General features: G+C 37.5%; 1 pseudogene; it reads right to left on the bottom strand.

Annotated features, from left to right (window-relative positions):
- Window positions 1-12,635: 12,635 nt before the first annotated feature.
- LOC149238719 (anamorsin homolog 2 pseudogene) lies at window positions 12,636-48,404 on the bottom strand (annotated as a pseudogene).
- Between the last annotated feature and the right edge of the window lie 23,685 nt (window positions 48,405-72,089).

The following is a 72,089-nucleotide window of genomic DNA, read 5'->3' as shown; positions in this document are numbered from 1 at the left end:
GATTTTTTTCATCTAATTTTATATATTTATACATACAAAAAACGTAAACAAATGATGCTTGATGGTGTTGTATACCCCATTTATGAGTAGCATTTTCACCAGAAATATCATTTTTTAGGCACATGAACAAACAAACAAAAATAACGCAAAAGTAATAGTGACCATAGTTTTTTAAGTTTAATTAAATCGAAACCTAAAATTCCTTGTTGTCTACATAATCATTTGTAATTATATATGTCTTCAAAAAATACCTAGGGTTTTATTAAAAAATGCACAAAACACTAAATACAATTAACTTTATTAAACATTGTGTTCTCCCTCCCTCTTCCGCTATAACAACCTATGGTATTAAAAATGTCTAAGCGTTCTTGTCCATCGTGAATTGAACTTCATGTTCTCATCCTCCTTTGATGCCAGTACTAGTTGGCATATGGCTTATGAATTACTATTTCGTGAAGGAGTGAGTGAAGGTTTGTATATACATCTACCATGTTCAAGAATCTTTCAGTCTGTTAATCATCCTAAAAAATAGATCCTATAGATTGAACATTGACCCAACAATGGTAGATTATCATATTTATTAAGCATCCATACCTACTAAGTATCCCATTTGGGAGTGTCTATGGATAGGGAGGTGTTTGTAATCATGCTTATTATGTTAGGGAGTGTGATACAGAAGCAGAGAAAGCACCTGCATGTTGACGATTATGGAAAGAAGTGACAATGATGCAAGGAATCCTATTGAAGGTGCCCACTTTTATATTCATACTTGTAGGCCTTGGCTAGAGATAATATTTAAAAAAAATTAACATACTTACTTTACATCACATTACACCTACACATTTCCCCTATAGAGTTGACATTTAAAAAATGTTGAAATACTAACTTTCTTACATTACACCTACACATCTTCCCTATACTAGATTGTACAATGCCTCTCGGTGCAATAAAGGAAAAACTTAATTCTTACAGTAGTAGGTATTTCACATCATAATTTTCTTTATAATCAATATCCAATTACATTAATGCTACATGTTAGATGCATCATGGTTGTACACTACAAGTTTAGTGTAAGGAAGTGTTAGAGATGTGATTTTGAAAAAAAAAGAGTAATGGGTCTCCAAATCTTACATATTGTCCTTAGTATAGATCAATTCTTTTTCTACTTACAAACATTATTTTATATATTCATTTTAACATTGATGAAATATTTTTAATATTCAAGATAAAAATAAAAGAGATCTTTAAATATTTACAACATTTCAGTAAAAAATATTTTAATGCTTTTAAATAAATTATACAACATTATTCTCATGTTTTTTTAATGAGTTGAAGATCATTAAATATTTTTCAAAGGTCACATACTTTCAAAAAGGCTAGCCCAATATGCTTTAGTAACAAGAAGTCATCCCCAAACTCCTGTTTTCAATTTATGTCTTAATTTGCTAATGACATGAAATTAGGAATTTCCAAGTGACCAAATCATTTTTTCGATCATGTCCCAATTTTACCTCCCAAATTAAATGTGTAATTAACTACATTGATTATTGTTTTATTTTTGGCATAGATATCTAATCACTACTGCTTGATGATCTAAAAATGTTTTGTAAATATACTTTCCTCTATTAATATAATAATGTCGGTAGTTGGATGAGGCACAAGCACCTAGAGAGACCGTGATACCATGAGAAGTTAATAGTGAATGGACCACGAAAGGGGATTAACATGCCTAATGACCCCTAGCTACCCTAGCTACATTATTTTTGTGAAGCCACAGTAAATTGTGAGAATTATCCTCCATTTTAGTTCTTGATTTGACAAGCTAATCATTGAGTGCAATTATTGGAAGGACCACCTTACATAATTATGAGAAGAATGGGTTGAATACTTGAGGATTTAATTGGAGAAATAATAGGGATCAAATCACTCTCTATAATTTTATCTCACATTTTTTGAAAACATGCCCACCATTGAAGGGGAGAAAATTGCATGAGATATGAGATTTCATCTAATGGGAAAGAGAATAGACCCATGCATGGGCATGCTTAAGAAGAATATCATGTGCATGAACACAAACACACATTAATGGGTTAGTAGTAGACTTTACATGTAGATAATGAAAAACTAAGAATTAGGTCATGAGCTAAGTGAAGGTGTGTGTGAACTTAGTTGAAAAATCCTTGGTTCAGAGTTAGAAATCATGTGGGAAATTTCCTTTGATTGATAGAGAGTAGGATTACGAGATTGGGTCACATTGGGTTCATAAGAAGTACTAAATGGATGATTTTCCCTAAGGGATTATGAAGTAAACAAAGGGGTATTGCTCTTGTGTTATGTAGAGATAGAGAAATGAATTATTAGATATTGTGGGGTTCCTAAGAGCTAGCGAAGAGTTTTCTTATGAGATTATCTTTCAAGAGGCTACCATTTTCCAATGTTTGTTTAGAATTTGAGAAATCCTCGATTTAAAGCTAGAAATCATGTGGGGATTTTCCTATGATTGCTAGAGAATAGGACTATAAGCTTGGCCCACATTAGGTTCACAAGAAACACTAAATCGAGGAGTTTCCCTAAGGGATTATGAAGTAGTGAAAGGGGCTTACTCTTGTGTTATGTATAGGTAGAGAAACAAATGCTTAGACATTTTGGGGTTCCTAAGAGCTAGCAAGGAGTTTTCTTATGATATTATCTATTAAGAGGCTACAATTTTCCCATGTTTGTTTAGAATTTCCTAAATTTTCCCTTGTGGCATCAGGGTTAGGATAGGGGGTGGCTAACAATAGAAATACTACATGAAACTATGCCTATGATTGGGTGGAAAACTACTCACCCTTAATCAGTTTTGTTGTGTAACATATCCTCAAATAAGCCTTTCAAATCTTGCCTTGAAGTTTCTATACAATCTAGTTTGATTTTTGAATTTACGCTATCATTGTATAAGGTGTGTCATCAACATGGCATTGTCAAAAAGCTATGGATTGGGTAGTTTGTTTGCATATTTGAATTTATGTCTTCAATATTGAAGCATTGGCATCATGATTACATTAATGTGTTACCATACATTCTATTTATAAAATTGTAAGAGTGATATTTTAAGGTGCAAAAACAATACAATGTATCAAACTTAGAATTTTAATGAAGACTTATTTGATATGTATGGCACCTAGATATAAATTGTCTTGGTCAATTTTAAATGAATTCATTTGATATAGGGTTTCCTAGATTATCATTCTAAATTATGTGAAATAGTGTATAATCTATAGTTAGGTAAAGGAATAAATTGTACTGATAACAATGTGTCTATAGTGTAATTAAAATTATTTATGATTTTTTTTAATCCATTAGTGAAAAATTATAGGCTACAGTCAAGATAAATATTGGTTCCTAAATGTGTGAAAGAATTATTGCTAGCATAATTGTTTGTGAATGCTTCTTTGAAACCCCTATACAAAGCCATGAAATGTTCCAATTCTAAGTTTATATGTTGGAGAGGGACTTCATGTGAAATGGCATGGACCATTTACCTACCCTTAAGAACCATATGTAAGCTATATGTGCCCTCATAACCCTGGTCTATGAATTATTAAGTATATATGGGATTGTTGACTAGTAATTTTATTATTTTAATTGCTAGGAAATATAGAGTGTTGGATATTGGCTTTTCATGCCTATGAGCCCTTAACTTTGTGGTAGCGAAATGGTAGAGAAAAATAATGTCGAAAACGAAATGGCTAGAATGGTGGTAGCTATCCTTGAAGAGAGAGAGATGGAAGTTGTATATACACAAAAATATTAAAAGAGGTTGCAAGAATGGATTTTTAACATACATAAATAAACTTAGAGGTCCAAAAAATTAACCCTAGAAGATTAAATAAAAAACATTTTGTGAGCCCCAAGGTGGTTAGTTGGTACATCAATTTTCTCAGGGATGCTACAATATCTGTTTCATGTGCATGATAGCTCATTGGAGAAAACTACCCTTGGACTACAACTTTCAATTGAGGTTAGGGAATGCCATGACAAATCTTAGCCACCAGAATTTCAAAAAAACATTGTTTAGGGCCTCAAAATATCCCTAGAAGTTTGAAACCCAAAAATCATAGAAAACTTCCAAGAAGTTAGAAAATTGTTGAGAAAGTGGAAGATGTGGGTGACCACCAATATCCTCCTAGATCAATCCTTTCCCCTTAGGAAGTAATGGCCTCCATTTAATCAAGTTCCATGAGCCAGATGGGGAAAATTTTGTTGAATTTGGCTCTCAGTGAGCCACTTACTTTGGTGAAAATTTTGCCTTTCTTTGACAATCTACTAGAGTTGCATGTGTTGCTAGTAGGTATTTGTCTTGGTGTCTATGATTCAATCCACTTTATCCTATTAAATACATTCAAGATTGATTTTTGTGGAGGCCACTTGCTCAATTGCCTCTATGATGTCTAACAAATGGTTAGAAAATTATATACTATAGAGCAATGGAACACATAAAATACATTACAGAAATATAAACACAAAAAATGCATAAAACAAGAGAGACACAAATATATGTGGTTCACCAAATTTAGGCTATGTCCATGGAGAAACATCCAGTCCTTCCTTTTATATTATCCAGCAAAGTGAAGAGATATAACCTACAACAGATCCACTGTAAATCCCTCTCCTCTTACATAATATCCTCTATATTTCTCACTCAAAATACAGATCTAAATATACGCAATAAAATTCCCTTGTATATAGCGAGGGATTTTCTTCCAGGGGAAAAAACCATAAATTAAACATAACTTCTATCGTTAGATTTCTGCTTAATGAAAGACCCAGATTGACGACGAAATTACAACATTTTACAATGCAATTTTACATCTATTTTTAGCTTCAGGGGTGTTTCCCTCGATCCCCCGCCAGGGGGGGGCCTCCAAATAATTGTCATCGCCCCCGCTGGACCCCCCTGGCGACGCACATTTACGGGCGGCATTGCCGCCACATTACGAACTAGGGTCTAATGCAATGATACCTCTGAATAAAGAAGATAATCAGGCTCCACACCCAACACAAATGTAGTATACCTGGGGGGGATATTATGTGGTGTAGAGGGAGGTATAAAAGGGAATAATGAAATAATGTGATGGGCCAGAGTTAATAAATAAAGTGGTTAATCCACATCATGTAAGGGGCCACAAGTAGTTAGAAATAATGTGATAAGCCCATTTTATTAGATATATGGTATTGAGAGACCCATGGTAATGTATGTATGAAGCCTATATAGAGACTAGAGACTCCCCATTAAGAGATGTCAAGGATTATTGTATTGACAAGCATATGGCTTGTGGAGTGTTCTCCTTCCTTAAGGAGTGATTGTATGGTCTTACCCTACCTTATGGGTTTTGATATTAATAAAGATCTGAAGTTTATCTATTTTTCTCTTGTATTGGCTCTTGGGTTTAATTATAGTATTGAGCATATTTCCATTTTTATATATTTGTAGGTCAAATCTATTACAAGTGGCATTGGACAATTTATACAATATAACAAGTCTCGATCCAAATACTGGACAACGACCTTAGGGACAGAGTTGTGCCATGAGGCTACTGAATGGTGGTTGTCACTTGATAAGTCAGTGAGGTGCCTTCCTAGTAAATAAATTGAAAAAACTGTTTGGAAAAATGGTCTCATGCTAGAAAAAAGGATGATGAGAAACATACGGGGTTATTTTCCGCTGGTATCTCATTATTACAGGTTCATGAATATATTCAGAAAAAGAAGATAATTTTGTCTATCGGTACTAATAGTAAGAATAATTTTATTAATGTTCATTTGGTTAAAATATTGCAACTCCCAGCCAAACAAATGGAGCACACACATGTTAATAATGAGCAGGTGCATGTTTATAAAGATTTGAAGATTTATATGGATAATTATGTATTGCATTCTGATTTTTATGCTTCAGATATAGCTAATGTGGATGATTTTTTGGGATGCCCTTGGATCAAATCTATTGGCACTATCAATATTTATGTGCATAAGAAATTCCTGAAGCTCTGGTATAAAAAAAAAAAGGAAATTACATTACAGTATATTTCCATCAATAAACAAGTAGAATCTAAGGAGGCAGAAGCAAAAAATGTTGTAGGTACTGACACATTAGATGAGGAATCTGTGGTTGAATTAATACTGGAAGATAAGCAACAACCACAAGCGCCACAACATGTACCAAATACCAATCAGACTCTATTAGGTGGTGAAATAAAGTAAGATACACCATTGGTTAAAACTTCATCATATCACCACCCACATCACCCAGCAAGAAAACAACCAACAAGATGACAACGAATTAGCAACAAGGACAACAACCCCTGAATGATAGATAAAGAGGTGTGACAATCAACCCACATGACATCAACACAGAGGAATTTCCAAGATCAACTCCCATCTCAACTGAGCGAGGCACCGAATATATCGAGTAATCACCTATCTCTGGGATGGCTAGATGCATGTGCATGGTACCAGTGGAATACTTTTTTGAGTAGATGTTATTATTTGTGTTATTCTTATATTTTGGGGACGAAAAATGTTTAAGGGGGGTGGAATGTAGTATACCTAGTGGGGATATTATGGGGTATAGAGGGAGGTACTAAAGGGAATAATGTAATAATGTGATGGGCCATAGTTAATAAATAAAGTGATTAACCTGCATCATGCAAGGGACCACAAGTAGTTAGAAATAATGTGATAAGCCCTTTGTATTATATATATGGTATTGAGAGACCCATGGTATTGTATGTATGAAGCCTATATAGAAGCTAGAGACTCCCCATTGAGATATGTCAAGGATTATTGTATTGGCAAGCATATGGCTTGTGGAGTGTTCTCCTTCCTTGAGGAGTGATTGTATGGTGTTACCCTACCTCAAAGGGTTTTGATATTAATAAAGATCTAAAGTTTATCTATTTTTCTCTTGTATTGGCTCTTGGGTTTAATTAAAACATTGGGCATATTTCCAATTTTATATATTTGCAGGTCAGATATATTACAACAGAGGTGGAAATATGGTCGAAGTAGCTCCACATTAAATATTGGGTGCAAGCCAAGGAAAGGGGGATGCTCAATTCAAAAATATTTTCATCCACAACCTTTATGATTGTGTAAGGCCCATATGGAATTGGTTTGAGATTCCTATGTGGGTCTAAGAGTTTTTCTTTCTATAAATATAACCACACCTTATCACTAACCTAAAATATATGTTGAACCCTGTGTTAGTCATGTCGTTGCTTGTACTTGGCTCGGGCAAGTTGTAGGATATCATGGACCTATTTTTGGAGGTTTTGGATCCATTCAACGAATTTTATTCCCTATATAACATGACTTTAGCTTGGGAAGACTCTATCGATGAATATGTGATGGCCATCACTACAAAAATCAAAGGAAATGGTTGGAGCCCCAAGCACACCTAAAAAGGACTATGACCAATAAAGTTGTGGAGGGATCTTTTATATCTATTTTGAACAAGGCTTTCATCCCATGTATATAGATGCTTGGATTTGGACATGCACATGATATGCACAATCATCTTGTTGACCACTTCTATTTATCCATCTGATTGAGGATTAAAGGCAATCGATTTGGTTAACTTGGTATCCATGAGACACCATTGATTAGACCAAAATGTGTTGAGGAAACTATTGTCCCTATCTAAAATAATGGTGCGTTCTAGCCAAAAATGAACTAAAAAATGCTCAAATAAGAGTGTAGTGGTGACTTCAATTGTGATACTCTTATAGAAGGGTGCCAAAATGGTCATCTCAAAGAACTGGTCAACCACCACATACACACAATAATTTCCATGTTTGGTAGTGGAAAACCTGACATGTAATCTATGGAGATTGAATCCTATGGATTTTCTAGGTAGGTAGAATACTATACAACCCATGCTTCTCGATAATTGGTTAAGAAATGACACAAGCAATGAACGATATAATATACACTTAGACATCTTTTCAAAGATTTGATGAGTAGAAATACTTTTGAAGTATTGTTATTGTCTTCTCCACACCAAATTTCTCTACCACCGAATTATAATGTGCCTCCAACGTTAGATTTCCATGCTAACTTAAAGGAATAGAAGGTGGCCTAGGTAGCACAAGAGTGCATTTTAAATGTGGAAGTATAGAACTTGATTTCTTGCGATGAACATCTAGTATGTCACAACAAAATCAAAGTCACTATTGTATAATTATGGCGACCCAAAGGTATTGTGCCAAAATGATTTAAGAACTATGGTTTGCACCACAACTAAGGGGAAACTGAGGCATTTTGTGACATGATTGGTTCTATATTAATTGTGTTTGATGTTCAAATTGAATTGTTGAAGGTATGTGGACCACTTTTTATGGTGATCATTCTGTAACTTTCCTTGTGTCAGCATAAATTGTAGAGGCCTATGGTTAGTTTGGTTGATCATCTCCTTCTCCATACTATAATGCTTCCCTTGTCGACAAGCATGCATGATGGAGTACATCCCCTTGTCACAGGTGGGGTATCTCTCGACAATATCAAAGAGTGTTTCAGTATGACAGGCCACCAAATGTCCTTGTTGAATGAGGACCGCACCAATAACATAGTCAGAGGCATCAATGTCAATCTCAAATGGTTGTTGCATGTATAGCAGGGTGAGGACTAAACCCACTTGACACATATACTCTACAAGACATTTTTATGCACTTTAACATGAAATTTGCAAAAAAAAAACTAAAAAAATACTATAAGTTCGTGTTCCATATATTGGATTTAAATTAATCATTAGAGGAAATTTGATTTTAAATAATTAACATTGAATTTCCATGTCATATTGTCTAAGGCAATCAACATCCTTTAGATTTCAAAAGAGATACAGGTCTGACTAGACACCGACAAATTTTTTAATAATATAATTTACCTAACGTAAGTGTGAATGGTGCCCAAATGAACCAAAACTACATTAAATATTAAAAGTAAAATTAATATCTTATTCTATAAAATTTATAATACCAAGGATTTTTTTAATGAAGGGTAAAATATGGGTTGAGGGTGTTTTCAATGACATGTAAATAATTTAAATTTGAAATTTACTATTTTAATTTAAACTTTATTAAATATTGTGTTAATATATTAATTTAAATAAAAAAAATATATATACAATGATTTTGATAAAAGTGCATTTATTTGGATAATTTAAATTTAAAATTATGTCATTCTTGGTTATCTAAATTTTCTGCGTGCTTTATTTAACCACCAAAAGAGTCACACTTCAATTGTATAGTTCCAACTCAAGTAAGCACATATTTACTTTACTAAATTTCCAAAGTTATCATGTTTTGATTTTAGTAATCTAAGAGCAATTCTCTTAAAGAGATAATTCTTTCTTTCAATTATAAGGAAAGTAATCCACAACAGCCTAGCCAAGCCAATACATCTTGTGGTAATGAGAAACTATCGTTCTCAGGTATATCAAGGTTCAGATTTCGTCAACCAATATTTCCCAATTCACATCTTTGTCAACTCAAAATTTTGGAAGTGATCTAGTTAAAACATGGAGAATCATCTGGCCATATGTTAAACAATTATTTGATCTAAGGGTTTATAGATCTGATCTCAGCATTAGGAATTTGGTTGTTGTTCTACTTTTATCGTTTTTCATAAAAGGACAATGTCAAACTTCAAAATTTAATGATTTTTATAAGTGGAGGGTTAAATAGATTGGCATCCCTAAAGCTAATGATTCCTTTAAGTAATAGAATTAAGGAATGTTTATATTATTAGAAAGCAGTTGTATAATGTCTCATTTTGATCAAAGAAGTTATTTATATTGACATCCTAAATGTATTTTTATTATCATGTATTTTTATGAATATTATATAATATTGTTGTATTTTAATTTTATTTGTAAGCTTGGCAGGACTACATCTTCAACATGTCAAATATATCACCCTGATCGGGGTGGAGAATTGAACCGGTGACTTCACATCGAGTGCCTTAACATAACACCCGATCACCGTTTATCCAAGACCCCGTGGATGTTTCACTTTAAATTTTGGATAGGTGGACTTATCTATATAAAAAAACTAGATTAATTATGTTTATGCTATTAAAAATAGATAGATGATTTACTTTTAACATGTAAATGTTAATTCAAAGATCTCAATACAGGGACACATGTTTATATATATATTTTTATGCATGTGTTTCAGTGAAAACTAATCTACAGGTTGAATAAAATGTGTGATAACCATAAAATCATACCAATAGCCAGTAAATGTTGAGGACATTGAAAGAGTAATGGTATCATGTGAATTTTTCTTATGTATTTTGTATTAGTCTATACACACTATTAAGATCTTGGGTAAAAATGAAAGTTTTTAGGTAACATAACTTTTCCATTGGATAATTCGATGACAATCATCTAAAGTCAACATCGTAGTGTGGTCCATGGTAAGGTGTTGACCCTAGTTCTATGAGAAGGGGTGGAGGAATTTCTCACTAAAACCTAGAATCATGAGAGAATGGTGTTAAGTCATACTCCCCTTGATGTGTGATGATGATTGCCAATTTCCTACCAGGGAAGCCTAGTCAATGAATTGACAACTTCCACTTACGAGTTCTATCTAGAGTTAGGTCAATAGAGTTAACACTTGTGGATAACCCAATACAGGAGGGATTGGATGTGAATGATGGAAGTAGGTTAGGGAGTCAGGTTAGGAGTAGTTAAGAGTGTTTTTTTTATTATCATGTAAACATAGTGCCTGACCTAGTTCCTCTTCCTTGTATTTTGTTCTTAACTTAATCACTAACAATTAGGGAATGTTATTGTATGTTTTGTTTCCCGTGAATAATGAAATTCTATTATCAAGATTTGTGTATGTAATTGATTACTTTACTGTAGTATGTTGCACTATGGATTAGGTGTGATAGTTGATGTTTCTAGTACATGCATGAGACATGTATGTGTCAACCATGCACACATACCTTGTATATATTCTATTAATTTTATGATATATTGTGCTAACAGAGTGATGAATTAATGTGGTTGACTCTTATGCATATTTTTATATTAAATTGGTATTAAGTAATTTTTATGGTTTATTAATGATTAGTTAATGTGGTAGACTCTATGTTAAATTAATATTAATTAATCCTTATGTTTTATTAATGACTAATTAATTCGGTGGACTTTTAAGTAGAACTTTATGTTAAATTAATATCAAATTAATTTTTAGGTTAGGTTTAGTATTTTTATTATTGGTTTGATTCTTTAGGTGGATTTGATTGTCACATAACCCTAAATATTTTCTAAGAATTAAATGGAAGTTAATTAGAAACTTTAAAGGGGGGTTGATGTATTTAAATGTTTTAAATATAATAAGTTAGGTGAGGCATTGATAAGGGGGACATGTTTTGGGAGCAAAGAATGATAAATAGAGGAAGGGTGGAGAGTTGTCAAGGGTTATTTATTTCTTAGAGTCTTTTGGAAATTTGGGAGTCTTTTGGAATTGACAAAGTTTTTGGAAATTTGGGGAAAGGTTCGTAGACACCATGAGACTAGGTATAAACACACAAACTTAGGAAATTGGGGGAAGGTGACTAGGCACCATGACATTTGGTGCAAACACACAAATATACAACGAGTTGTGGTCTTGGGGCTTGGGAAGAGAGGGCTAAGGAACCCGTATACCCTAGGGCTAGGGATCCAAAGGATATTCTCAATCAGATGGGTGGTAAATTAGGTAAGCCTAGTCTATCAGTTTTTGAGGAGCATTAGAGAAAGGAAGAAAACTTCAATTCTAACTCAATATGGATTCAACAGATTCAAAAAATATCCTAGGTATTATTTGCATTGATTTCTAAATTCAATTCATGTAAATTATTATTTATGTATGTTGATTAATTTCATGTAAATTCTTTTGTTGTTAAAGAAAAAAATGCATATATGCAAACAATTAATAAACTTGTAGAATTGTTATTAGATATATTTCCTTGTTACCTTGAATCAATAAAATTATAATTTACAATTTTGAGGCACACATGGTATCAAAGTCTTGTATTCAAAATATAGGACTAAACCCACTTGAACACCAACACACATATTGGCTATTGTAAACAAGTTACATACAAATATATTGATAACACATTGTCCACATAACTATGGAAACAATGAATATTTGCAAAATCTTATCATAATCACAAAGTTTCCTTTTATTATAGGCAAATAATGAAATCATCATACTTAATATATATATATATATATATATATATATATATATATATATATATATTAGATGGAACAAGAACTTTTGTTTTCTTGACTAACAAACATTATCTTCATTCTTATTAGCTTAAAAAGAAAAAAGAGAAAAAATTGCAAAAGAAGACAACATTTACCAACTCTATAATCTTTGGAATGCGAGCTATGCAAAATATGAAAATTACAAAAAGAACATTGTATTGTGAAAAAAAATGATATATTGCAGGGCACTTACTTCACTTCCATTGGCTCTATTATGTTTTTGTATATTCACCCAATTTTGATTTATCTTAAAAACACAAAGCTAGGTTACAATGTCATGGAGGTAAAGCTCTTTGAATTTGATGCTCTATTCTTGTCAAATATAGATCTATGATGGCTCTTCTATATTTTGTTTCTCTTTTTTCTCTTCCATTTCAACCCTACCAGATGTACAATTATGGCATGATTTTCTTCCTGCCTTTCCTATTTGACAATCACCAACTTGTGGTAGGTAAAAAAATTTAGAATCCTCTTTTGTAAGAAAATTATCCTTGTTTATGAGATCGTCTACTTCATCCCCTAAATGAACCTTAAAGGTTGGTATATCAAAATTTACCACATTAGTCGGCTTCCCCATGACTTCCTTCAGCTTAATAAAGATCTTGTCTCCCAAGCAGGCTTTTGACCTTTCACCACCAATGGCCCAAGTCTATCAATACTACCATTATCACCCTCTAAAACTACAAATCCCAACAACAAAATATCACATTCAAGGGGGGAAATGGTTTTTTTAGCATCATGATTTGCAGATTTAGGGTTTTGAAGGATGATAATCCCGCCTAGTGTGAGACCCTCACAAGATCTAGTAGCCATTGACATGTGTTTCCGCCTAAATCCACAATCATCCTAACGTGGATAAAATCTTTAAATCGACTTGATGTGGCCTTAGGGGCAAGTCTCGAGTTAAGCAGTTGTCACTCAATTCTCAAATCCTTCGTATAGGCTAACTCCTAGCAAAGCCAAGGGGATGGACCCTATGAGAGAAAAGCTAGGCTAAAAAAAATAAAACTTTAATAGTTAATGAATTATAGAAGAAAAATATCCACCATCAATATACAAATTACAACATATCACTTTAGAGCAAGTAAATAATTCCACAAGTTAATGAAATGATCATGAGCACATACAAGCATCCATAAACAAGAGATATAATAAAGATAGCATCAAATGAATGGAAAATATTAAGCAAATTATATAGCAAGTAATGGATACTAGTGCCAATAAGATAACTCATGGAGACAAATGCTGAAAGAAGGAGACAATACTTGAAAATGAGATTCTCAAAGTAAATGTACTTGAAAGTAGATGACAATAACCAGTTTGAATACCACAAAATAAAATGTGATGGAATGTTCTTAGTTGATTTTAGTTAGATTGGATTTTCACTTAGGGTTTAGGTTAATTAAGTGTGTGAGTGCACACCATGAAATTTTTGGTTGCAATAAATCAATCAAAATAAATTTTGGGCCTCTTCTAGCCTTATCCACTTTGGGTCAATGAAAAATGCAAGGGGATACTACAAGAGAAATCTTAGCTTCAATGAGTACCCCCAAGAGCCCACAAGTCATCTTGTTTTAAAGGATGTCCAAAAATAAGGGGAAAAAGCCCTTATCCTTAATCCACAAGTCGAACGTTTACCGATTCCCCCGATCCCATAATAAGAAGATATAGAAAAGGTTTTCCCCATTTTGTCTAAGTTCAACCAACAAGCTTTCTTTGATCATGCAAGAGGATCAAGCTAGGCTTGCAAATTGCATGAAATCGTATCAAGGCTTGAAGGAAGTTTGCTACTTCTTGCAAAAAAATGAAATCTACACTAAACTAGGAATTCAAATATATTTTAAAGCAAGAATTGAAAATTAATCTAATCTATGAGCATAAAAGGAAATCTATTCTAGATTTAAGTTAGATTTATAAAATGAAATGAAACAAAAAATAATCTAGATTGTGATGCATGATTAAGATAATCTAGGATTAATTTTTTATCCCACATCACACACAAAAGATCCCCACGGGGTAGGGGGTATGGTTATGGGTCTCCCCTAACTCCCAAGATGGTTACAATGCTCTAATGAGTCCCTTGAAATCAAAGGGATCAAAATAGAAAATGTAATCCTTGAAATCAAAGGGAAGATAATGACTTTTTATGAGGTTTCAATGGTGAAATTTTTTGGTTTTTATAAAGGGTACAAAGTGGGTCTCCTTTAGGTGCTTCAGATGTTCAATTTTGGTCAAATTTAACAAATGTCTCTCCTTGTAAAAGTGCATTCTTGCTAAAAAAAAAAAGATTAGCCTAAAATGTGATGGAGATGAGTTTAAAATGATCAAAGAATGTTAGCATGTATAAGCCCAAAGCACCAAGTAAAATTCTATAGTTAAAATACTAAGTTCCTACACTAATTAGCAAAGGAAAGACCATGAGAACTTGATATTTTCTTAGCCGATATGACTATTGTTAGGACAACAATGAACGAAATGATTTTAAATGATATATGTCAATGTAATGCTTGAAATAGAACAAAAAAATTCTTATATAAGTTTTGTGAAAAAAATAAGAGAGAGTAGGGGCGTTTTAAAGCCCTTTTGAAGTCTTTTGAAAGTCCTTGATCCAAATGGGGCTAATGCTTCGAAATATACTTGAAAGTGGATGGTTCAACTAAGAACTTCCCCAACTCCAATCTTAGGAACTTGTAAACAACTTAAGATATTACAACAACGATTATTAATATAGGTGAAGTTTGCATAATGATAAAATTAAACATGTTATTCAATCGAAATAGTGAAATCTATAATGTAAACTATCAAGAGAATAACAAGAAATTTCGATTCTCTCCTTTGGACAACAATGTCCATATCAAGGCCTAGATTACCAACTTGAAGCAATAGAGTGAGAACCAACAAAGTTACCTTAGTTTGGGATCAAAGCAAACCACACAAAACTGATTGACCATTGGACACTTGGTAGCTCTCCTTTTCCTTGGGATTTTCTCCCATTCCTCTATAAATGAAAGCTCCCCTCTCATTACTAAGGAGGATTGAAGATTGAATGCTTTGGGAAACACTATTGTAATTTTTCATCATATTGTTAATAATACAATCTAGAGTAGTTTTCATCTCATTTCATTTGATAAATCTAACTTCAATTTAGAATATATTTCCTTTTATGCTCCTAGATTCAACTAATTTTCAAATATTTCTTTAGAATAGATTTCAATTCTTGTTTTAGTATATATTTAAATTATTTTCAAAGAGTAACAAACCTCCTTCAAGAATTTGATATGATTTCATGCAAGTTACAAACCTAGCTTGATCCTCTTACATGATTAGAGAAGGCTTGTTGGTTGAACTTAAACTAATAGGGAAAACCTCTTCTATATATTATTATTTTTATATTGGGGGAACTTGGCAAGTCTAGGTCCTTGTTTCCCTTAGTGTTGGACCTCCTTGTGAAAATGTTCAATTGTGGGATGTCGGGGGTAATCATTGAAGCTAAGCTTCCCCCTGTAGGATCCCCTTGCAATTTTCCTTAACCCGATGAGAATAAGGTTTGAAGAAGCCAAAACTTTAGCTAGGCTTGATTTATTACAACCACACATTTCATGTTGTGCACCCACACACTTAATTAACCTAAACCCAAGTGAAAACCTAATCTAACTAAAATTAACTAAGAACACTCTATCACATTTCCTACTGCAACACTTGGTACTTGACCATTATCTCATTGCCACTTTACATTGAAGTACTTTAATTTAAAGAATTTTTCCTCAAGTACTTTACTTTCAAGCATTTACCTTTACAAGTACTCTCTTCAAAATGGTCTCATTGTTTACCTCATTTTCTATTTCAACACTTTATTTAATTTTCATTGCTATATATATTATTTATGGTGAAGTAATGTTACATGATTTAAAGATTACATGCTGCAATTTATTTATTGATGGTTGAATATATCTTGTGTAATTCCATTTAACACCTAGAATTTGATTTAGTTTAACTTAGCCTAATCAAGCCTTAGTCTTTTTTGTCTCATAAGGTCCACCCCCTTTAGCTTTGCTAGCAGTTAGCCTAGACGAAGGAATTGAGAATTAAGTGATAACTACTCAACTCGAGACTTTCCCCCAAGGCCACACCAAGTGGAGTTAAATAGTTTATCCACATTAGCTCAAGTGTGGATTTAGGTGACAACACCACTTATGAAATCCAGATACTAAAATCACTACATTAGAGATGGGGATTTCAAATTTGGTGTCCCCTTTAACCGATCTTTATGTGTAATAACATGCAAATCTTAGGCTCTAAATGAAAATTTTGAATACCCTAGCTAAAGATGGTTGTATGGAGTTTTACTAAGACTGTCAATTGAAAATTCATGCTACATGATCCTGCTATCTCTTTCCAACTTTAATGAAATGTTTTCTTTTGTCTTCCTATGTCAAGGTCGCGAAGAGTATTTTAAAAAAAAAGACTGATGCCATAGAAATTTACCTATGGGCCCCACAAATTTGATCTCATAAACCTTCTTTTTAAAAAATCTGCCAAACTTTCATAGTGGATGAATATCAGTTTTCTCATGCTAACAAAAAATCCACAATTGGGCTCAATACACTCAAGGTATTGTTTCATCTCCAAAATATTTGTTAAGAAAAATGCAACCCATAGAAGTCATGCTAGTTCATACCTCAATTCATATGGCATGCCAAAACCTCCATCCTCAAGCCCTTTTAGAAGTGCCATCTCCTATGTTATCTCCTAGAAAAAGACTTAAAAAAAAATCAATTTTGTTATTTCCCTTGTATTGGGCAACAACAGCACTTAGAGCATTGATACAACCTTGCTATAAAGAAATGTTATAAGGTGTTTTAAACTTGTTGCTTCACAAGAATCAATAATGTTATAGGGTGTTTTAAACTTCTTGTTTTATTATTATTTTTTATTGTTCTAGATCTTTGGGAAGAGACATGTGGGCCTTGTGCATGTTCTTGTCATTTATTTATTTTAAATTTTTATTTTACCTTGTTTAGTTTTAAAATAAAAATAATTAATCATATTTACTGCTATTTTCATTATTATTTTATTAAATTTACACAAAGTATCATTAATAATATATAATTATTATTTTATAATTTATAATGTACAACCTTAACTAATTATTAATGACGGGTATATCAAGTAATGAATAATTAATTAAACTTTATAATAAGTACTATAATATCATATTTTAATATTAATGTTAGGGATAACATTGGGGTAATTAGCAAATGTAATTGACTAATTAATGTTAACTAATTAAAATTTGGGAATTTTTTGGTGTTGTCTACCTAGGTGACAATTTTTCTTGGAATATATTTTTTGGTTGGAATCCGATAATTTTTGGATTACAAAGCCCTAAATTTTTAGTGTTTCAATCATGATTTTAACAATAGAAATGGATTCAACATCATCAAAAACCCCTAGGGCACCCCCAAATTCCACAATTTGACAACTGTAACCTAATTTTTTTTAAATTCCAACTAGGTTTAACTAAAAATATGCCAGAAAACAAGCTAGATGTCAGCTATTTAGACTACATTTTTTTTTAAACCATGCTGAATCAGTAACTCATTGGAGTGATATAGGCAAGGCCCAAGATCAAACCTAGCGGCTACCACTATAACACCAAGAGTATATCCAACAACTTGTAATCTAGAAATACTCCACAAGGGTGGGGGAGCCTTCTCCTCGACCCTTAACACAATGGGCCAAAGATACCCCCCTGCGGAATTTGAAAATTGGGTGGAGGTGATAACATCCCATTGTGCTAATCACTTGGTCATCCCACGAGGAGACTTGCCATTTTTGTTAATTAATTAATGATTAAATTAAAATCAAATGGATTTTGACATACACTAAAAGGTACTAAGAGCAATTACCAAGTGTGCATTGTGGTGCTAACATAGCTAGTAACGGGAGATGGTTTAGTATATTATTGAGGCTCTACTTGACATCGATAATGCTCCATTATAAGAATGTTTAAAAAAAAACTTACACATGACCTTATATATGTGTTCATGAGTCAAATAAGAGTAGTGAATGTCCTAAACTATACTAATAAACATTGTCTAATGATAAGGACATGAAAAAATCGAGGTTAGGGAGTGTCATCACAAGGACCAACAACACTAGAACCACCATTGTCATCACCTAAGTTGGCCCTCATCTTGTACTCCCACAAAGAAATAAATAAAAATTTAAAGGGATTCCAAGTAGCTAAGGTGGAGGAAAAGCTCCCTCCATCTGGAATTGGAAACCCTAAAGGGTTAAGAACTGAAAATGAGGACCTCCACCTGAAGGAATAATCAAGAGTTTTATAAGTTCAAACTCCCAAATTTGTTGGGGGTCATGCAAGTGAATATGTGAAAGCATGGTTAGAAGGAATGGCAAAGTGCTTTGCACTGAAGGATTACACATCCAATTCTGAGGCTAAGATAATTATCTTTCAAATCAAGGACAATAACTTGAACTAATGGGGTTAGTTGGAAACAAATTATACATCACTTTATTTACCATCTCATGGGATTTGTTTCAAGAATTATTCAGGAAAAACTATCTTCCAATGTACTATGAGGAGCAGTAGGGAGGATGTTCCATGCTCTAGTATAAGAAAATCAAAGAATGGAGGAGTATGAGATAAGATTTATGGAGCTAGTGAAATATGTCTCATACATGGATATAGGAAAATTGATTTATTTATGGATTGAATCCTAATATTAGGGAAATGTTACGAATGTGGAATTAATATTTAGTTGTTGAGGAAATTGAAAATTCATGGTACATAGAAGAATTCATGGGCTTAAAATGGAGGATAAGGGTTATCTTTCCACAACCAATATTTGTGGGGAAGGCCCCTTAAACCTTCTCCTAGGGAGGAAGTTAAGCCAACACTATATGGAAATCAGGTTGGACCTAGAACAATAACAACAAGAAAATTATGTTTCCAATGAAACCTCACTAACATCTTCAAAGACTTGTGCAATTCTAAGATAACCATGTGGGGTTGTTTTCAGGGATAGAGGTTTTGGGGGAAGCAACTCATTCCAAAGGGTTCCATAAAAATACATTAAGAATCAACCTTTCCATTACTTATTGGGGGTGAGGAGGATCACCTTACCAGTGTGATTTCCCTAAGTCACAACTTTGCACCACTCATAGGGAAGGAAAGACATTGATCAGAAGAGGAGGTAGTAACCATCAAATTTATGCAATAATCGATAACCGTCAAAATGAAGATCAATCCACTGTGGTGGAGACTTTAGGTATGGTGAATCATGTAAAGGTTAAAATTTTTATTTGATTGTTGTGCAATAGATAGTTTCATTTCACCAATTGCATTAGAAAAATGTGGGTTGGAAACCTATGAGTATAATGAATTTTAAAAAGTCAAGATGGCTTATGGGGCAAAGAAAGTGATACTAGTGTTAACCAATGTTTAGCAGAATTAGGAGTGTGTAAAACTAATTTTAAGGTGTATGTTACTAACTTAGGGACATAAGATGTAATCATAGGAATGGATTGGATAGAAGTTCATAGAGATTTTGTGGACTACTGCAAAATGAAATTGAAATGTTTAGATGTTGAAGGAAGATTAATTGAGATCTATAGAATTAAGACGGAAGTGTATCTACAATTCATATCAATAAAAAATGTTAAACATTGCCTCAGGTAGGGGTGTAAATTATATGTAGTCGAGGCAATGAGTGACATGAATGGACCCTCTTTAGATCAACGCCTAATTCTATGATAATTCGAAGATACGTTTCCGAAGGAGTTACCAGGTCTACCCTCTGAAAGGGAGATTTAATTCACAATTGATCTAAAACCCAACGTGGAGCTAATATGCAAGACACAATAGAGGATGATAGATCAATAAATTTTCAAGTTGTAGATGTAGTTGAAAGAACTACTAGCCCTAGGACTACGTAGGCCTAGTATTTCACCTTAAGGTGCACTAGTGATTTTTTCAAAGAAGGATGGTTCCTTGAGACTATGCATATATTACAAGGATTTGAATCGAGCCACAATGAATAATAGGTACCTGATACCTTAAATATATGATATTTTTGATAAAGTGAAGGGAGTGATGATTTTCTCAAAAGTTGATTTGCAATCAAGATATCACCATTTAAGGATCAAGGAGGGTAACATTCCTTAGGCCACCTTTTAAACTTGATTTTGGAACTGTGAGTTCATAGTATTCTTTTTTTGTTTGAACAATGCATTAGCAATATTGATGAGCCTCATGGATGGTGTATTTTGAAGGTATTTGGACAACTTTGTGGAGGTCTTTCTATATGAAATTCTCATATATTCCAAGAATTAAAGGGAACATGAGGAACATCTATGTATCTTTTTGACATGATTAAGGGAAAACAAGTTATATGGATAACTATCAAACTGGTATTTATTGCAAACATAAATTTTATATCTCAACAATATTAATTTAAGGTAGGAGATTTTGGTGGACTTAGAAAAGGTAAAGATCATAATAGATTAGCCAATACCAAGAATTCTCATGAGATGTGAAGCTTCATGGGGATAATGGGTTATTATTGAAGTGAAGGGTTCTAAAAAAAATTGAAATCTATCATTACATTGCATCCCAAAGGAGTTACGTATGAGTATATGAACAAATGCAACATCGTATTCATTAAGATTTATCCTTCAAGTGCTTGATATGGAAAATAATGCATAGTTTGCATAAATGCTTTGAAGCAAGGATTAGGGGCTACATTAATGCAAGAATGGGGAGTAATAACATATGCATCTAGGAAATTAAAGAAACATAAGTAGTTTTATTCTACACATGCTTTAGAATTTGATGTAGTGATGCTAACCATTAAACATATTAAACCATAAATTTTGATAGCTCGAGCATTGTTTGTTGGACCATTTTAAGGTTTAATGGACAAGTATAGCCTATGATATTCTACCTGGGTGGATGCAAAGACCTTAAATTGAGACTACCCTAAAGGTTTGGTGTATTTAATGCCCCATTTTTCCCTAGGGTAGCTACTTATACTAAGGCCCTAATTGTATTTAATGATGCATTATCTATGTAATATTTTTTCACTTCATTTTTTGGATAAGTGGACTTATCTATATAAAACCACTATACTAATTATGTTTATGTTGTTAAAAATAGTTGTATGATTTAATTCCAACATGCAAATTTTACTTGAAATATGATATGTTTAATTGTGATCACATGTCTATATAATATGCATGTGCTTGGGTGAAAACTAACCTACAAGTTGAATGGACCATGTGATAGCCAAAGAATCATACTAGTAATTAACTAAGGTTGGGGGCATTAAATCAGCTATGGTACGATGTGAATCATTCTTATGTATTTTGTATTAGTTTATATGCACTATTTTGACCTTGGCTAAAAATCCAGGTTTTTAGGTAACATTACTATCCGATTGGATAATTCAACGTTAAGCACCTAGTGACTAGCCATAATGTGGTCCATGAAAGGATGTTCAACCTTATTGTATGAGGATGGGGTGAAATAATGAAGATGGGTTACACTTTTGGGTCAAATGTGGCGATGAAATTTCAAGTTTTTCCTCTTTTATTGAATTGAAGCCCTCAAAATTCATATAAGTACTGTGAATTTCGATTCAGAGTAAAAACACAAATTTTGGGGAATTGTGTTTTTTTGTAATGATATTTTTTTGCAAAAATATTTGGTGTCGTATAATATGTCAATTTTCCATTAAATGAAATGCTTGTCATTGCAAATTTTCACATATCTTAAGAGGTATGTGTGTGTTCACGCAACGTAACTTAGTGTAAAATGTGTAATTTAATATATATCTATAAATAGATAAATAAATAAATAAATAAATAAATAAATATATATATATATATATATATATATATATATATATATATATATATATATATATATATATAACTAAGTTTTTCATATTAATTTTTTTTTAATGCAATTTTTTTTTCGAAGTTGGAAAAGTTGTATTTGAATTACATTTTTCAGATACATGTGTTCATGCAAGTTTTGTTGCAACTATTTAAATATATTGAAAAACCAAAAGTGCCCTTTTGAAGAGGACTCGTAAACAAATATAGTGGTATTTTTTGAAAATTTTTCATTGTGTTTGTTTTATCATATTGATTTTTTATTTGACCTCTTTAAAACCGTTCAAAAAAATTTCAAGCATTATGCTTAAAAGCAATTAGATGAAAATTTTCATATGAATTCAAAAATGTCAAACTCATGTGCCATTTGATAGAGGATTCCTTCATGAATCCAATGTGATCAACTCTGCCACCTAAGGACAAATTTAGCCCTAAGCCAGCTAGGGTACAAAATGGTGTTGCAAGAAATATTGTAGAAGGGATGCTGAAATTGTGGATTTTAGGACTTAAGAGGCTGATGTTGTAGGAAATTTTGTAGAAGGGATGTTGAAATTGTGGATTTTAGGACTTAAGAGGCTCAATCGAGTGCTTAAAGTGCTCAATCGGGCGTTTAAATTTCAAATTCAAATAGCTCAATCGAGGGTTTAGTTAACTCTTGATTGAGCCATTTATGTGGTTAAATAAAGGTTCAATCTAAATTTAAAGCTCGATCTAGCCTATAGCTCGATCTAGTTATAAGGATTGATCTAGATTTAAGGCTAGATCTAGCTTTAAGGCTCGATCGAGCCACTTTTTAAATTCCATGCCTAGGTTGTAATGGCACAACATTTCAAAAACATGGCTCGATTGAGCTCCTAGTTAACCTCGGGTTACATTGTTTAAGCCCTCAAACAACTTGATCGAGGGCTCAAAGCTTACTCGATCGAGTGCTTAAAATGGCTCGATCGAGTTGTTGATTTTCACCCAAAATACACCTTCTTTCACCAAAAAGTGTAACCGAGCTCCATGTTTTCACCCATGGATGGAGGCCTGAGGTTGTGGGAGAATGGTGTTAAGGCCTGCTTCCTTAGATGTGTGATGATGTTTGTGAGATTCCTATTGGGGGAGCTTGGTCAATGAATTAACAACTTTTGTTTATAGGTTTTATCTAGAGTTAATTCAATAGAGTTGATGCGCCCATATAGTCTAGTAGAGGATGGATATGACATGGAAGATGGAAGCAAGTTAGAAATTCAAGACGCTAGGAGTAGTAGAGAGTGTTATTGGATTTATTATGTAATCATAGTGCATAACCTAGTTCCTTTACCTTGTATTTCATGCTTAACTTAATTTGCTAACAATTAGGGAATGCTCTTGTATGTCTTTTTTGCTATGAGTAATGGAATCCTATTTTTAATATTTGTTGATGTGATTGATTCAAGTCTTTAGGTGGATTTGATTATCATGGGACCCCTAGATATCTAGTTGTTGATTAAATGGAAGTTAGGTAGAGCTTTTAAGGGTTGACCAATATAACTTGTTAGGGGTTTTAAATAAAATGAGTTAGGTGGGGAAATAATGAGGGGGAGATAATTTGGGAGCAAAAAATTATAAATAGAGGAAGGGAAAAGAGTTGCAGGGAATTCTTTTTCTTTTAGAATCATTTTTGGGAAGTTAGTATTCATTCATAATTGATAGAGTTTTTGGGAATTAGGGGAATTTTCTTGGGCACCCTGATATTTGGAAAAAATAAAATAAAATACTATGAGCTATGGTCATGGGCTTGTGAATGGAGGGCTAGCGAATTTGTGGATGGTTTCTATGGTTAGGGAGCTAGAGAGGTTGTTCCTAGCCAACTAGGTGGTATATTTAGTTAGGCGGTTTTGAAGAGCTATAGAGGAAGGAATACATATTCAACAAATTCAACAAAGCTCCTATATATTCTTGTCAATGATTTCTAAATTTAATCCATCAAAATTGTTATCTATATATATGTTGATTAATTTCATGCAAATTTTGCGTAATGTGTTATTAAAAGAAAAAAAATGTACATATATACAAACAAATGATAGAGAATTGTAGAATTGTTATTATATATATTTCTTAGTTACAATAACAGATTCTAGTCTACAACCTTGAGGGCCTCATAAAGAGTCTCATAGGTTACATATTTCTAAGAAATATTATTGTTCATTGCTTTTGCTATAATTACAATGATTTAGTATAAAAAAATGGAGGGATTAAATGTTACTTCCATACAGTCATACATCATGGAATCTAATAGCAAACAAATGATAAAGAATTGTTTAATTGTTATTATATATATTTCCTGGTTACAATAACAAATTCTAGTTACATATATACAAATAAATGATAGAGAATTGTAGAATTGTTATGACATATATTTCATGGTTGCAATAACAAATTCTAGTCTACAACCTTGAGGGCCTTGTAAAGAGCCTCATAGGTTACATATGTCCAAGAAATATTATTGTTTATTTATTTTTATTATAATTACAATAACTTGGTCTAAAAGAATGGACGGATTAATCTTATTAAATGTTAGTTCCATACCCTCATACATCATGGAATCTAATAGAAATGTTGCAATCCCCCAATCCTGAAATCCTAAAATCTACTTTCTCCATATGAAAGTCAATGAGATTGGAACCACTCTAAAACATCCTAAGTGAGTTAATGGTAATGTTAAAAATTTAAGAAAAAGGATGAAAATGAAATATTTATCATTTATCTTTCATTTTCATCCTCTTACTTTAATAATTTGATATTACCATTACCTACCAGGGTATGTAGCTTATGAAATGAATCACGAGAAATGAAAATAATAGATTTCCCCTTGCTTGCTTGATGGAAATACTTAGAGTATCCTCATGGCTCGATCCCCTAACTCGCTTTTTAAAAAATAGGGTTAAAAGAAAAAAAAATGGTAATAATTTGAAATTGACAAAGATATGATAATTTCAAAGTTATCACAATAATTACCTAAATTATGCAATAAATAGGAATTATCGTGATAATTTCAAAAGGGAAAATTATCGGGATAATTAATGCCAATATTATTGTAGTAGATTGTTTTGGCGATATTATCACAATAAGTGCAATTCTAAAAGCTTCACAATATTACACATATAAATGTCTATTTTTCCAAGTACAAATAAAGCAAGAGGTAATCAATATAGAACTCTATCTAACAAATATATTTTAAGATTAATATTATAAATTTATTTGTTCATCCTCCATTTTTTTAATTGCTCATGTAGTGAAGAACCTCCATAAAATAAATAGTATCAATAATATTTATTTTGGTAGGTTGATTTCATTTGCATAATGTGATGACAATAGATATTTGTGGAAGATTATTTTATAGCCCAAAGTGATTGATAACTATGAGATTCAAATAGAAGAGCATAAACTAGTTCTCTAGTGGAGAATATTTATATTGGAATGACTATCCATTAGTCAAATATTTTTGGCAAAATTCATGATAATATAGATTATATATTGTATTTACACTTATTAAATCTCTTTCATTTTTTAAGAACCATGATAGGAGAAGTTCTCTCTTAATTAGATTTCAACAACCTTCTCTTTGGCTTTGGCTTTTCCCTTTTCTTCCTTTCTTGACAAATTAATGGATAAAACCCTTGATTTTTCACATTCAATAATCAAATTGTTTAGGTTCAAATAAAATATTTTGATCTAACATGGATAAATATTTAAATTTTATTTTCTAGTATCCCTCCATCGTAACTAGATCTCCATCATTACATTAATTCCCATGAATGGAAATCCTAATAAGATATACATGCTTTTTTCTAGATTTCATTGTAAACTAAAAAAGTACTAATAGATACATGATGGAGGGTTGTGATGAGATAAAATGATCATGTCATAGAATTTCTATTTAATAAAATAGGGTTACCAAATAAAATAATGGTCTAAACAAAATTTGTCATAGATGTTATTGACACACATAAATTAAAGGCTATTAAAAGAAGATTTGTCATAGATGTCATTGACACACATAAATTAATGGTTATTAAAGCATTCAATTCAACTTGTTATATTGAATCTTATAATATTTGGAGCACTTTGATGCATATTTGGAAGGCATTTGAATCCCATAACGATCATTTCAAATTAGAGGTAGAAGACTCACAATTTTGTTCAACCAACCATATTTTTGTATTTGTGAAGATGATGTCTTGTTAAATATGGTAGTTAATTTGAAAATCCAAGTTTTCTTGTCTAACATATATCTAATTCCCCTAACTTGGGGTGATTTAGTTCCCCAATTAAAATTCAGTGGAAGCACAAGAAGATGAGCAATTACAGTGTTATGATAAAATGTGAGTATGATTAGTTTTTTTTAGAATTGATTAACAAGAACAAGTCTCAGAAATTGCTCTTAATAGGAGTTATAGAATATAATGTTGTAAGTTAATATTCTTTAGGACATCTTTTCTAAGATAAAATAATAATAAATATAAGAAATTCTCCATGTAAACCACAAAGCAAAAGCTAATAATGGTAAATTGTAAACCAAAGAGAAGTTTGTGTGACCTTAATACTTAAGAAAATGTGTTTTTTCCTTGGAAATTAAAGGTTCAAAAATGTGTTTCTTCTTTAGAGGTCATGAGTGAGTTCTAACATTGTAAAGACTTTTAACCGGTGAAGTCATTAAAATAATTAGATTTATCCAACTATGCTATTGAGACAAGTAGATTCTACAAGTGAATTCATTAAAATAATTAGATTTATCTAGTTATGCTATCGAGACAAGTAGATTCTACCATAAAAATTATATAGATACATTTTACACGTAATTATTCTTGGAAATTCCCATCATCAATGATCACAATTGGAAATATGGTTTTCTTCTCACAATGGTATTTTGAGATTCTCATTATCAACTCAACATTATGCATTTGAAGAAATAATTCAGACATGTGATATGAGAATTATTATTAATGAAAGTATACTTACTCTAGAAATTTACAAATAATTAAAAATGAGGAAAATAAAAAAATTAAGGAAAAAAATCAGATAAAATAACCTAAGAAATTTGTGGAGATATTAATTGAACCAATTAAATATATCGAAAATTTATTATATGAATCTCAATTCTATATTAAAAAGCTCAGATATTGTATTGGAGAGCTTGAAGAGTGTGAAAGTATTGTATTATTATTGTATTTAATACAATGTAATATTTGGTAAATATTATTATTGTTTATATTTGCACATTTTAAGGTTTTTTTTTTTTTTCCATTTTCCTTTTAGGACTACTTATATTACAAGATAAGGTGAGAAGCAATGAAAAGGTGTAAATAATGGGTGTTGGCTCGCTATCTTATCTTATTATGTAGCCCCACGTGCATTATTGTGCTTCGTTTTGGAGAGGAGATGAGAGCGATGCATTTTCATTCCAACAACCAACAACGCTTCCTTCCTTCATTCATTCCTCACATGCAGAACATAGAAAATCAAATATTATTTTGATTAAGTAAGAAGAAGAGAAAGGCAACCTTTATACAAGGCAATCCAAAGCCGACATGCAAAACATAGAAAATCAAATATTATTCTGATTAACTAAGAAGAAGAGAAAGGCAACTTTATACAATCCACTTGTGGAAAGGAATGGATGACGATTTGACATTGGTTGATTGGAATCCACCCTAATCAGCGAGTTCATAATTGTGTGATGCATTTACATCACATAAATACTTCATTTCATTTATGAAGCAAGCATAATGCTACGTGGAAGCCGCATTTAATTGAATTTATGGTACGTAATATTTGAAAAGTTTGAAGCCTTTGGTTTGGTGAAATAATTACGCCGTAAGGTGTTTCCATCTGAGATGAACTCCCCCAGATGCCTTTCTGTCCTAATCGTAGTCGTCGGATCTTTTGTTAGACGATTGAACAAAAATCAACCGTCCAATTTAATAATAAAAAAATGTTTTAAAACATTAAAAACCTGTTATCGAACCTGTCCTGACGCGTGGATATCAACGTTTGATGTAGAGGAGGGCGAGGATGTTGAGGAGGCCGCAGGCGGAGTCGCTCTAGAGGAGGGCGGGGACCTGCAGAGAAGGGTTCGTGCAAAGTTCTATTAAGGAGAACGTTGATGTAGAGGAGGGTGGGGATGTTGAGGAGGCCGTAGGAGGAGTCGCTCCAGAGGAGGGCGGGGACCTGCAGAGAAGGGTTCGTGCAGAGTTTTATTAAGGAGAACGCTGAAGATTATTCTGAGGTTATTCTGTGCCAAGAATATTCAACGTTGCAAAAGCCCCCAGCTAATATCGATTTTCTCAGGCAAGCTATTGGGTTAGGGCTGCAAAAGCCGCGTTGTCAGGGCCTGAGAATGAAATCGCCATTGCTCTCCCAGCGAGGGAAATACCATAAGATTATCGGTCTGCAATGAGAATAACAAGTCTGTTTCTTGTCCGGTAAGCTGTTTCAGACCCGATCCAGTGTGTGGTGTTGATGGCATTACATATTGGTGTGGGTGTTCAGATGCTCAGTGCGCCGGCGTAGAAGTGGCCGAGATCGGTTTCTGTGAAATGGGCAATAGAGGAAGCGGCCTTTTGTCTGGGCAGCTCTTTTACTGGTACATATAGTGTGGTTAATTTTGTTAGGATTCATTGTCCTCATTGGAGTCCCTTGAATTAGTGACTGTTAGGGTTAGGGTTATTTGGGTTTCTATGATGTCTAAATTGCTATTTTGCTCTCTGTTTCTTGTCCAGTAAGCTGTTTCAGACCCTATCCAGTGTGTGGTGTTGATGGCATTATATATTGGTGTGGGTGTGCAGATGCTCAATGTGCCGGTGTAGAAGTGGCCGAGATCAGTTTCTGTGAAGTGGGAAATGGAGGAAGCGACATTTTGTCTGGGTAGGTTCTTTTACTGGTACATATAGTGTGGTTAATTTGGTTAGGGTTCATTGTCCTCATGGGAGTCCCTTGAATTAGTGACTGTTAGGGTTAGGGTTATTTGGGTTTCTATGATGTCTGGATCGCTAATCTGCTGGGCTTAAAATTCTGTGGAAGTGCTGACATCAGAAAAGTAAAACATCCGGCCATTATTTGGTTGGTAGTTGCAGTGCTCTTGTGTTCTATGTATCTTTTTTTTTATAGGGAAGTTTGGATGCTATTATGTCAATAGAAGGGTACTTTCTGATGTATTGTTTTTTCCAGCATTTTTCGTTGTTTTTGGGATGTATTTGTACCCACATCACCAGAGAGGTGAGCCATTGATTGTTACATTTCAATAAAAAAACCCTCTCAAGGGTTAACTGATTTTTTAAAATATGTTTGTTTGCATTTCAAACATTTGTTGTGGTTAATGAATGATCTCTCTTTTTTTACCTGGTGACTTAGTATGACGCTACATGGGCATGTTTTGCTAGTAGAGGACATAGGTATCTTCCTATTTGATATATTTAGAGCACCGAAGGAAGCGCTTGTGATGCACATTAAATTCAGCTCAACCAAACTATTATTCTTCTCTAAACAGCTATCTTCTTCATTGCAGCGTTCCTATCTCCGCCAAGAGGGAAATTTGGGTTGTTTTTCGACAAACGTGTAGACAATCCTTGCATCATATCTGCCATTAAATTTACACACTGAACAACTATCCTCTTCGTTGCACCATTCCTAACTCCGCAAAAAGGGAAATTTGGGTTGTTTTTCTACAAACGTGTAGATACTCCTTGTATTTCTCTCCAATATCCGCCAGTAAATTTACACACCAGAAAAGAAAATGGAAGCTATAAAATCCAAGGTGAGCTGTTCTTAGTTGGACGTCGGCCAAACAACATAAGCAAGAGACATTCATCAATCCTTCTCTGTACAAGTATTTACGTGTACAAAAAACAGAGCATCTCAGAGTATATTCCTAATTAGGATTGGGTTTGGTTTCTTAGTTGATTTTAACAGGAAAGGATATCATTTGTATTAAAAAATGGCTGTGGCCAAGCCATACAGTAAGATAAAAAAACAAAAATAATGGTATGACAATTGTCTTTCAAAAAGACTCAAAATTTAAAAATCGCCGTCTATTCTTACCTTTCTGGAGGTATAGATGTAAAGCCAACAGGTACAATGTCTAGCATACTGAACTGGTACTAAGTCAATTTATTTCTCTCGGCTTGGGAATTTTCAACCCTTGAAACAATGGCACGCCTCTTCTTGATGTTTGGTGGATTCTCCTAAATCCCTTAACTTAGTTCTTGATTTCCTTTGGGATCAAGGAGGATCCCTACTACACCTACCACATCAGAGTTTGGTTTCTTAGTTTTAGTTTATATTTTTACTTAATTTGTTTTTTAAGTTTACCCTTTATTCCTTTAGCTTCTATATTTTTTTTCTATGGAAAACTTCCCATGATTCACCCCTCTTCCCTAGAATATCAAAATAGAGGGCAGCTCAACTGCCAGCCACCACAGCTGGTAACCCTGAGGGACTCTACTGTATTTGATCATGTGACTTATGGCTTATCCTATCTGCAACAATACTTGGGCAGGTGGTTCAAAATGATTAAGCTAACCCTTGGGGCTCTTTTTAGGTGTTCAGATTTTTGGTTCAACTGATTGAGCAATCCCCTAGCGCTGCTCTAACTTTTAATTGTTTCTTGTTGCTTAGGTGTTAAATTTTTTTAGCTTCTTCTTTCTCATTTTCTTCCTTCCTTTAAGCTTGTTTAGCTTGACTTTTTATCTTTGGTGTTGGTTTGGGTTTTCTTTCATTTTAGCCAACACAGTTTTCTCCACTGTATTTGTAAGTGGGCCCTTGATTGGTGGTGTGAAACATCAACTCAGTTGGTAAAAATGCAAATATTCCAGAATTCTCTTCTACTAATGACTTACACTGTAAAATCTGTAAAGAGCAAACACACTAATCCTAATTTTACTGGCGCCTGCAAATTCTAATAAACAGAAGAGTGTCTCCTATATATACTAATCTCACAATCAACCCACGTACCATTTACTTTCACAAATGATCCTTTACATTGGCTAAAGGGTCGTAACAGTTGATCAATGTTTACTCATTCAAGACTTTAACAAACGATAGCACTGAACTACCATTATACATTGTGCATTCTATATATTGAATTTCTAGGTTATGTTGGACTTAAATTGTAATTTAGTGGCTCAAATTTTCTCAACAGTCACATGTGAACCATATGGATTGTTATTATTACAAAATTTTGAATGATTGATTGGATTTTATTATATAAATAATTTAGATAATCCTTGTATTTCTCTCCAATATCCGCCAATAAATTTACACACCAGAAAAGAAAATGGAAACTATAAAATCCAAGGTGAGCTATTCTTAGTTGGAGGTCGGCCAAACAACATAAGCAAGAGACATTCATCAATCCTTCTCTGGACAAGTATTTATGTGTACAAAAAACAGAGCATCTGAGAGTATATTCTTAATTAGTATTGGGTTTGGTTTCTTAGTTGATTTTAACAGGAAAGGATATCATTTGTATTAAAAAATGGTTGTGGCCAAGCCATACAGTAAGATAACAAAACAAAAGTAATGGTATGACAATTGTCTTTCAAAAAGACTCAAAATTTAAAAATCGCCGTCTATTCTTACCTTACTGGAGGTATAGATGTAAAGCCAACAGGTACAATGTCTAGCATACTGAACTGGTAAAAAAACTACTTTGCAATAAATAATAAAAACCTGAACTTAAATGAAATCATGTCTGCCAAGGGTTTCTTGCTTGATGGCTGCCGGAAGATTGAATTCCAGAGCTGTATTTCTGATCTCCATGTCATGAGAAGTTTGCTGAACAATTCCCTCATCTTTCACTATAATACAAACCAAGCCAATGAATGCCTTTTGAGGGATGACCCTAGAATGTGAAGTGTCTTCATTTAAGTGTGAGCTTCTGGCTAGGCCTAGAGCCAGCTCATAGAGCGTCATACAGTTTTCTTCCACCTTCTGTATTTGCTTGCTTTGACATGTCAATTTCCCAGAAATCTCTGCGTCACTTTTCTATCTGCAAGTAGAAGAATAGCCAGTCTGCTATTGAAGTATGAAAGGGCTACTTGTGTATCTCAACTTGGTGATAATGTATTATTTGAGCTCTTCAAAGGTCTGAGGACTCACAAAGAATACACCGACCCAAATTATCGTGTCCCACCTTTCTTTTCTAGATCTCCCCAATAGATATTGTGCCACCTGCTGAGAAGAGAACCTTCACTTAAATCAATTCAATTTTCCACAGGACAACTTACCTGTTGAATTTTGGTAGTTCTTTTAACTCGATAATTGTTTGTTATGATTTTACACTCAGGTTGATATTTTCTTTTATTTATTATGCAACATAAAACAATTATACATAGAAGTACAACAGAAAAACATGAAGAGACAGCCACACAAGAAGTTACACAGGAAATCCCCACTCCAAGGGGAGAAACCCAACAATCCTTTCATTATGGAATCAAGTCAACAAGACATCAAGTCATATACAAACCAACCAGTAATGTAGTTAAGATAACCAACCTCCAAGTGCCAAGTCAACCCTCGAGCATACTAAGACAAAATGCTTCCAAATCTGTCCACAAAAGAGCTATGATTCAGTTCTCCAAAAGCCGAATTTTGCCTTCTGCCTCAGCCTCAGATTATGCCACGGAGCTTAGCACTATATTTCAAAATAAAAGCCTCCAACTTCACATGGTTCCACTTCTCATTATTTCACAGAGTAATATGCCTCAGACTTCACACTTACTTCCATAGGAACGAGCCACAAAACCCCAGAGAATTATGCCTCAGGCTTTGTCTTCTACTTGACCTTCCAAGTCTCCTTGAGCAAGGGCAGATCAGAGATATGTTTTACTTCTGTTTTCGGCCTCTGAGATCAGAAATATGTGTGTGAGATGTATCAAATGAGGAATGCGAGAGGGTTATATGTATAGTCTCCAAGCCATGCGAAAGGGTGCCACTTAAGCTGAGCCGACATGAGGGTTAGGAGGGCCGACTTGGCAACTTGGTAGGGTAAATGACACTTAACAAAATTCAAGTTTCTTCCTTTGAAAGGGTCACGATGAACATGCCCTTCTATATTTTTCTTTTGACCAATACAAAGCATGAAGAACATGCTTGTCAATAATAATTTTAATTATTCAAAAGTAACATCAATAAAATAATATTATACATTCTCCAACATTACCCAATCCAACTTTGGACTGCAAAATCTGAAAACAAAGAGCAAATGATACTTAAAAGCAACCATGTCCTGCCACAGACGGAGGAACCAAATACCAGAGAAACCCAAAACCATGCCACAAAGAACACATGGATACAAGGTCCAGTTGATCATTGACTAGTGATCGACTTCTCCAGAGATTGAGAATCCCACCCTCAACCTTCCAATCCATCACTCGGAATTGATAAACTTCACCATGTGTCAGAGTAAATGACAGGTTACCAGATACTGGGAGGGATTTAGTGCCCATTCTTTCACCATAATGATTCTCCTCCACTTCTCTTGAATATGCGTGTTTCCTTCATTCTTATGATATATTGTGTATTTTGAATGTTAAAGGAAGATGTGAAATAGTTGGAGCCCGCCCATTTATGCATAACTTTCCATTGTCCATCAAAGTTACTTCATTTTCCTGAAGGTCTAAACTTGGTAGAATTCTATTTTTTTGAAGCTCCTTGCTGGCACTTGAGCACTACGAATGAGTCTACCCAGACACATATCTCGAGGGCTTGATTGGTTTTGAATATGCTGAACTATAACCGTAGAGTCCCCAAGTACTTTAAGTCAATTTATTTCTCTCGGCTTGGGAATTTTCAACCCTTGAAACAATGGCATGCCTCTGCTTGATGTTTGGTGGATTCTCCTAAACCCCTTTCTTAAACTTAGTTCTTGATTTCCTTTGGGATCAAGGAGGATCCCTACTACACCTGCCACCTCAGAGTTTGGTTTCTTAGTTTTAGTTTATATTTTTACTTAATTTGTTTTTTAAGTTTAGCCTTTATTCCTTTAGCTTCTATATTTGTTTTCTATGGAAAACTTCTCATGATTGCGCCCTCTTCCCTAGAATATCAAAATAGAGGGCAGCTCAACTGCCAGCCACCACAGCTGGTAACCCTGAGGGACTCTACTGTATTTGATCATATGACTTATGGCTTATCCTATCTGCAACAATACTTGGGCAGGTGGTTCAAATGATTGAGCTGACCCTTGGGGCTCTTTCAGGTGTTCAGATTTTTGGTTCAACTGATTGAGCAATCCCCTAAAGCTGCTATATCTTTTAATTGTTTCTTGTTGTTTAGGTGTTAAATTTTTTTAGCTTCTTGTTTCTCATTTTCTTCCTTCCTTAAGCTTGTTTAGCTTGACTTTTTATCTTTGGTGTTGGTTTGGGTTTTCTTTCATTTTAGCCAACATAGTTTTCTCCACTGTATTTGTAAGTGGGCCCTTGATTGGTGGTGTGAAACGTCAACTCAGTTGGTAAAAACGCAAATATTCCAGAATTCTCTTCTACTAATGACTTGCACTGTAAAATCTGTAAAGAGAAAACACACTAATCCTAATTTTACTGGTGCCTGCAAATTCTAATAAATAGGAGAGTGTCTCCTATATATACTAATCTCACAATCAACCCACGTACCATTTACTTCCACAAATGATCCTTTACATTGGCTAAAGGGTCGTAACAGTTGATTTTAACAGGAAAGGATATCATTTGTATTAAAAAATGGTTGTGGCCAAGCCATACAGTAAGATAACAAAACAAAAATAATGGTATGACAATTGTCTTTCAAAAAGACTCAAAATTTAAAATTCGTTGTCTATTCTTACCTTTCTGGAGGTATAGATGTAAAGCCAACAGGTACAATGTCTAGCATACTGAACTAGTAAAAAAACTACTTTGCAATAAATAATAAAAACCTGAACTTAAATGAAATCATGTCTGCCAAGGGTTTCTTGCTTGATGGCTGCCGGAAGATTGAATTCCAGAGTTGTATTTCTAATCTCCATGTCACGAGAAGTTTGCTGAACAGTTCCCTCATCTATCACTACAATACAAACCAAGCCAATGGATGCCTTTTGAGGGATGACCCTAGAATGTGAAGTGTCTTCATTTAAGTGTGAGCTTCTGGCTAGGCCTAGAGCCAGCTCATAGAGTATCATACAGTTTGCTTCCACCTTCTGTATTTGCTTACTTTGACATGTCAATTTCCCAGAAATCTCTGCGTCACTTTTCTATCTGCAAGTAGAAGAATAGCCAGTCTGTTGTTGAAGTATGAAAGGGCTACTTGCATATCTCAACTTGGTGATTATTTATTATTTGGGCTCTTCAAAGGTCTGAGGACTCACAAAGAATACACCGACCCAAATGATCGTGTCCCACCTTTCTTTTCTAGATCTCCCCAACAGATATTGTGCCACCTGCTGAGAAGAGAACCTTCACTTAAATCAATTCAATTTGCCACAGGACAGCTTACCTGTTGAATTTTGGTAGTTCTCTTAACTCGATAATTGTTTGTTATGATTTTACACTCAGGTTGATATTTTCTCTTATTTATTATGCAACATAAAACAATTATACAGAGAAGTACAACAGAAAAACATGAAGAGACAGCCACACAAGAAGTTACACGAGAAAACCCCACTCCAAGGGGAGAAACCCAGCAATCCTTTCATTATGGAATCAAGTCAACAAGACATCAAGTCATATACAAACCAACCAGTAATGTAGCTAAGATAACCAACCTCCAAGTGCCAAGTCAACCCTCGAGCATACTGTTACGCAGTAATTTGTCACTGTCTCCCTGTCAGTCTCCCTACTGTGTCATGAAATCAAATGCACCATGCTCATGCTCTCTAAACTGGCCAAATGACCCACTTTGCCAAAGTTTATTTCATCAGCACGAATGTTATTAAAATAACTGCGCTGACTGGCGGCTGATAATGTAGCTGATGCGCTGCCAGCGCGGAAGCACATGGGTTTTCCGCGCTGGTCGAATTTCATGAGCCAGCGCATCCTATGAAAGTATTGAGTCGCGCTGACACAGCCTGCTCCGTTATTATGATGCGCTGTCAGCGCAACAGTTCAGTTATATACCCGCGCTGATCCAGTTTGGGCGAATTTGTTCCAATAGCCAGCCTTCCAGATGACTCCAGACTTGGTTGAGGCCATTTTGAATCTTCCTCCCCCTGCTTCTTTGTAGTAATTGCAGAGCTTGTAGGGCAAAGCGAATTTCCTTAGACGATTCATTCTGAATTATGCCGAGGTGGCTAAGGGTTTCACACGGTTATTAAAGCGAGACACACCCTTTCGTTGGGATGCCATCGCCCAGGAATCTTTCGAGCGACTCAAGGACCTCCTTGTCTCGGCTCCACTCTTAAGACCTCCGAACTATCACCGTGATTATACTCTCTATCTAGCTGTCGCTGACACCACCATCGGCATGGTTCTGGTGCAGGATGATGATGATGGCAACGATCACGTTATCTACTACCTTAGTCGCAATCTCTTGGATATGGAAACCCGCTACGCTTATGTCGAGAAGTTGGCATTGGCAGCTGTCTGCGCCGTCCAACGATTCCGACACTATAACCTGTTGCGTACTACGACCGTGATTTCCGACTGCAACCCAATGACCTACATCTTGTCGCGTCAGCTGCTGGGGGGCAAGTACTCGAAATGGATTGTCATCCTACAAGAGTTTGACTTGGAATTTACTGCTGCCAAGTCTAAGAAATCTCTGGTCTTTGCAGAATTGCTCTGTTCTTTGCCATCCCCTTCTGTACCATCTCGTTCGGAAGAGCATATCCCGGATGAAACATTGTTTCTAATCAACACCCTCGACCCTTGGTATGGGGACATCATAGTGTATTTGCAGACGTCTTCCTTCCGTCCTAATGTATCCAAAGACGCTCGACGGAGGATTCGTCACCAATCTCAACCCTATCGCATTATTGGCGATACCCTGTACCGCCTTGGCGTTGATTCTGTTCTCCGCCGAGGCTTAACTCTCGAGGAGGCTGAGCGGGTGTTGAATGACTCCCACTCCGGTGCTTGTGGCGGCCACATGTCTGGATATGCCACTGCCCAGAAAATCCTCCGTGCTGGTTATTTCTAGCCTTCTATCTTCAAGGATTGCATCCTTGCCGTCCGTGCATGTCATGAATGTCAGGTCTACCACCGGAAAATGCGTGCACCTCCTGCACCACTGCACCCTGTTGTTACCGTAGGTCCATTTGCCAAATGGGGCATCGATTATACATCTTGTAACCCTCGTTCGGCCGGGGGGCATGGGTATATCATTGTTGTTGTGGATTATTTCACCAAATGGGCCGAAGCGATGCCTACATTGAACGAAGATGGTTACATAGCGGCGCAGTTTTTGTTTAATCATGTCATTACTCGGTTCGGAGTCCCCCAGGCTATCGTCACGGATCACGGAAAACATTTCCGTAATCACATGATGACGAAACTAACGACCTAGCTAGGCTTGCGTCAAGATAGCTCGACGCCATATTACCCTCAATCCAACGGCCAAGTTGAAGCTGTGAACAAAGTTTTGATCACAATGCTCCGACGTACCGTGAATACGCACAAGTCTAACTGGCATCTGATGCTGTTCCCCGCCTTGTGGGCTTACCGGACTTCTGTGAAGGACGCCACCGGTTTCACTCCTTTTCAGCTTGTTTATGGACTGGAGGCCACCCTTCATGTTGAGTGTGAGATTCCTTCGTTAAAGTTAGCTGTCGAGTTGCTTCCCAACACCACTCCGGTGGAGGAACGGCTTCTCTATTTAGAACGGCTAGATGAAACTCGTCGCTTAGCCTCTCTAGCTATTGAAGCGCAGAAGAAGAGGGTTAAGGCTCACTTCGACAATACTATTCAACCTCATTCCTTTGTTGAGGGAGATCTTGTACTGCTCTATGATCAAGCTAAGGATAAGCTGGGGGCAGGTAAACTCGAATCCATGTGGCTAGGCCCCTATATCGTGAAGAGAGTTTTGCAAAAGGGGGCATATGAGCTGATCGACTACGAAGGAAATCCTCTCGACAAGCCCCGCAACGGGCTCTATTTGAAAAAATATTATGCATGATTTTGTGCACCTAGTTTGTACATACGTGTGTTTTTAGCAAGTGTGTTATGTGTGCATGATTTCTTGTTTTTCTTTGGTGTGAAGGCGTGTTTGCCTCTTATTTTGTTTTTTGCTTCTTGTGCAGATGTCTAGTACACCTTATGTTGGTTTCGCCGATGGCGCCTGCCGTAGCACTTGCAATTTGTCTTCTGCGGCGTGGGCAATCTACGATCCTCACGGTGAGTTGCTAGATCTTCAAGGCGTGTGCTTGGGCCGTACCACCAACAATGTTGCCGAATACAGTGTTGTAATTGAATTACTAGCCGAAGCAGTTGATCTCGGCATTCGTGCATTGGTGGTAAACCTGGACTCTCAACTTGTCGTCCATCAACTCAACGGGCGATATTCCGTCAGATACCAACGCATTCTAAGGTTGTATCTACGTGTGAGATTGTTAGAAAGGAATTTTGATTACATCACATATCAACACATTCCGAGACGATTAAATACGTTAACTGATGCATTGGCAAACCATGTGTTGGACAGAAATTTGCGTAATAGATAAACATCATACAAGAAGACATAGGAAACATAATAAGACCATAGAATAAGCATGTGTAAATAATTTCTTTTCCAAGCATAGTTTGCATGTGTGCTTTTAGGCTTGCATAAAAATGAAAATATGTGGATCACGTGTTGTGCAACTGATACAATTAGATCACATTTGTATTAGACATTTGCATAGCATATAAAACATCATCATATGTAAAAGATCCATCCAAAATCGGTATATATATATATATATATATATATATATATATAGATATATATATATATATATATATATATATATATATATATATATATATATATATATATATATATATATATATATATATATATATATATATATATATATATATATATATATATATATATATATATATCGTGTGGCGCACTAAGGCGCTAAAAAATAAGTGTATATGTCCAAAAAAGTAAATCCGGTGTCCTCAGTACATCTGAGACATATGTCTCTCAAAACATCAGTGGAAATAAAACCTAGATGACTACTGAGCTGGGTTATGCTCTCTATAGCATACAGCTGCCCGTGCCACCCGCCTCAAAAGGCGGTGCATCCTGGGTTCCACCCCCACTGTGTGGATCTGAGAAGCTATGGGGACCTCCTCGACCCCCTGGTAATCTGGCACCCCCACCAGTAAACCCTCGAGGTTGCGAGCTATAGTCTCTGTCGTGTCAACTCCTGGAGGAGCCAGGGCCAGGACTCCAGCACCTTGCCCCTCTCTCCATGCCTCTGGGGCTAGACCAATGGGTCTCACAGGTCCCACATCTACACACCATGACATTTATCAAGACATGTACATGCAAAATCAAAAACATTAAAAAACATTAAAAAGAGATCAAGTGTCGGGATCGTTGCGGAAGTCCATACCGGCATATGGCCAGTCCTCTACGAAAATGACATGCCGATCCAGCCACTCTCGAAAATACACTCCCCAAGCCATTGGGCGGCCGCCACCTCCGCGCGGCATGACACGGCCCCATCGACTGGTGTTGTGGGGAAAAATGCCTATGCAGGACGATCCTATCCACCTAAGGTGTGACAGTGCCTTAGCAACAAACAGAGACAGCTATTCTAGTATTCTTCCTTTATGAATTAAGAATGAAGAGAGATAGATGGACTAACCGGTGTCTTCCGTCTGTCCCTCGATCCGGTCTCTCTTCTCTTTGAGGGTTCCCAGCTACTTGCCTTCTCGCTCGCCCAGCTTCAAGAGGTTTCTGCAAGATCACAAGAAGAGAAAACTACACAAGACATAGATTCATATTCATAACTAGTTCAGGATTAGAAATAAACTAAACATACTAATGCAATCATACATCAAAGATACATCAATATATAGGAGAAACCAAGATAGCTTTATTAATGAATAACAAGGTTCAGGAAGAGATACAACCCAGAGGGCTCCAATCTAGCATCTGCTTCCCAGCAAATGGAATTCCTATCTTCACCCCCTTCAAAGCATTAAGCACCCAATGATTCCAATCTCAAACCAACAGCAACTCTTTGCAATAACAAAATTCCAGCCTCTCGATCTCATGGAGGAGAGATCCATATATAGATGTTTGGAGAGAGGATGAGTCATCTTGAGATCTGACTAGTGTCCTCTCTCTCTGTCAGTTCTTGATTCCACTTGGAGGTTCTTGCTTCCACTTGGAGATTAGGAACCTCTTACTCATCACCAGTCGAATTCACTGAGGCAAGTGTCATTGAGGAAGATTCTGGAAGCTTCCTGGGTCTTGAAACCTCATGAGATGAACTTGCCATTTGGCAATTCTCGCTCAACGTACCCTGGTAGTGCTTCTACCTACGTTGCAGTGTAGGTAGCCAGTGTTGGCTTTGACATTCAGCGCAGACAGCTATTAGAGCCATTGAATTGATCCTGAATTGACTTGTTTTTGAGCAGTTTCTGGTGGAGAACTTCTGTGAATTGCTGTGGTTTGTTAGCCTTGTTCCTCTAGGGGTAGGAACAACATGTTTAGGGACTTTGGATCCCTTAGATTATGGACATTTCATGCTCAATGCTGTAAGGCACAAAAATGTCTATAACAGTTGCCCCCTAAAGTATGAGGCCGTTTATCGGGTGAAATGCTTTATCAGGAGGATCCAAAGTTCATCCAATGTTGGGAGGAGACCTGTAATAAGATACAATACAATAAATTATTTTTCATACTGCTTTCATGATCTAGCTGAGGCGGGCATTCCCATGCTCAGCTTTATAAATTCATTTTTATGTACATAGAACAGACAATCGTCTGATGGTAGACTGATAATTTTGATGAAATTATCATCCTTTGATTAGGATGATTATCTGCTGCAATGATGTACATGTCAATGTCTTTATCTTTCCTGAATATATATCGCAGCCCGGATGGATGAAACTAGATCTGGGGTCTTCAAACTCGTTCGATCTTCACTCTAAGGACAAGTCGATCCATGTGAGAAATGTTCTGAAGTCGAACATGGAAAGACATCGCTTGATTACCGGTCAATGAGGTAAACCGTTAACAAGCGCGAGAGGAATCACCGATAATGATAATGACCCTCAAGGTATTGTAGTACAATTCACGTGGTGTGAATAAAGGACTTGGCGTCGAACACCACGCAAAATCTTTCGGTCGAAGGTCATTGATGTATACCTGTCGCCGGAAGTGAGAAACTTGCCATTGAGGCATGCAAGTTTCGAAGTACTGAAGGGGTTGTTCCTAGATCAACTTCTTGGATAATGAGCTGATGTCGACAAGAAGTGATCCATCAAAGGAGGGCCTTAATGAATCCCACATCAATGACACGGAACGGAGCTAATGATTTTGATGGAGGTGAAAACGATATGTGACATATGATTCAGGGTGGCGGTCATGAAAGGATGAAGGATAATGTACGACAGTGGATGGGACATGGTTGACTTTTCTGAACGACTTCTCTTGAACATATGGTGACACTGATGCGATGGATTGGTAGCATTACCCCAAATATGGATGGTATGGCGAGACCATGGATGTGACCGGTGAATGAAACAACCCAACCCAATTGTGGTACGGAGGAAAAGTGTCATGTTCAAGAGCGACTTGCTACCATCAAAGTTTTCTTGAGTTTCTCCCAATTTTTCCCCAGTCATTGCTGACCAGTACCTCTTTATTTTTGTCAAGCTTGAGGAGGATAACATATGCTTGTTCTATAACCTGCCCTTCGGGCAAGCCCTTCGCTATGTTTTAACGAGCCTAGTGATAGTGAAACTCGTTCTCATCTAAAGACAAGTTTGTCGCTATTTAATGATTTTAACGAGTCTAACGACAAGGATAACTCGGTCCTTTTCATTTTTAGAGAGTCTGAAAAGGTACATAAAGTTAACTCCAAAAGTCCTTTTTCGTCATCTAATCCCTTAAGTCCAAAAAAGTATAAAACAATACAGAAGGGATGAGTTTTCGATAGTTTTAACGAGCCGAATAAAACAAGCGCTCGATCTTTTTGTGCAATAATCCCTTAGGTCCAAAAAGATTAAAATCTAGAGGAGGGATAGCACTTCCTGTCCCTTTAACGAGCTGGAAGGCCAAGGACTTGACAATCTTTTCATATTTTACGAGTCAGTTGAAAAGAGCTTAAAGAAGACTCGTCTTTTGAGGAACGAGTGATAAACAGGGTTAGCAGCTGATTCCAGGTACAGGTTGGAATTTTCCAATCATGGAAGTGTCACAAGGATGGCTAGGTGAAATCACTCTTCGCAACTGTTCCTCAAAATGCGTAAACAATCATATGGAGGTGAACGATCGTCCAAATGAAAAGTGGAGGTGACGGTGCAAACACGACCAAGGCTTTAATGGCTGATAAGGTTACATTCACAGTGGTTATTTACTGGGTAGTGGTTCATTTTTATTTTAAAATGAGCTTAAACGCTGGTGGAAACACTTGCTCATTGCTTATGTTTATTTTTTAACGAGCATGAAGTCCGCGTTAAAACTGCTCGGATCTTGCGTTTATTTTTTAACGAGCATGAACTATGTGCTAAAACTGCTCGATTACCCAGTCATATGATAAGAATGTCTCATTAAGATTCTATTTTTTATGGAGCTTCATCTTACAAAGCTATGCCCCGCATCCTTTCTTTATGCAAGTTAGGAAACGACTAAGCCAAAAAATAGATAAATAACCGCTCTTTGCTTGCATTCCAAAAGGTTTGCATGCCCCCAGGTATAAAGTACGATTTCAAGGTTACCTCTACTTCTTTTCCATCAAAACAATTGTTTTAACGAGAGAGGCTTACCTCTTTCAGGTTACCCAAAGATTGCCTCGTTAATCTTTCAAACAAAACACTTCTTCGGTGATATCTACCGAAATAGACAAAGGTGAGAGACTTAGTTCGTCAACTCACATAACTTTGACAAAAGAATCTTATTCTAGAATAACCCTCTTCCAGCATGGGCAGGGTACAGACTAGTCATATTCTCCCGCGGAAACCTACCCTATACCCAAAGTTTTCCTGCCGAAGCAGACCAGGACGCATGCCCCCTAGGTTCCAGTCATATCCTCCTGGATTACTCGCGCTCATCAGGAGGACGGATCGTGGGTTGAGACATTTCTTGCGTGAAGAGACCATTTAGGGATGGTATATGACTATTTGCGTTGTGTGATCCGGGGAATGAAAGCTGGTCCACGAGCTTGACCACTCTTCCTTCATGCGGAAAACACATTACTCTAAAGAGTGAGGAGACGATGGCTCCCATGTAATATATATAGTCTCGTCCAAGGAGTAGGTTATAATCCAAGGGTCCTTGAACGACCATCACGTTCATTTGAATGGTCTTCCCTTTGAATGTTATGGGCACATTGGGGAGGATCCCTAAAGGTCGACTGGTTCCTTTATCAAAGCCTGATAGATTTCTCATTTCAGGCAAAAGCGTCGGCGAACCAAGCGCTTTCTAAGCAATAGAGGAAAGGATACTCACAGATGCCCCCTCATCAATGATAGTGCCAGCCATTACCATTCTGTATATTTGAACGATAATTTTGAATGGTATGCTTTCTGGAAACCGGGGTCTACCTAGTTGGTTCCAGTCGAAGGACACAACCAGGTTGCTTGGTGGTGGGACTGAGTAGATGGCCGGGTATGAATCTAACGAAGTTCCTTCCTGCGACAAAGGAATGGGCAAATTTCCCCCTTGTTCGTCGGAGTCTGTGTTGATGAAGAGAATTTGGACGGTGTCGTCTTTATTCTCTTCTGTGATGGTATCATTCGAAGATAGAGCCTCTGAAGGCAAAACCGGGTCAACTGCCGCCTCAACCTTTTGACTTTCGTCAGGTATGGATTCAGACGGTTCATCTTCAATGATAGGTGCTTCGGCTGACCACCTGGGCGGGCTAGCCGGGTTCTTAACTAGTGAAGGACTTGGCAGGAGTTTTTGATATCCAAGAGGAAGTTGCACTGGTAAAACCGGGCGATCTTCCAAAACTCTTTTAGCCTCGTCTAAGAAGGGACAACGGTGGATGGCATGGTCGCCTTCACACAGTTTGCAGGGAAATCTAGCTTTCCCTCTCTGTCCTGTGGCTTCACTTTCACTAGTTGACGGTGAGCAGTCAACATGGCTATCAGAGGTTGACGCCACCGAATTGTGCAAACGGGGAGACCAGTCCCTTAGTATCCGAGGGATGCATATGACACATGGCGATTTAGGCCTAGTCAATGTTGTGTGTGGATTTTTGTCAGATGACACTTGTTTGCCCCCAGTCGCTTTTGGCTCCTTCTTCTTCTTCTCTTTCTTCTTCTTTTCCTTCCTCTCCTTAGGAACTTGGTTTTTTTTTTTACCAGTTCCATCAAGCGAAGAGGAAGGAGGAGAGGAAGAATTAGATGAAGTAGAAGGCTGGTGGGCAACTCTGGTCTGGTCTAACTGTTGATTCGACTGTTCAGGAATGGTGGTGTTCTGAACGACATTGGTTGAAAAGAGCCAGACCGGCAGGCCAATTGTCAGTCCTGGAAGCGACAATGTGGCCATATGGGGCGCACCAACATCTCCCCAAGAGGAGAAGGGACTAGGATTTCCACCAAGGGGAATTCCTTGGTTGGTGTGCTCCATTTTTTCAACCTAAAGATCAATGCAGGAATAAAGGGTGATTGTTCCGTTTAAAATAAATTTTAACGACGCTTTAGACACAACTTGCTTTTTCAATTTTAAAGAGTCGAGAAAAAGCTAAAGATGACTCTAGTCTCCTTCGATGTTTTAACGAGCCCGAAGTGACAAATGCTCGGATGGACTTTTTCCGTTATAGAGTCTGAAAAAGGCCAAAAGGAACTGCTCTGGAGTTCTAGGCAGAGGGTGTGCCAAACTTTTCGCAAAACCGCAGAATACTTTTTAGGGTACGGGCGGTCGATCTTCCTGAATGTTGTGTTCAGTGCATTGCGATCAGTAGGGCGGCCGACACGACTTCCTAAGGATAAAGGTTTTATGCCTATAGGGGTCTCCCAATATATACGCGACGGTACGTGGGAGCACAATCCGTACTGGCGCTATCGTCCCTCAGGAGGAATCACCCACCATCAACGAGATCGACAGTCACCAGGCTTTACGACGCCGGAACACGTCTCTAGCCTAGACCTCTATGTTGTGTGTTATGTTGCAAAGCGTTGTTAAGTTCATTCAATTTATTTTATGTTGATCTTTTTAGAAGTTTGCCTTTTGAGGCTCACCACGAGATGTATGATACAATTCCTAAATGCAGTCTAAAGATGATAAGCAAGCTTTATATCTTTTCAACTTTGAAAATCCTAGCTATTAAGGGAAAAGAAAGACACCATCTTTTCTCAAAGAGCAATCAACACACTCTAATGCACTTTTCCTAAATCAAGCATGCAAACTATCAAGATGCAAATGCACAATGCAGGTGTTTGTTTTCCGCTTTCTTAGTATTGATGCCTACAAAGAAAGCTTTTTTGTACAACTTTGAATTTGCTTTTAAATGACAAGTACAAACAAGTTTACTTTTTCGAAATCAGAGAGGGTAGAAGAGATTACAACACTTAACGATTTTTGAAATGAATACTTGTTTCGACACTTAAAAGAGACAAACTCAAACCAAAAGCAAAAGTAAATGTATAATCAACTGTAATCAGCCAATGAACTCTCTCCTAAGATCACAATCAATAGATCTGAATCAAGGGCTACAGGATGACTATTTCACTCTTGCAAAGGAAAACTGTAAATGACGCCACAAACACATAAAAACACTCACAGTCTTTTTGTACAAAAGGAGGCGGAATTTAAGCAGAGAAAAGGAGTTATGAGACTGGTACCTATGCTGGTTACAGGCTGCAAAAATCAGAGATCAAAACAAGGCAAAATAGAGCAGAGAATCCCAGCTGCACAAGGCCTAACTGGATCAGCGCAACCTCAACACAGGGGTTTTGACATTCAACGCAGGTAGCCTTCACAAGACCTACGTTGAAATGCAGAACCTCTTCACAGGGGTCGTGCTGAAGGAGAAACGAGAGTTTCTCACTGGGTTCTAGGTCACAGATTGCTATTTAATCTACAGTTTCAGGCCAAATAAAGGCAACAAGCAAGGTGCAATCAAAGGGATTCTTTGAGGGAGTACTAAGATCTATCACAAAGGATCATCAAATCATTTGTGAATCCATTGTTCAGATCATAGACAAGTCCAGTGATTGGATCAAAGCAACAACTATCTACTTTACATCTGGGAATAGCAGATGCAGTTCGATTGTTGCTGTCAAGTCTATGAAACAAACAATGATAGAAACACAAATAAAATGACTAAACAGATCTCCCCAACGGAGTCGCCAATTTTTTGTGGGGAAAAATGCCTATGCAGGACGATCCTATCCACCTAAGGTGTGACAGTGCCTTAGCAACAAACAGAGACAGCTATTCTAGTATTCTTCCTTTATGAATTAAGAATGAAGAGAGATAGATGGACTAACCGGTGTCTTCCGTCTGTCCCTCGATCCGGTCTCTCTTCTCTTTGAGGGTTCCCAGCTACTTGCCTTCTCGCTCGCCCAGCTTCAAGAGGTTTCTGCAAGATCACAAGAAGAGAACACTACACAAGACATAGATTCATATTCATAACTAGTTCAGGATTAAAAATAAACTAAACATACTAATGCAATCACACATCAAAGATACATCAGTATATAGGAGAAACCAAGATAGCTTTATTGATGAATAACAAGGTTCAGGAAGAGATACAACCCAGAGGGCTCCAATCCAGCGTCTGCTTCCCAGCAAATGGAATTCCTATATTCACCCCCTTCAAAGCATTAAGCACCCAATGATTCCAATCTCAAATCAACAGCAATTCTTTGCAATAACAAAAGTCCAGTCTCTCGATCTCATGGAGGAGAGATCCATATATAGATGTTTGGAGAGAGGATGAGTCAGCTTGAGATCTGACTAGTGTCCTCTCTCTCTATCAGTTCTTGATTCCACTTGGAGGTTCTTGCTTCCACTTGGAGATTAGGAACCTCTTACTCATCACCAGTCGAATTCACTGAGGCAAGTGTCATTGAGGAAGATTCTAGAAGCTTCCTGGGTCTTGACACCTCTTGAGATGAACTTGCCATTTGGAAATTCTCGCTCAACGCACCCTGGTAGTGCTTCTACCTGCGTTGCAGTGCAGGTAGCCAGTGTTGGCTTTGACATTCAGCGCAGACAGCTAGTAGAGCCATTGAATTGATCCTGAATTGACTTGTTTTTGAGCAGTTTCTGGTGGAGAATTTCTGCGAATTGCTGTGGTTTGTTAGCCTTGTTCCTCTAGGGGTAGGAACAACATGTTTAGGGACTTTGGATCCCTTAGATTATGGACATTTCATGCTCAATGCTGTAAGGCACAAAAATGTCTATAACAACTGGCCCTCGTCTCCCGGGGACCTCTGGGTGGATCCACGGCCATGTTCTGTAGCTGTAGCGCCGGCACCCGCTCTAGCATGAGCGGAAGTAAGAGCGACCCATAAGCAAACTGCTTAGACTCTTCGCGTCGACAGTTGCTCAGTTGCCTCTTCATGCTGGTCATCACTGCTGCTGCCCAGTTAAAAATGGTGGGCTGTAAGCACTCAAGAGCCAGTAGTAGATGGGTCTTTGAGGCCTCATGATTGGCCAAAGAGCCCGCTGCCCGTGTCACCATGAAGAGTATGGTGCGAAGAACAATGTCGTCCACCGTCGGAATACCAACCTTCCCACTCCATGTTTTAACAGCCCGTGGACACACTCGAGCCATGAGCTGGTCAAGGGTCTCACCGCTGGGCCGTTGCCCCTCCAGGATGGGCATCTGGCCCCGGCGTGACAATCCAGTCAAAAAATAGATATCCGTGGAATCAAACTCAATGTCCCGACCACGGATTGTGAATTTTCCATCAACTGGGTTCCAAGCTCTGATTAAGAGCTCGAGAAGATCAGGTTGCGCCCTCAGGCGCGGAGTGAGGAAGAATTTTAAGAACCCGCATGCCCGCATTGCATTTCGGCATTCCGCAATGGCATAAGCGGCTATATCCTCGTCATCGTGAGCTCTCTCCTGCCAAACAAAGGCCATTATGTCCTGCAAGACCATGAAAAAATATTAGAGCGCTAACCGTTGGAGTTTGTACGTTCATTTTCTTAAAAACAAATTTTTACGGCGTCAGCGCGGCTGTTTTTAAAACAGTCGCGCTGATCATGGCGCCCCGTTGTTTTTTCCTTGGGTCAGCGCGGAAGCACACGTGTTTTCCGCGCTGACCCGAGAGGTGGTGTGTGTAAATTTAATCGATCAGCGCGGACCCGAGTGGGAAATCTGCGCTGACCGAGAGCGCATCAACGCTCAAAGAATTTGCCCAAACGGCCAAATCCCACCATGGAATTGCTCTCAAAAAGACTCAAATTAAAGCGCAGGGGGAGGAGAACCTACCTGGAACAAGCTGCCGGATGAATGGTGTCCGCACGGGCTGGAAATCGCTCCGTCAACCTTGCAGCTCCACAACGTTCTTCACAACTCAAAATGGTAACAATGGTAAAAAATGACTTTTACCCCCCTATTTATGGTAAAAAATTCATAATTAGCTATAGTTTCTTATCAATGTGGGTTTTTGTCATGTTTTTACCATGGATTTAGCACTAATGTCGCTATATTATGCTTTTATGCATGTTTTACTATGTTTTTTAAACATGTCGAACAGGTTTACGCGGGTGGTGTTCTTGTGCAGGTTCTAGTAACCGGCGTGGTCATAACGATTCTATGTACACTTGGTCCCAAAAAAATGTCGTCTTTAAGCTCTTTTCCGACATAAACCAAGAAAAGATGGCCGAGCTTCCTTTCGGCTCGTTAAAAGGAACGAGAGGCGGTCACTTTTAAAGCTCTTTTTTCGACCGTTTAACTTAAAAAGATCGTTGGGTGTTTGTCGTTTCGTACTCGTTATTGGCCCCAAAACGACGTACTTCCGACCGCTTTTTTACTTTTTCGGGTCGAAGTCACTATTCACGAAAAGTACTCCTCGATCATACTGGTCGGGCGATTCTTTCGAGCATTGTTTTATACTTTTTCGGGCTCGAGAGACACAACTTTACGAAAAAGGACCCCCCTTGGAGTTTCCTTTTCTGCTGTCTTTTCAGACTCTCTAAACAAGAAAAGACGCCGAGTTCTTCCTTTTTCAGGCTCGTTAAAACTTAAATGACATCGGACATTGTCGAAATGACATCTTCCCAAGCATATGCTATCCCCATCAAGCTTGTCCTCCAAAAATAATCGGGGTACCTGCCAGAAATGGTGGGGAAAATGAAACTGTAATAATGGTCGTGTCGGCAGTATGTCGCTCTTGAACATGGCACTCGTCTGCATTCGTGTCTGGGTGGGGATTTCTCATCTTGTTTTACACTAGCCTCCGTGGGTTTGGGTTATCCTATTTGACCTCTCATCTGCTCATTGCCATTGTCACCATGACCTCTGCTCATTTGATGTCAGATACTGCCAAATCCGTTGTCGTGCCGCCGATATGTTCAAGAGAAGTTGGCCTCTGCAAGCTTACCACCTCCCTCTGATGTCTCACACAAAATATTTTATCCTTCTCTGTCTCGTGTCGATGATGTGGGAAACATTATGGCCCACCTTCGATCAAGGTTACTTCCTGTCGACTTCAGCTCATTATCCAGGAAAGTGACCTAGAGACTCCCTTCAGGTGCCTTAGAGCCTGCATGCCTCAATGGCAGGTTCTTCGTGTTCGACGTGAGGTTTTCATCATTGGCCTCCGATCGGATGATTCTGCGGGTGTTCAACACCATCTCATTGATTCACACGCCGCGGATTGTACCTATAAGTACCTTGAGGACCATTGTCATTATTGGTGGTACCTCTCGCGTCTGTTAACAGTTTCCATCATTGACTGGTAATCAGACGATGTTCATGCATGTTTGACTTCAGCTCATGTATTCGCATGCTTGGATTTGTACTTCGTTCAGGTTGGGATGGAGCACAAGACCCTGGTTTTTTCTGTTGCGAACCAGGCTGCAATTTTGTGGATTGTTATTACATGACTCATTGATGGATGGCTGCGCCCATACCTGAGTCTTTAGGATGGCTGCGACCATACCTTCTTGTTATCATGGTCTCTTCAGCTGGGTGGCTGCGTCCATACCACAGACCTTCTTCGTATGTATTTTGGATGGCTGCGCCCATGCCTAGACTACATGTAATCGAGATATCAGTTGTAAATACGTGCAGGTCCTTCCTGGTGGTGTTCCAGTTCAGCAGTTTTGTAAAGCATTTCACCCCTCCCACTCTCTCGGGCTTCATGCTTTAGGGGGCATCTGTTACGCAGTAATTTGTCACTGTCTCCCTGTCAGTCTCCCTACTGTGTCATGAAATCAAATGCACCATGCTCATGCTCTCTAAACTAGCCAAATGACCCACTTTGCCAAAGTTTATTTCATCAGCGCGACTGTTATTAAAATAACCGCACTGACTGGCGGCTGATAATGTAGCTGATGCGCTGCCAGCGCGGAAGCACACGGGTTTTCCGCGCTGGTCGAATTTCATGAGCCAGCACATCCTATGAAAGTATTGAGTCGCGCTGACACAGCCTGCTCCGTTATTATGATGCACTGTCAGCGCAACATTTCAATTATATACCCGCGCTGATCCAGTTTGGGCGAATTTGTTCCAATAGCCAGCCTTCCAGATGACTCCAGACTTGGTTGTTGGCCTTGTGGGTATCGCCCTCCCTTCTATGGCATGTCTGTTCGTCATTTGAAACCACCTTCCTTGAAGATAAGATTATCCTCCCATCATTCATGGAGACCCCTTCTCCTATTTAAACCTCCACCATTGCCATGAGCAGCTAGTTTTTGATAGTGTGGAATTCATAGTGCTTAGACTGCTGCTGCTAGTAGGTAGTTGGTGTGACAAGTGTGGATTTTCTAGAGGAAGCTTAAGGAAGGTTGTGAGTATTGCTTGTATGAGAGAGAGATTTTTTTTGGGAGAATCTACCTTTAAGGGTGAATGCTTAAGAGACTTGCTGGCTGGACCCTCTAGAGAAGGACTCGGCGTCAGAACTTTGGTTGTACCTTTCTCTGTTATTGATTAATAATAGATGACTACTGTTATGGTTCCATTCTCATTTGTCTTTATAATGGTTAATGTGAATTACATCCTTTCTGACTGATGTATAATTGCTTTTATTAGGTTTTACGCTTGTGTTTGTCTTTCTCTTCGTGTGTGCAGGTATCTATTCACGGAGATCGTGGAGGATCGTGACCGGCCAGAGCGAAGGAGCGAGAGCGGCATCTCTTCATCAAACAATAGCGTTGGAATCCAAGTAGGTGTTCATTGCCTCTCTTTTATTTGCAATTAGGAACTTGCACAGTAGCATTGATTGATTGTTGCTAGACCCATTCTAGGCTAGTAGGGATCGCCTCTATCCGTAGAGGGGATTTACCTCTCCAACATATACCAAGAGAAAATGCTTCCAAATCTATCCATAAAGGAGGTCTGCTTCAGTTCTCCAAAAGCTGAATTTTTCCTTCTGCCTCAGCCTCAGATTATGCCACAGAGCTTAGCACTATATTTCAAAATAAAAGCCTCAAACTTCACATGGTTCCACTTCTCATTATTTAACAGAGTAATATGCCTCAGACTTCACACTTACTTCCATAGGAACGAGCCACAAAACCCCAGAGAATTATGCCTCAGGCTTTTTCTTCTACTTGACCTTCCAAGTCTCCTTGAGCAAGGGCAGATCAGAGATATGTTTTACTTCTGATTTCGGCCTCTGAGATCAGAAATATATGTGTGTGAGATGTATCAAATGAGGAATGCGAGAGGGCTATATGTATAGTCTCCAAGCCATGTGAAAGGGTGCCACTTAAGCTGAGCCGACATGAGGGTTAGGAGGGCCTACTTGGCAACTTGGCAGGGTAAATGACACTTAACAAAATTCAATTTTATTCCTTTGAAAGGGTCATGATGAACATGCCTTTCTATATTTTTCTTTTGACCAATACAAAGCATGAAGAACATGCTTGTCAATAATAATTTTAATTATTCAAAAGTAACATCAATAAAATAATATTATGAATACTGAACATAGCTACATTCTCCAACATTACTCAATCCAACTTTGGACTGCAAAATCTGAAAACACAGAGCCAAATGATACTTAAGAGCAACCATGTCCCGCCACAGACGGAGGAACCAAATACCAGAGAAACCCAAAACCATGCCACAAAGAACACATGGATACAAGGTCAGTTGATCATTGACTAGTGATCGACTTCTCCAGAGATTGAGAATCCCACCCTCAGCCTTCCAATCCATCACTTAGAATTGATAAACTTCACCATGCGTTAGAGTAAATGACAGGTTACCAGATACTGGGAGGGCTTTAGTGCCCATTCTTTCACCATAATGATTCTCCTCCACTTCTCTTGAATATGTGTGTTTCCTTCATTCTTATGATATATTGTGTATTTTGAATGTTAAAGGAAGATGTGAAATAGTTGGAGCCCGCCCATTTATGCATAACTTTCCATTGTCCATCAAAGTTACTTCATTTTCCTGAAGGTCTAAACTTGGTAGAATTCTATTTTTTTGAAGCTCCTTGCTGGCACTTGAGCACTACGAATGAGTCTACCTAGACACATATCTCGAGGGCTTGATTGGTTTTGCATATGCTGAACTATAACCGTAGAGTCCCCAAGTACTGTAAGTCAATTTATTTCTCTTGGCTTGGGAATTTTCAACCCTTGAAACATTGGCATGGGAATTTTCAACCCTTGAAACAATGGCACGCCTCTGCTTGATGTTTGGTGGATTCTCCTAAACCCCTTTCTTAAACTTAGTTCTTGATTTCCTCTGGGATCAAGGACGATCCCTACTACACCTGCCACCTTAGAGTTTGGTTTCTTAGTTTTAGTTTATATTTTTACTTAATTTGCTTTTTAAGTTTAGCCTTTATTCCTTTAGCTTCTATATTTGTTTTCTATGGAAAACTTCTCATGATTCCCCCCTCTTCCCTAGAATATCAAAATAGAGGGCAACTCAACTGCCAGCCACCACAGCTGGTAACCCTGAGGGACTCTACTGTATTTGATCATGTGACTTATGGCTTATCCTATCTGCAACAATACTTGGGCAGGTGGTTCAAATGATTGAGCTGACCCTTGGGGCTCTTTTTAGGTGTTCAGATTTTTGGTTCAACTGATTGAGCAATCCCCTAGCGCTGCTCTAACTTTTAATTGTTTCTTGTTGCTTAGGTGTTAAATTTTTTTAGCTTCTTGTTTCTCATTTTCTTCCTTCCTTTAAGCTTGCTTAGCTTGACTTTTTATCTTTGGTGTTGGTTTGGGTTTTCTTTCATTTTAGCCAACACAGTTTTCTCCACTGTATTTGTAAGTGGGCCCTTGATTGGTGGTGTGAAACATCAACTCAGTTGGTAAAAACGCAAATATTCCAGAATTCTCTTCTACTAATGACTTACACTGTAAAATTTGTAAATAGCAAACACACTAATCCTAATTTTACTGGCGCCTGCAAATTCTAATATACAGAAGAGTGTCTCCTATATATACTAATCTCACAATCAACCCACGTACCATTTAACAGTTGATCAATGTTTACTCATTCAAGACTTTAATGAACTACCATTATACATTTTGCATTCTAATTAGTGTATACATTTCAAGGTGTTGCTTTAGACTCCCTTGACTTGCTATATAGAAAAACACCTATGCTACAAAGTGTGTTTAACTGCCATGGAACTGCTATATAGATGATATTTGGATTCAATATGTTTGGATTATATTGAATTTCTAGGTTATGTTGGACTTAAATTGTAATTTAGTGGCTCAAATTTTCTCAACAGTCACATGTGAACCATATGGATTGTTATTATTACAAAATTTTGAATGATTGATTGGATCTTATTATATAAATAATTGAGAGAAACGAAGAATAATAATTTGTATAATTTTGATTAAGGATTTATTTTATTTTGGGCAATTTATTGACTAGGTTTAGTTTGAATGATTAAATTATTATAATATTTATTATTTTGAACCAAAATACAATTCTTTCAATGTAACATTTCTATCGGCCTCTCTTTGCACCTTTTGGGGCAATTGCTAGTTTATCTCCAGATGTAGGAATCACGTGCACAGGCACTTTCGCAGTTTTCACCACAAATTTGTTCTGTGTGGGTGTATTCAAAACTTGACAGGAGAACTAATTTATGATGCAGTGGTTGATTTTAAGGTTGCTGGCTGCCTTGCGTGCTTGTCGAGTCTTGCTTTCAGTAAAACTTGAATTGGGTGTAACGGTAACAGGTTTTTTAATTTTATTACAGTCTGGCCGTTTCAATTACAAGATTGATAAGAGGAAGGTTGGATCTGCACATGTGGACTCAATCTCACTGCAATATCTTTCTTTAAAATCTACAGCAGCCACTGCAGAGATATGTGAGTGCAGTGTGAGATATTGTCTATTCTGGATTATGCTATTGATTGGATCTTTCAGGTCTAGAAATAACGGGTCTACAGCACTGGTGTGGCCTTATATGCCCTGGAAGATCACATGCCCAGAGCGGATGATTCAGAGAAGGATATGAAGTGGCAGGGTTCGTAGAAGTCTTACTCGACTATGTGGCTGGTTCAGAGTGGGTAGTTTCTCTAGCACTCTGGTCGCTAGAATGGCAATAAGAGATTATATGTGGACAGTAATGTAACTCAGTTTTCTTCCAATAAGTTTCAAACCCGAAGAGAAATGATAAGAAAATGAGTTTTAGCTTATTGTACAAAGCAGCTAGAGTTTGAATGAAATTTACAGTTTATTTATATAAATTCTGTGCATCATCATCCAATTCATATATATTATGTATTATGAGTTATGTACCATTTTCATTTGAAGCTGAGATAAATGAATCAAAAGCATTAACAAACATCTGACATACACTGAGATAATGTGAATATACTCTAATGCCTCTAAGGCATATCTATCTGCAACAAAACATGAAAACAAGACAAAAGAAAAGAGTCCAGAAATCCTGGGCATTACCTAACACTAATCTAACCCTAACATACTTCTATAGGTTTATAATGATCTGGAGTTTTCCAATACTTGGTGGGCTTTTCAATAATTTTTATTTAAATTGCTCTATATTAATCAAAAACATTTTTATTTCCTCATTATAGAGGAGCTTTCTATCATAACTTTTTGATTGGTATGAACCATATTTTATCTGGATGCTCTGTTATCTACAGTTATTACAACTTAGCAGCAAGCTATTATATTAGGACTTTATTATGTTTGTGCTTATGATGGTCTAACTGTTTCCTTACATATTAGGTGCTCAGTTCTGGTTTGGGTTCACTGATTTGGTCAGATACCAAGTTATTGTTAGTCTTTGCTGGGCTAATAGATTACAAGAATTTACAATTAGTTCAATAGGAGCTCAGTTGGAGTTTAGAGTTAGACTAAAATCATTATGATCGTTTTTGAAAATTTGGATTGTTATTTTGTTTGTCTGCAATTTGGGTTTGTTTTGATACACTGAACTTACCTATTTGTTTCTTAAAGAACATATCATTAGCTAAGTGTTAATGCATTTAAAAGATTGTATTACAATTCTGTGAAATTTCTTTTATGTTTTCTCCTTTTTCTTTTTCTAGTTTCAATTTCCAGTTTTTAAAGTTGAAATGAGCTCTAACCTACAATGCTATGTATTCATAAACATGTTTATTTATGATAAGACCTTTATCTCTAACAAAGCTTTTTCTAAATTAATACATTGCTAGCATTTGTTATCTATAATTCTCACAACAAAATTTGTGAGCATTCAAGTTTTCTGTAAATTTCAGACATCAGCCAGAAGAAGCAAGAATTGAAGCTTTGGTAAATCTCAAGACTTCCAATGCTGAAGCTGCAACCAAAAATCTTAAGGTATAGGGAGTGTGCCTATAAATATTGGTACACATTTAAGAATATTTCTATAATTCTGGTTATTTACAACATTTAGAAAAAGTGAATAGGTATGTTGATATTTAGGTCATTGACATAACGCACACACTGCATGGATAATGGATTTCCGCATTTTATGCCTTACGACGTTTCCTTTGCAACATCTGGTGCAAATGCTAGTTATATCCCAAATTCTTTTATAATGTCAAAGTATTCAAATGATAAAGACCTACGTAATGTGTGGTGTTCAAACATGTGAAACAAAGTCAAAGCATTAAGATTCATATCACTTTATTTTTTATAAAAGTGAAAAAAAGAAAAGAAAACTTTGTAAGTTGTAAAGTTGAAGTGAAAGTAATTTTCCTTTTTCAAAATGTGTGATCTATGCCACACTCGCCCTATCCTTTTCCTCGCGTTGTCATGGCAACCATTTTCTTGTTTGGGGTTACTAATCCTTGTCCCCTCATTATAAATGCATTGGGTAGTTGAAGTTTGGTGGAGGTATGATGTTATCTCTCACCGTTTATATTTTCTTTGGCAATGAATAGGTATGTTTGGATGGATTGGTTCCTACTTTTTAGGGAATTTAACAATGGTTTTCATGAGCTCGTGTATGAGCTAAGAGAGGAATGTTTGTTTCAAAATGTGTGTCACAATTACACTTGTCTCTTCTTGGTCCCAACATGTCATGAAAGTCTATCTCTTGCTTGGGGTCATCAACTCACATCCTCTCATTATAAATGCACGAGATTAGTTGAAGGGTTGCAAATGTATGACATTATCTTGGGTGGTGGAGAGGAGGCATTTGATTTGGGTGATGGAAAGAGCCAAGCAGCCTCAGTAGCAGAAATCAAATGCAAACATCAATAAATCGTGTTCCATTCATTCATCAAAACCTCCTCAGAGGGTACAGAAGTGCATGTTCTGGGGATAAGTTTTTGATAAATTTCAGGACCCTTCTCTAAATGCATGAGAAGGGTTTAAATACTACTAACTAAATCTAAAAATAAATTATTACAAAAATATAGGATGCGGTTTAAATGACCATCCTCTTTTCAGGAAAATAAAACAAAATTAAACTAAAATTGAATCTAAAATTAAACTACTTCTGTATTTGGTCCTTGAAATCACATGCATGCAGCATCTATCTGAGAAGAGTCGGCGAACCGACTTCTGATTTTAGCTGAGCTCAGAAAACAAAATCAACGAGATCTAGCGCCATCTTTTCGGCTGAATTGATGATGCACTTAATAGTCATCCACTGGCTATGTGGCTTTACCAAGTAGGCCCAGTAATAATCCCAATTCAACTTGGTTAACCCTTGGATTGCTTGTGCCTTTTCTTGGGCCTTCTGTTTCCAATTTGCCTGTAGTTGCTGTGCGTTAGGTAAATATCCTGGAGTGGTCTCTGTGATCAAATTTGTCCTATGCAAATTTTCATTTACACAATCAATAATACTGCTTGCTGCCGTGGCTGCTCCTTCTAATGCTTGCTCTGCCTCTCTGATTTGGTCGTCCCATTTATTAAAGAGCATTTCTCGTAAATCTACCACTTGATTAGTGGTTTTATCACTTATTTCACAATAATAGCTCCACTGCGATATCTTTTGGCCCAACGCTTCTTGCTGCTATAGTAATTGTTCATTCAAGGAAATGGACTCTGTAATAAATTCTGTGAGTTTAGGATTGTCCTTGTGCATCTCCTGTAGATCCTGTAACTGCTTTCCTTTTTCATCCAAACTTTTCTGATATCCTATCTGCATCTGCTGGAAGTCCTGTTGTAACCTCTCAAGCTGTTTCTGTGCTTCATTGTTGGCATTAGCTTGTTGCAACTGTTGTTGCAATACTTGTATCTGGTCTTCCCTTTCTTTTAGTAATTGTTGTACCCTAGATGCTTTATCAATAGTGGCAGAGGCATATGCTCCTATGATCTGAGATAGTTTGGTGAGGTTCTCAGTAGGATTGCTAGTGGGATCTTGCCACAGGACATCTAATTGTTCTGCGCCTTAAGGGAGCGTGTTTTCCAATTTCCTTTTCTTCCTCTGTCTTCTTACTACTGCTTTGTGTTGTGGGCTATAAAATACATCAAGGGGAGGAATTTCTTCTATTTTGAGCATAAGCTCAGAGGATGGGGCAATAGGGATATGCTCCATATCTGAGACATTTCTACCTGTTCTTGTGACTACTTCTTTTGTTACCTATGCATCGCTCGCAGGTGTTTTTATCATTTTCCCTTCAATATTGATCAGGTCATTGAAGGTTTCCCATTCTTTATCTAATTCGGTTGTGACTGATGGCTGCTGAATGACGAGAGGGGGAGGATCTCTTTGCGGAGAGGCAATAACCTATTGCTGTAGAAGTTCCATTGACTGGGCAGTATCTTTTACTGACCCTTCGCTCTTATCCTGTTCACTTACGGATCTTTTAGAATGTTCAGATGTTTCTTTTCCAGACTTGGATTTAGATCCATTAGTGCCTAAACTTCCACTCAGACTAATGCTTGGAGTTGGTTCCCTTTTGGGTTTTAGGCGTAATTTCTCCAAAGGAACACTGGCTAACCTTATTTCCCTGTATATTTTAAACTTTTGAAATTCTTCTAGAGAAAATTGAAATTGGGCTACCTGCAAAATTTCTTCAAGTGTGCTTTTCTGTTGGAATATATCATCGAATAAATACTTTTCTCCAGAGAACACCTTTATCTTGACTACAGTAGTGAAATTCTTGGCAACATCATTAGGGTCAAATGGTCTTCCTAAAAATTTGAATAACTGTAAACATGTCATATTATTTACTTCTGCGAATGCGTGGCCTACATCAAATAGCGAAAAGGCCCCACAACCTATAGGAAACTGTGGCCATATAACCTTCTTTTTGTCCTTCAAATCTTTAGTTAGACCACCTTCCCCACAGGTTTGATAGGCAATCTCTCAAGCTAACAGTTTATCAGGGATATACAAAGGTAGGACATGAGGGGAAGCAGAACTTCCAAATACCGTGACATAAGTGAACAATTCCTCCCCGAACCATCTTGCGGCAGGGAGGATGTCTACCTCTGCTTCAGGAGAGCATCTCAGAGCATCTTTATCATACAACATTCTGTACAAGGGCAGCATAATTCCATGAAAAATCTGGTAAAAGTATGGAGTGAACTTAGAGTCCCATAATTCTTTATGATAGACATGAATAGGTAAGGGGTCTTGAGTTGTCCACTTCCAACCCATTACAGGAAACTTAGAAACATAACATATCGCATCCATTACATATGCCGATAGGTAAAAAGGAGGATAGATTCTCTAAGAGATAGTTCTTTTAGATCGGTAACTTACAATGGCTGTGACTAGATTTTCAGATAAGATTTTGGCCCAATCTACAATAGTGGCATTTGTGGCGGCATCCAATAACGGTAGCCATTCAGATGAAAATTTGTTGATATCTAGCATTCCAAACAATCTACAGAGCATGGCAGCAGCAAAGCAATATGGGGAGGTGAGGGAGCTAGTACTATACATACCGCGTTTATCTTTCTTCAGCAATTCGTCCCTCCTAGACCAGTCTTTGGTGGTTTCTGCTAGGTCTTGATTTTCTTTTGCAAATTTCTCCATAAACTGCTTGTTATAAGTTGCTTGTGGCTCCGGTAAATGATACATGAGCCTTATATCCTATGTAGCGAATGAGCCGATAAGTCCCTGACCCTGAGTTTTAAAATGTTTGTTTCTGATTTCTGCGCTGTCTAGTATCCACTTTACCATGTCCGTGTATGGGATAATTTTGGGCCTTGCTGCTATCCGGTGCAAGAATGAGCAAGCTAGCTCTGTAAGGAATGATTCAGAAGAACCATTTGAGCCCGCGATAGCAACTACTTCCATTACTCTGGGATTCTCCTCTTCGAGCAGATTATACATGCCTTCCCACGTAGCAATTCTCGCGTCTCTGTTACAGGCCGTGTCTATATACAAAGGCGTTATTTCCTTTTCTTCTGAGCTCGGGGCTTTGCTTTTCTTTCCCATTTTACCCTGTGTATTGCTTTGTATTGTCTTCTATTCTACGTTCCTGCAATTCACAAGTGAAGCGAAAATTAATGACAAGGAAGGGTGATAGGAAAGTTTTAAATGCCGCAGACACATCAAGTATACCACCTTACGTGAGATGATTTTTTCGATAAGCATGAACCCATATTCCATTAATAACTGGAAACTAACTCATTTATTAGCATTAAAGCGCATAACCAGGTGTCAGCTTAAGGAAAATACTTTTCTTAAATAACATGCCCGAAAGATCTGCGATGGAGCGATTTTGTGATTTGCTTCGCAATATCGCAGATCGCAACATCGTGAAATGATAACATCACAAAATCGTAACATCGCAAAGTTGACTGCTCGTTACATCACATTATCGCATTGTCGCTTATCATGAGATCGCAATATCGCAATATCGAAATATTGCAATATCACAGATCGTAGGAATATTATGTATGACAATATTTGTTAACATGTTTTCTGCGAAATGCGATCTTGCGATCGGCGTCATCGCATATCGGCAAATTAATGTGTTTCGTTGTAAATTGTGTTGTATGCGATGCGATATTTCATTATCGCACATCGCATTCTCGCAATGTTTAAAATTCAGCTCATAAGGAGGTATGTCGTTATATTTTTTGCGATGTGATTTTTTCTAAGGGAAGGTTTTATGTCTTACCTTATCATAAAACTTAGATTTTTGGATTTTTCAAGGGGGGCTTCCTAAGTTTATGATGGTAATTTTATTCTAGAAAGGAAATTTAAACACTAATTTTATTTTTTTTAAATTTTTTTCTAAGGGTCCCCACTTATTTAATATTAGGAATTATACTAAATAAGAAGGGGGGTTGTTGCTGGCCACAACACTTGGTGATTCACTTGGAAGAACCAATTATCTCTGCTGCTTTTTGAAATTTCAAAACTTCCAAAACAGAAAATTTTTCAGAAAGTTAAACTTTATTATAGAAAGATAAAGTACGTTATACTTTAACCTGTCAATGACATTTTGTTTCAACTATTTTCAACTTTGATTATTTGTTGCCTCAAGCTAGTCCTTGCATTTACATCAGTCATTACTTGGCTTGTAAGGATAAAACAAAGTCTTCTCTGTAAACCAGTTTTAAATATGCTCATTTGTTATAGGTAGAGCCTCTGCTTCTAGTAGGCGTTTATAGCCTCAACAGGGTTACCTGTTACCCAACAATGATCCTGTATCCTACTTAAAGAAACCTACAATTCCCAAAGAAGAATCCACATCCACACTCTCTGCTTTCATTTTCCTTTAACTCTTAAAGAGAAATGTCTTGGTTTGGTAGCCAATTCATGACACAGTCATTTGTTGATTTATAACTTTGCTGAACAAGTTGGATCGTGATGAGACCCCTTGCCTTTTTGTTATAGACATTTTTGTGCCTAACAGCATGGAGCATGAAATGTCAATAATCTGAGGGATCCAAAGTCCCTAAACATGTTGTTCTTACCCTTAGAGGAACAAGGTCTGCAAACCACAACACTGAGAATCAGTTCTCCACTCAAAAACACTCAAAAACAGGCTATTTCTGGATCATGTCAGCTGCTCCACTGAGCATCTGGCTGAATGTCAACTGCTCCTCCTTGTACCTGCGCTGAAGGTCAAAATCAATGAAGGCTACCTGCGCTGGGCGAGATTGGCCAAGTGGCACAGTCATTCTGCAAGGTGTCAACTGCCCAGGAAGCTTCCAAACTGACACTTGGTTCAAGGAATTCGCCCTATGATGAGTAAGAGGGTCTTGATCTCCAAGTGGAAGCAAGATTCTCCAAGTGGACTCAAGAACTGAAGATTAACTAAAGTGGGAGAGGACACAAGTTAGCTTCAGGCCAGTCTCAAGATGACTCATCTTTTCTCCAAAACCCTATATATAGAGCTCTCTCATGAGGTCTAGGGAGGTTGGAATTTTGTGCAAGTAAGGAAGTGTTGTTGGTTTGTGATTAGAGCTATTGGGTGTTTGCTTGAAGGAGGTGAAGAGGAGATTTCTTTCAGCTGGGAGGTGTTGCTGGATTGGGCCCATTGTGGTTGTAACTCTCTCAGAACTTTACTTCTATTATCAATAAAGTATTCGAGATTCTCCTATGTGCATATGTCTTCATGATGAATGGATGTTTGTACATTTGATTTATGCTAATCCTATAATCGATTATGAATGTATGCTGCTTGTAGTTTCCTTTTCTTGTGCTTTTACAGGATCTGTGTGTAGCTGGGTCGGTGAAAGGGCAAGGAGCTAGGAGCAAGTGGCAAGGAGTGAAGACTGGATCGACTATTAAGCGCAAGATAATGGTTAGTAGATCATCCTTTCCTTCCCTCTCTCATCTCATAAAGAAGAAACTTTGAATAGCTTTACATTCAGTTGTTGCTAGAGTACTATCACCTTCAGAGTAGGGATAGAGGCATTCTGCATTAGATACTTTTCCCCCCAACAAAATGGCGACTCCACTGGGGATCGTGTCTTGGTAGTTTGTTGTGTTTCTTGCTATTTATTTCATAAACAAGGAGAGTACCGAATCGAACTGTGTTTGAATCCATCAAACACAAAGTAGAGGACAGCTACTCTGGCTCAGTTTCTGAGCAAGTTTATGATTTGAAGAGCTGATCCACAAGGACTCTAATAAGCTCTTAGTGATAGCTTTTCATCCTCCTTTACATCCCTTAGTGTGTCCTTGACTGATAGCTTCTGATTTGAGCAAAAACTGTGAATTTTTGAGCAATCTGTGACCCGGAAACCAAGACGGACGAAAGTCTCGTTCTTCATTGCAGGCTGTACACTAGCAGTCTGCATTTCAGCGCAATTCCCGAAGGGGCTACCTGCGCTGAAGGTCAAACAGGCAGTGTTACGCCTGCGCTGGACCAGTCTTGGCTTGAGTTCCTGTGGTTTCTTGCTGTGTCTTGATTTGTTTTCACTGTTGTTTTTGTTGTTTGTTGCCAGTCAGTAGGCCTATCTGAAACCATCTTCCTTCGTCATTATTCCGCCTCAGTTGTATAAAGAAACTATATTTGTTCTTTTGTATTTCTTATGTCATTTACAGTTTCCCATAACGAAAGTGAACCAGTCTTGCATTGACCTCTTAGATCTAGACCTGTGGTTAAGTGTCGTTTCTGATCTTAAGAGTTAGCTTATTTGCTGTTCATAGCTGATTGAGTTTGTCGCTTTCGTTATATGGTTTGAATTTACATATTTCTAAGTGTCGAAACAAGTAAATCATAAGGTGTCATTCGATTTTGGACAAACTTGTTTGTTTTCGCTTGAAATTGAATTCAAAATTATACAACAACTTTCTTTTTGTACTTCATCAAACATTAAGGAAGAGAAAATAAATACTTGCATTGTGCATGTACATTATGACAGTTTGCATGTTGATTTAGGAAAGTGCATTAGTGTGTGTTCTATGATCTGTGTGAAAAGGTGTTATCTTCCTTCTCCCTCAGTAGTTAAGGTTTTCAAAGTTGAAAGATTGAAAAGCTTGCTTATCATCTTAGATTGCATTCAGGAGTGTTTCTATACATCTCGTGGTGATCCATAAAGGCAAACTGCTAAACAAGATCAACCTTAAAATAAATTGAATTTACATAACAACGCATTGAAACATAACATAAACATCTAGAGGTCTAAGCTAGAGACGTGTTCCGGCGTCATTAAACGTGATATCTTAGCGTTGAGTGGTTGGGTGATTCCTCCACGGTGAAGCGATAAGTATCAATACGGACTTGTGCTCCCACGTACCGTCGCGTATATATTGGGAGACCCCTATAGGATCAAAGCCTTTATCCAATAGGAAACCATGTCGGCCGCCCTACTGATCGCAATGCAGTGAACACAGCATTCACGAAGATCGACCACTCGTACCGTAAAACGTATTCTGTGGTTTTGCGAAACGTTTGGCACACCCTCTGCCTAGAACTCCAGAGCAGTTTCTTTTGGCCTTTTTCAAATTCTATAACTGAAAAAGTCCATCCAAGCATTTGTCACTTCGGGCTCATTAAAACATCGAAGGAGACTAGAGTCATCTTTAGCTTTTTCTCGACTCTTAAAAAGTGAAAAAGCAAGTTGTGTCTAAGCGTCGTTATAAAATTTATTTTAAACAGAACATAATCACCTCCTATTCCCGCGTTGATCTTAAGTTGAGAACATGGAACGCCCCAACCAAGGAACTCCACATGATGGAAGTCCTAGTCCATTCTCCTCTTGGGGAGAAGTTGGTGCGCCCCACATGGCCACATTGTCGCTTCCAGGACTGACAATTGGCCTGCCTATTTGGCTATTCTCAACTAGTGTAGTTCAGAACACCATGGTTCCTGAGCAGTCGAGTCAACAGTTAGATGAGTCTAGAGCATCCCACCAGCCTTCTACTTCCTCTAACCCTTCCTCCAATCCTTCATCTTCAAAAGGTAAAGCTGGCAAAAGCCAAGCTCCCACGGAGAAGAAGGAAAAGAAGAAGAAAGAGAAGAAGAAGAAGGAGCCTAAGGCGACTGGGGGCAAGCAAAAGACATCTAACAAAAACCCACACACAACACAGACCGGGCCTAAATCACCATGTGTCATATGTAGAGGAGACCACTTCCATAGAGATTGTCCCTGTATTCCCCGGATACTGAGGGACTGGTCACCTCGTTTGCACAATTCGGGAGCATCAACCTCTGATAGCCATGTTGATTGCTTACTGTCAACCAGCGAAAGTGAAGGTTCAAGACAAAGAGGAGGAGAAAGATCCCCCTGCAGGCTGTGTGAAGGCGGTCATGCCATCCACCGTTGTCCCTTCTTAGACGAAGCGAAGAGAGTTTTGGAAGATCGTCCGGTTTCTCCGGTAATACTTCCTCCTGGATACAAAAAACTCGTGCCAAGTCCTTCGTTGGTTGAAAATACAGCTGGCCCGCTCAAGTGGTCAGCTGAAGCGTCAGTCATTGAAAATGAACCTATTGAATCCAGACCAGACGAAAGTCTAAAGGTCGATACGGTAGTTGACCCGGTTCTTCCTTCAGAGGTTTCATCCTCAAATGACACCGTCACTGAAGATTCATCTTCAAATGACACCATCACGGAAGAGAATAAGGATGACACCATCCAGATTCTTTTCGTCAACACAGATTCTGATGAGCATCAGGGCAATGCGCCCATTCCTTTATCGCAGGAAGGAACATCGTCAGGATCGTATCCGGCCATGTATTCGGTCCCATCACCAAGCAACCTGGTTGTGTCCTTTGATTGGAACCAACTGGGCAGACCCCGGTTACCAGCCAGTATACCATTCAGAATCATAGTCCAAATTTATAGAATGGTGATGGCTGGAACTATCATTGATGAAGGGGCATCTGTGAGTATCCTTTCCTCTGTTGCTTGGAAAGCACTGGGTTCCCCGGCGCTTTTGCCTGAGATGAGAAATCTCTCGGGCTTTGATAAAGGAACCAGTCGACCATTAGGGATCCTCCCCAATGTGCCTGTTACATTGAAAGGGAAGACCGTTAATATGAACGTGATGGTCGTTCAAGGACCCTTGGATTATAACCTACTCCTTGGACGTGACTATATATATTGCATGGGAGCTATAGTCTCCTCACTCTTTAGAGTAATGTGTTTTCCACACGAAGGAAGGATGGTCAAGCTCGTAGACCAACTTTCATTTCCGGGATCACGCATCGCAAATAGTCAAATACCAATCCTCAATGGTCTATTCACCCAAGAAATGTCTCCACCCCCAGTCCTCCTTCCCGATGAATGCGAGTGATTCGGGAAGATAGAACTGGAACCGAGGGGGCATGCATCCTGGTCTGTTTCGGGCAGAGGAAACCTTGGGTATAAGGTAGGATTTCCGCGAAAAAGTATGACTAGTCCGTACCACGTCCGTGGATGGAAGAGGGGTTGTTCTAGAACAGGACTCTTTTGTCAAGGTTATGTGTTTGATGATTTTTAGTCATTCACCTTTGTCTAAACAGGTAGGCTACCAAGGAAAGAGATTCTATTGCGGCAACAAAGGGTAACCGTCTTTGGGTAAAAGGCAAGCCTCACCCATTAAAACTTATGTTTTAGAGGATAAGTAGGGGCAGCCTCCAAAGAAGGGGAACCCTTTGCTGCAACAAGTAGTAACCATCTTTGAGTAACCTAATGATAGACATCGCCGAAGAAAGAGTTTCGTTTGCGGCAGCAAATGAAACCATTCTTTGGGTAACCAGAAAGAGGCAAGCCTCACCCTTTAAAACAAATGTTTTATCGGATAAGTAGGGGCAGCCTTGAAATTTTACTTTATACCTGGGGGCATGCAAACCTTTTGGAGTGCAAGCAAAGAGCGGTTATTTATCTGCTTTTTGGATTAGTCGTTTCCGAACTTGCATAAAGAAAGGATGAGGGGCAAAGGTCAAAAATTGCCAAAGAGCATAGCTTATGTGAGGTGCAAGCTCTATAAAAATTGGAATCTTGCAGGAAGACATTTCTTATCTTATGACTGGTATATCGAGCAGTTTTAGCATAAAGTTCATGCTCGTTAAAAAATAAACGCAAGATCCGAGCAGTTTTAACGCGGTCTTCATGCTCGTTAAAAAATAAATATAAGCAGTGAGCAATGTTTCCCCCAGAGTTTAAGCTCATTTTTAAATAAAAAATGAACCTATTCCGGTAAATAACCGTTGTGATCGTAAATTTAATCAGCCATAAAAGCCTTGGTCGTGTTTGCACCCGCCACCTCCATTTCATTTGGCCAATCGTTCACCTCCATATGATTGTTTACCCCTTTTGAGGAACAGCTGCGAAGAGTGATTTCACTTAGCCATCCTTGTGACACTGCCGTGATTGGAAAGTTCCAACCTGTACCTGGAATCTGCTGCTATCCCTGTTTATCACTCGTTCCTCAAAAGACGAGTCTTCTTTGAGCTCTTTTCATCTGACTCGTAAAATATGAAAAGTTTGCCGAGTTTTGGCCTTCCAGCTCGTTAAAAGGACCGGAAGAGCTATCCCTCCTCTAGATTTTAATCTTTTTGGACCTGAGGGATTATTGCACAAAAAGGTCGAGCGCTTGTTTTATTCGGCTCGTTAAAGTTATCGAAAATTCATCCCTTTTGTATTGTTTTATACTTTTTCGGACTTAAGGGATTAGATGACGAAAAAGGAATTTTGGAGTTAACTTTCTGTACCTTTTCAGACTCTCTAAAAATGAAAAGGACCGAGTTGTCTTTGTCGCTAGACTCGTTAAAATGATTAAATAGCGACAAACTTGTCTTTAGACGAGAACGAGTTTCCCTATCGCTAGGCTCGTTAAAACATAGCGATGGGCTTGCCTGAAGGGAAGGTTATAGAACAAGCATATGTTATCCTCCTCAAGCTTGACAAAAATAAAGAGGTACTGGTCAGAAATGACTGGGGAAAAATTGGGAGAATCTCAAAAAGGCTTTGATGGTAGCAAGTCGCTCTTGAACATGACACTTTGTCCTCCGTACCACATCGGGTTGGGTTGTTTCATTCACCGGTCTCATCACCATGGTCCTCGCCAAACCATCCGTATTTGGGGTAATGCTACCGATCCATCACATTAGTGTCGTTATATGTTCAAGAGATGTGTTCAGAAAAGAGTCAACCGTGTCCCATCCACTGCCATACATTATCCTTCATCCACCCATGATCGCCACCCTGAATCATATCTCACATATTGTTTTCACCTCCACTAAAGTCATTAGCTCCGTTCCGTGTCACTGATGTGGGATTCATTAAGGCCCTCCTTTGACGGATCGCTTCTTGTTGACTTCAGCTCATTATCCAAGAAGTTGATCTAGGAACAACCCCCCCAGTACTTTGAAGCTTGCATGCCTCAATGGCAAGTTTCTCACTTCCAGCGACAGGTATATATCAATGACCTTCGACCAGGAGATTTTACGTGGTGTTCGACGCCAAGTCCTTTATTCACACCACGTGAATTATACTGCCGTACCTTGAGGGTCATTGTCATTATTGGTGACTCATCTCGCGCTTGTTAACGGTTTACATTATTGACCGGTAATCAAGCGAGGTCTTTCCATGTTCGACTTCAGCGTAATTCTCACATGGATCGACTTGTACTTAGAGTGAAGATCGAACGAGATTGAAGACCCCGGATCTAGTTTCATCCATCCGGGCTGCGATATATATTCAGGATATAAAGACATTTGATATGTACATTGTTGCATCAGATGATCATCCTACTCAAAGGATGATAATTTCAGCAGAGAATTATCAGTCTATCATCAGACGGTCGTCTGTTATATGTACCAAAATGAATTTATAAAGCTGAGCATGGGAATCCCCGCCTCAGCTAGATCATGAAAGAAGAATGAAAAATAATGTATTGTATTGTATTTTATTGCAGAGCACCTCTCAACCGATTGAATGAACTTCGGATCCTCCTAATAAAGCATTTCACCCGATAAACGACCTCATACTTTAGGGGGCAACTGTTATAGACATTTTTGTGCCTAACAGCATGGAGCATGAAATGTCAATAATCTGAGGGATCCAAAGTCCCTAAACATGTTGTTCTTACCCTTAGAGGAACAAGGTCTGCAAACCACAGCACTGAGAATCAGTTCTCCACTCAAAAACACTCAAAAACAGGCTATTTCTGGATCATGTCAGCTGCTCCACTGAGCATCTGCGCTGAATGTCAACTGCTCCTCCTTGTACCTGCGCTGAAGGTCAAAATCAATGAAGGCTACCTGCGCTGGGCGAGATTGGCCAAGTGGCACAGTCATTCTGCAAGGTGTCAACTGCCCAGGAAGCTTCCAAACTGACACTTGGTTCAAGGAATTCGCCCTATGATGAGTAAGAGGGTCTTGATCTCCAAGTGGAAGAAAGATTCTCCAAGTGGACTCAAGAACTGAAGATTAACTAAAGTGGGAGAGGACACAAGTCAGCTTCAGGCCAGTCTCAAGATGACTCATCTTTTCTCCAAAACCCTATATATAGAGCTCTCTCATGAGGTCTAGGGAGGCTGGAATTTTGTGCAAGTAAGGAAGTGCTGTTGGTTTGTGATTAGAGCTATTGGGTGTTTGCTTGAAGGAGGTGAAGAGGAGATTTCTTTCAGCTGGGAGGTGTTGCTGGATTGGGCCCATTGTGGTTGTAACTCTCTCAGAACTTTACTTCTATTATCAATAAAGTATTCGAGATTCTCCTATGTGCATATGTCTTCATGATGAATGGATGTTTGTACATTTGATTTATGCTAATCCTATAATCGATTATGAATGTATGCTGCTTGTAGTTTCCTTTTCTTGTGCTTTTACAGGATCTGTGTGTAGCTGGGTCGGTGAAAGGGCAAGGAGCTAGGAGCAAGTGGCAAGGAGTGAAGACTGGATCGACTATTAAGTGCAAGATAACGGTTAGTAGATCATCCTTTCCTTCCCTCTCTCATCTCATAAAGAAGAAACTTTGAATAGCTTTACATTCAGTTGTTGCTGGAGTACTATCACCTTCAGAGTAGGGATAGAGGCATTCTGCATTAGATACTTTTCCCCCCAACACTTTTGATTGCAACAATCTTGAGTCATTGCCCTGTTGTGGTATGCAGTATTGGCAAAGTTAGCAAGTTATAACATCTATGATCATGATAAGCCGGCTCATGATGAGACCTCTCACTCTTTAAGATCAAATGTATCCTTGGATTGTTCCTCTGAAAGTTGTGATTTCCTTAGTAGGGAGGAAGTCATTGTTTCCTTAAGATAGCTCTGGACAACAATAATAGAGTTTTTGTAAATAGCTATTCTACAGAGAATCTTTATTTTGTTATTGATACCTTTCATTGCACTGATATAAAACAATTTCTCACTAAAGGTTATTTTCATCAAATTTTATGAAGTTGAAACTAGTATCATATCTAGGCTAGAGTTTTTAACTGTATCTTTCAATAATAAAGATCAATTTTCCAAAAGATTTGCTATTTATACAAGCAAAAGATCAAAATTTGAAAGAGAATTGGTGTATTTTTCGTAAATGCCTATTGTAACCATTCACAACTAGTTTTATTATGAAAAGAAAAACAGCTATTCTACAACAATAGAAGAATCTTCTTCTATGGAAAATATTTCTTAAGAATATGACCATTAACAGGTAGAGAATCTCTTTTCCCTGTTAGATCTTGTAACATGAAGGTAGATGGACCTATGACTTCTATGATCTGGAAAGGACCAAGCCACATCCTTTGAAATTTTGTATGTTTTCCCTTTTCCTCATGAGCCTTGTCCCATTTTAAAACTAGATCTCCCATCTGAAAATATTTTTTGGATATCATATTGGAATCAAAAGAGGATTTCACTAATGCTTGATGATGAGCGTGAGTAATCTTAGCCCGTTCTCGTTGTTCTTCTAATTTAATTAATTCCAGCTGCCTAAGTTGTAAAGAGGAAGTTGGTACTTCATCAATATATTGGACCAAGGCTAAAGAGGGAATTGCCAAATGTGTTGGAAGAACCACTTCTTTCCCATAAACTAAACTAAAGGGAGAAGTTCCGATAGAGGCTTTCTACGTTATTCGATCTGCCCATAAAGCATATATTAAAGATTTATGCCAATTTTTATGATTTTGGTCAATGGTTCGCTTGATGATCCTGATTAGGTTTTTATTTGTAGATTCAGCTAACCCATTCCCTTGTGGATAATAATTGGCAGAGTATTTAATATTGAAACCCCTTTTGAGTGCGAATTCAGTCATTGCATTACTATAAAAGTATGATGCATTATCAAACATTAAAGCGGAAGGCAATCCAAACCTGATGATTATGAACTGATCTATGAATTCAATGATATTTTCAGCATTGGTCGTCTTGAGTGGAACTGCCTCTACCCATTTAGTAAAGTAATATGTCGTTGTGAGGATGTATCTATGCTATTTAGAAGAGTGAGGAACGATCTCACCTATTATGTCTAATCCCCACTGATCGAAAGGTTGTTCAATGGTAACCGGTTGCAGTGGCAAGGATGGTTTCTTTTGTCTCCCAGCAGCAGTTTGACAGATTTGGAATTTGCTTACGTAGTTGTGTGTGTCTTTGAATAATGTGGGCCAGTAATAGCCTGCGCGTAAGATCTTATGAGCAGTGGTGTCTCCAGCATAGTGTCCACCTGCTGGCCCATCGTGGAGTTCCTGTAAGACTTTTTCAGCTTCAAATTTCTCAAGACATCTAAGAAGAACAAAATCATAATTTTTTCTAAAAAGAACGTCATTTACGAGCTGATATTGTTTGGCTTTTAATCTCAGGGCTCTCTTCTTGGTATGATCAAGGTTTGAAGGAGCATATCCGTTCTTTAAATAATAAATAATATCAGCATATAATGACTCAGCATCGTTTAGGCTTACGTCGTACACTTGTACCTCTTTAGATGGATTTTCGGGCATTAGTGATGCTCTTGCCAACAGTTTGCAAAAGCCTTGACCTTTTACAATATTTGCTGGTTTGATTTCTACGTCGTATTCTTGTAAGGCAGTAACCCAATTTGCCATTTTCTCACCCACATCCATTTGTACTAGAATATTTCTTACCGCTGGAAACGATACTATGATCTTGGTATGTGTTTTGAGTAAAAAAGGTCTGAAATATTTAATTGCTTTGAAAACAGCATAAGCTTGTTTCTCCACATCTGAATAATTCAATTCAGCACCTTGTAAAGGATCGGAAAAATTTGGAGTTGCTAAAAATGGAGCATTGATAATTGCTTGTTTGATCAGATTGAATGCCTCATGTTCATCTTGACCCCATTTAAAGTTTGCATTCTTTTTAATCATAGCTTGTAAAGGAGATACAATTCTTG

Source organism: Pinus tabuliformis, chromosome 8, assembly GCF_031772625.1.
Source record: "Pinus tabuliformis cultivar Carrire ecotype Pingquan chromosome 8, CPIR1, whole genome shotgun sequence".
Lineage (NCBI taxonomy): Eukaryota > Viridiplantae > Streptophyta > Pinopsida > Pinales > Pinaceae > Pinus > Pinus tabuliformis.
This window is presented reverse-complemented; position numbering and strand designations above follow the sequence as displayed.